This window comes from Nyctereutes procyonoides, unplaced genomic scaffold (assembly GCF_905146905.1).
Source record: "Nyctereutes procyonoides isolate TBG_1078 unplaced genomic scaffold, NYPRO_anot_genome, whole genome shotgun sequence".
In the NCBI taxonomy this organism is placed as follows: Eukaryota; Metazoa; Chordata; class Mammalia; order Carnivora; family Canidae; genus Nyctereutes; species Nyctereutes procyonoides.
This window is the reverse complement of record NW_026575146.1, coordinates 66344100-66405047: the sequence shown is the minus strand read 5'-3', so window position 1 is coordinate 66405047 and position 60948 is coordinate 66344100. Positions and strand designations below refer to the sequence as shown.

Genomic DNA, 60948 nt, shown 5'->3' with positions numbered 1-60948 from the left:
ATAAATCCTGGCCCCTGCAAGCATTGGAGTTTGTGAAAGTTGGGGAAAAAAAGGGATCAGGAGGCTAGAGGAAGGTAACAGAGGGACAAGTCCTAAGGGAGCTGGGCAGGGCAACCTGGAACAGGCAAGTCTGTGTGGCACCTTCAGCTGTTCATCACCAGGACTCTGCCCAGACCTTTTGGGAAAAAGATTTCATCATGAGAAGTGTGTACATGACTTTTGATCGAGTAAAAGGAAAGTAGAAAGAAAAAAGAACACATTTTGTGGAAGAAAAAACTAAGAAAAAAAATTAAGTATCTTTTTGCATTTTGGTTTGTGGGTGAGGGAACTGATAATTGACATTTTATGTATATTTTATTTTATTTTTAATATATATTTTAAAGTCTTCATACTGTAGTATAGAGAAGAGCAGGTGGACTTTCGGTATGACAATCACAGATGTGAGCCTTTATAGTCTTTGAATGTACAAGACACTTTAATTTTTTTTTTAAATTTATTTATGATAGTCACACAGGGAGAGAGAGAGAGAGGCAGAGACACAGGCAGAGGGAGAAGCAGGCTCCATGCACTGGGAGCCTGACGTGGGATTCGATCCCGGGTCTCCAGGATCGCGCCCTGGGCCAAAGGCAGGCGCCAAACCGCTGCGCCACCCAGGGATCCCTACAAGACACTTTAAAGCCGATAAACTTGTCTTTGCCTCATTTACATCAGTGCACTCTGATTTTGAGCCATCCATTGTATTCTTTCATACCACTGTTGTAGTGCTTATGATGTGTAAAGTCTTTTACTCATCTAAGAACCAGCCTAACCTTTTTAAATGTCTGTATGTGTAAAGAAAACGTACCCAGGTAGGTTTATCCCTAACATGAGAATTCCTACTGTCTTCTCTGCTGTGTTCAGCCAGAGCTGATTCCAATTGTTCCAAAGAAAAAAAGGCCCCTGTCTTGACACCTTTTCTCAGCTTCCAGTGTGCAAGCCCTGACTTGAATCAATCGATCTTTCTTAAAAGGGGAAGTGCACATGGCTCAACCTTGGTTAGATTCTTTATACTCACTTCTCCAGGGATGGTCCATGCACATCAGTGAAAGGAAGTCTGGCTTGAGTGGGTGATGGCTAACGTGCACACCTTGTTGGTTGGTGCCTGGTCCACTGCTGACTGCTGTACCCTGGGCCTAGAGCCTGGCAGGCCTTGATCAATGTTCAGCCAAAAATAAATTCAGTCAAGGAGGGCACTTCGGCTTTGAATATTATGCTGTTGTTCAAATGCACACATCTGACAGTGATGTAAAGCAGTTTAAAAACGTGTCTACCACGGGATGTTTCCTACGACCACGTCTTCAGTAATGCAAGACAGGGCCGGCGTGGCAAATCGTAAACGGCTCTAGTATTTGGCATCTTAGTCAATGTCACTGTTTTAATTTTTTTGCGGGTCATTTTTGTGTCTTGTATTTTCTTGCTGTTTTTTGGAAGCACCACGTGTTTTACAGTAAAGTTTACGGCACAGTTTCCAACATGAAAGAACTCCGACGTCGCTCCAGGAGGACTTACTTCACTCTGGCCCTACTCACATCGCCTCGGCGGGGGCGTCGTCCTCGGGATCTCCCACCGCCTCTGCTGTGGGTGCTCCTGACCCCCCACCACTGTAGCTACACTAGTCCCCAGCCAGTCCCCGCTGTAAGAGCGCGAGGACGACGTTCACGGGGCCCACCACACAGCTAGCGGGGACTGGACATTTTTGACGGCGTCTTGAAGACCCGCGTCGAAACTCGAACTCGGTTCCCGCGGGGACGCTCCGGGGTCAGATGGCAGTTGCGCACAGAGCCCGCGCGTGGGCCTCTGGGAGTTGTGGTTTGGCGCCACCTGCGCAAGCGCAGTCCCGGCCAACAGCGGGCGTGGCCTTCGTCCTGCCATCAGGCAAGGGCATGGAAGGGTTTTGGGGAGGACAGTCTAGGTTAAGGTCCGCGAGGCTGAGCTCCTTACTCCGAGTCCCGTAGCCACGGCCCCGGGCGAGGGTGAGGCGAGCAGGGAAACGACCAAAAGTGCGCGCGCCGCCCTCTGGGAGATGTAGTTGGGCGCCCCAGCGCAGGCGCAGATCTGCCTGGTGACGGCCGCGGCCTTTGTCTTGCCGTCCTGCTGGTAAGTGAGAATGGGGTGGCCGGATCGGGGGAGGCCGAGACGGGCGGGCATCTGGAATCTTCCCTCGTGCGTCTGTGGAGAGCCCCCTTTCCTGCTTTAGGCTAGGGCGGGTCGCTTCGGGGGCGGTTGGGGCGGGGCCAAGTGGGCGGGGCCCAGACCGGGTCCGAGAGGAGGAGTTGCGGCCGGGGTGGCGCCCGGGCTTTGGCAAAAGGGGTGGGAGCCCCCGGCTTCCGGATCATGGTCAGGATGGCAGCTGGTCCGACCCTTCAGAGTCAAGAGCCAGCCTGACCTGCATTCCTACCTGCTTTGGTGGGACGTCCAGGGTTTGGAGGGTGTGGAGGGCCGAGCCCCGCTGTGGAGTCTCTCAGGAACTCACCGAGCGGCTTCTCAGGACGATGGTGAGGGAGACCGAAAGCACAAGATTTTACTCCCAGCCATTTTACTCCCTGGGACCCAGAACACAGACTCATTATGTTAAGAGTCTTACTGAGTACCATCCAGGCCTCTGTATTAATTCAGCAAGCACCTATTTTGATGTCCTGGGTGCCAGGCCCTTTGCTATACCCAAGAGCCCCCAATATTGTTCCGGTCCCCAGATCCCCCAGGGGAGTCAGGAGGATGATAAGAAACCTGTCAACACATCACTGAACAAGATAACTCCCATCTTGGAAACCGCTGTGAAGACAATAGGGCACAGAATATGGGGCAGAATCAAGGGTGCCCGGGAAGGGTCATCAAGGGGAAGTAAGTACAGAGGGACAAGGGAAATGCATTCTACCAGAATGAGTTTCATTCTGGGCACTCAGCCAGAGATGAGCTTGTAAACCACCACCAGTGAAGCCTTGCATGTAGCAGATGCTAAATAGATGCTCACTGAAGCAAGAGGCTTTCCTTCCAGCACAGATTGCCTTCATGTGTATACTGCTGCATGCCAGGCTCCATTTTCAGCCCTTGCCACACCTTAATTCCTATAATTTCTGTGCTGGTTCACCACTCTCATTTTATGAGAGGGGGGAACTGAGGCAAACAGTGCCCAAAGACTTCATAACTGTCTAGCTTTCTGTCAGTAGCAGAAATAGTTATCACGCTGGAAGTCATCTGAGCAACTGGAGGTCTGCCCCTTGCCTGCTGTGGCCTTCAGTTTTTCTATTTGTGAAATGGGGTAGGAGAATTCAAGGTAATCCATCAACTGCCTGGAATAGCACTGGGTGGAGTAGAGGCCTGGAGAACGCCAAGCTGAGGTTTCATTGCTGGTGGGGTTGGCCTCGGTGCAGGGCTCCAGGCTCTAGCAGCCACAGCCCTTCCTACTTGCACACAGATAACAGGGTGGGGGGTTTCTGGTCACCACAGCCACTTGCCTAGTCTCTCATATCCCCGTTTGCCTCAGAACTGCCTGCAGAGGAGCTGGCTGTTCCTGCAAGAGGCCAGCAGAGGTGGGAATGACTGCTGGGCTCTTTGCTGCTGGGGCCCCGGTGAGTACACTGCCAACTTCACACACAGGCCTCCCAGGCCTGGCCTCTGGTCTGCACAGACTCATTCTCCTCTCAGGGCCTTTGCCCTTACTCTGTTCCCTGCCATGAATGTGCTTTAGTCAGCTCCATCTTCCTTCCAATTTCACACCTCACCACCTCTGAGAGGATTTCCCTTATTCCTTCAAGATTATGATTTTCTTCAAGACAGATGAGGGGCAGATAGCACTTATCCATTCCACTGATGTGTCTGGCACTTTCTCAATCCAGGGTTCCAGTTTGTACTGCCAGCTCACTCTCTCCATCCAGTCCCTTAGGCAACAGGCACTTAGCACTTGCTATTGACTAAGTGGTGCACCAAGCTCTGTTATAGGAATTACAGGTTTGGGAACAGAGAAGATGAACAAAAAAAAAAAAAAATCACCATTCCTGTGAGGCTTACAGTCCCTATGAGGAATGTAAATGCGCCAAGTGCTGTGCAGGGAAATGAAGCCCTGAAGAAGATGGGCTTAGGCACCAGGCATTAGCCAGTATAGCCCAGAAGGCCTCTATGAGGAAGTGGCCCCCAAACAGAGGCCTGCAGGGGGTTGGGGGATGAGATCAAGGCCAACAGTAATAATATTCCAGGCTCGGGGAGTACCACAAGCAAATGCCTGGTGGTGGAAACAGGCACTTTCCATAAAGGGCAGGTACATAACATAATAGGAAGACTGAGAACCAGGTCTTCTAGGCCAGTTGCTTGAGGCTAGGGCTTTGGGAAGCACTTCTGACCATTTTTGCCCCGTGCAAAGGCCCAGAACACAGTAGGCACTCAGTGAATGGGTGGAAATGTACCAAAGCCTGTGGTCAGTACTGGACACACTCCACCCTATCCTCCAAACACGTCAGCCCCGTGAGGTTGGAATGAAGAAACTAAAACACAGCTGGGAGTGGCTGAGCCAGGGCTAAACTCAGGATGCCTGGGCCCAGCTCAGACCATGTGCCCCCACCAAAGCCCCCAGTACTCAGCACACATCCCACTGCCTTCATGACTCTTCTTCCAGACCTCTGTATGGCTACGCCATCAGCATCCCATTTTCTCTAGACCACTTACCCTTCCTGGGATTCATTTTTTTAAAATATTTATTTATTTATTATTTATGATAGACATAGAGGCAGAGACACAGGAGAGGGGAGAAGCAGGCTCCATGCCAGGAGCCCGACCCGGGACTCGATCCCGGGACTCCAGGATCACACCCTGGGCCAAAGGCAGGTGCTAAACCACTGAGCCACCCAGGGATCCCTGGGATTCATTTTTTGTCAGCTCCCAGACCCTGTAACTAGCGCATGAACACCATGTGGCCAGGTGTGTGTCTCTTGTTTCCATGGCATCTGTGGAGCCCTGAAAGGTGACCTGCACTCAGTGGTCTCTGCAGATAACACTAAGACCTATTGAGTCTGGAAAATGTAGCAGAAATAGGGATAGGGAAGTTAGTAAAATAAAACCTCCCCAAGTCCCCCAGCACACTTGCCTGAATGGTGGCTCACACAGGTAAAGCACCCAATATGTGCCAGGCCTGGGGCACACACACCATGTGAATTCCCTTATTCCTCCCATCAGCCTTCTCAGGGAGTTCTCAGTAACCTACAGATGTGGGCAGGGAGGCTCAGAGCACTTTAAAACATGGACCTGAGGCTGGAGTTTAAAGCCCAGTCATCTGGGTTGAGGGCCAGGTCTTGACAGTGCCCCCCCCCCAAAGCCTAGTTTAATACCTTCTGCTGCCCCACATCTCCCCTCCTCTGGTGGGGGAAATGTTAGCAGAGGCATATGCTGCCAGTTGGGCCAGGATCCAGTATTTGGCTACCTTGTGTCCCTCACTCCCATCACTCAAGGCAGTGACAGCCAAAGTCAAGGTGAGGCCCTGGACTCACTTGCTTCTGCCCACCTCCCCACCTCACCCAGCCATCCACAACACTTGATTTGGTGAGATGAAACTGCCTTTGCAGAGGATGTCTGTTTCTGCCCCTCACATGCCTTGAAGAAAATCATAAATTCCCCACCCAGTCACAGAAGAAACTGGCCTTGTGTGGGAATTTCAGAAAACACACAAGTGTGGTAGTGATGATTCCGGAATCCCCCTGGGAGCCTCCCTGCACCCTGGAACCCATTTAGACTTTCTCCTTGGGATTGTGTTTTTACCCCAATTTATAAATGTCCAAAATAAAAGACTAGGAAATGGTCCCCAGGAGTCCTTTAACTGGGGACCCCCATATAGTTCATTTGCTCGTTCCCCCCACTCCATTGACTCTTCTCTCTCCTCACTTTGTATTCAGGTATCATTAATGCACAATATAGGTTTACGTGAATGTGCAGCTTGTTGACTGCAGGTATAGACACCAGTGGACATTCTAGCTGATGTATGGGAGGTTTTCAGCCTCCCTGGGCTCCTTCATGCCCCTCCCTCGGTCACTGCCATGATGGCATTTCAGGGGTCCTGTGTTTGCAGGACCCGGTGGGTCCTCTTATATCCTAAGACCCCCTTTCTTCTAGCAGAGCCCTTAGACCCCACAGGAAAGCTGACCTAAATCCTTAGACCTGAGAATCCCCCCCCCACCACCAGCTTGGCTCTCCCTGTCCACCAGCTGCTCCTACTAGCAGCCATCGCCAGGTGTGGCCTGGGTGAGGACATTTGTGTGTGATGTTTCAGGAGCAAGTGACCTTTGAGGACGTGGTTGTGGACTTCACCCAGGAGGAGTGGGGGCAGCTGGAGCCTGCCCAGAGGACCCTGTATCGCGATGTGATGCTGGAGACCTTCAGGCTCCTGGTGTCTGTGGGTAAGGCTACAACTGAACCCCTGATGGTCTGCCTCCAGCACAGATTCTAATTCTCCTGGGTTAAAAGTAGGGGTAGGTTTAGTCCTTAAAAGCAGATACCTAGCATGAGTTTTGGGCTTTAGAGACCTGATATTTGGTTGGAAGTTATAGATCCCACCCGAAAATGCCAGAGGCAGAAAATCCTGGGGTAAGAGGGCCATAGTGGCTCCCATGACTGCAGAATCCCAGGGTCTTTCTGTAGTGCTATCAGAAACCCCCTCCCCCCACACTTCCTCCCTCTGTATCTCTTTCTGCCTCCATTCACAGATGGGCCCCCGGAAGTGAGAAGACAGCTACCAGAGTACCTCTTTTGCATCTGAGACCAGCAGAAAAGACAGAGTCTGTGTCCTGGGCACCCATAGAAGCTAGGTCCTTCTATGGTCCTAGAAGGTCCTAGGTCCACTGGTCATTATTGCCAGCAGGCAGGGGAAGCAGCAGAACTCTAATTGGCGGGGGCTGGGTCACACATCCACCCAGAGCCAGTGTTGGTGTCTGTATGAGGCCTAGCATTAGGGCCTCTACCACAACCTGTCACCTCTAGGGCCTACAGCCAATTGGTCCCAGAAGACTGAACATGGAGTGGACAGGGGGATGGGGAGGGTTCTGGAATACAAAGGCATACTTGTGGGTCTCCCTTGAGCAGGATGTTGGCTCCCCAAGCTGGATGTCATCCTCCTGCTGGAGCAGGAGGAGGAGCTATGGGCAGTGGATGAGAGGGTGCCCTGAAGTGTGTGCTCAGGTGAGGGGAGAGCCCTGCAGGGCTGGGAGGAGCCCATTCAGCCCTGTGGCACTCTCTCTTCATATCTGCTTTCACATTCTTCAGGGCAAATTGACTACTCAGTCTTTCAGTAAATGTGCATCAAGCATCCGTTCTGCGGTGAGTGAGACCTAGTTCTCATCTTCAGTGAATTTACATTCTTGGTGAGGGAGGGGGCATGCAGTAAACAGGTAAAATAATAACTGCATAAGATACGACATATGAAGAATGCTGCAGAAATGAACACAGGTCATGAGGCAGAGGCCAGGTTGTGGGGATGACTTGAGCACGTATGAGGCTAGCCTCTCCAGGGAGGTGATGTATGAGCTGAAGCCTAAGTCATGGGAAACCAACCCCACGAAACAAGCTGGGAGAACAGAATTCCAGGCAGAAGGAATAGCAAGTGCAAAGGCACTGGTGGGGGGAGGGAGGCAGTTGGCTGCTCTTGCTGTGTAACAGACATTCCAGCTTCAGTGGTTTAAACCACAGAATCTTTTACAAACTCATGTATCTGTGGGTCAGTGATCCAGTCTGGACTTTTCCATGTACTCTTCAGGGTATGTTCTCCATATATCTTATCCGGTTCCTGAGACCAGTACCAACTCTGTAGGAAGTGGGGCTGTCCCGGCACTGGTGTCAGGCCCTGACCCAGGGGGAGAGGGTCACCACAGAGTCTCTCCAGTTCAGAACTAACCAGCCTTTACCTAAGTTATTAGCTTTCTATGGCTGCTGTAACAAATTACCACAAATTTAGTGGCTTGTTGTTTTACAGTTCTAGAGGTCAGAAGTCCAAAATGAGTGTCACTGTGCTATAGTCAAGGTGTCAGCAAGGCAGCATTCCTTTTGCAGTGCCTGGAGAGAGCACATTTCCTTTCACTTTCCAGCTTCCAGAGATGCTTGCATTCCTTGCTTCACAGTCTTGTCCATCTTCTAAGTGAGCATGGCCCTAAGGTCTTCTCACATCAGCCTGGCCCTGGCCCTAGTCCTCCTGCCCTGCCCCCCATTATCTCGCAGTTCCAGAACCCTGTGATTGCCTTGGGCCCACTAGGATAACCCAGGGTAATCTCAGATGATTAGAAAAACAGGGACATATTTGGGAGCTACTATTTTGCCAGCCACACTTGGCTTGATCTCTCTCTTTTTTTTCTTAACACTTAACTGGAGTGTAACATAAGTGGGCAGGGTGGCCCCATCACAACTTTAGGCCAATCCAGTGTGGTAGTGGGGATGGCATACACTGAAGCCATGACTGTAGGGACAAAAAGCAGTTCTGCCAGGAAGAGGGAGAAAGGGATGTGTTTGTTCAGCACGTCTGTTGGATACTGCTGCGGGTGGGGATGCCATGGTGACCGAGGTAGACAGAAGCCCTGCCCTTAGGGAGCTCCCAGTGGGTGAGACAGACCCAACAGACCAGATCCAAGTCCTCTTATTCACCTTAGGTCATTTATCCACCCTTGTGGTGATATACAGCTCTCTCCAGACTGGGGGAGCTGATGGTTTCTTGACATGTGGCAGAGGTGAAACAGCAGCAGGAAACCACTAAAAAGAAACTGGACCTGAGCAGTGGGAGGGCTGGTCTGGGTGGTCCTTCACCTGTGAGGCAGCTGTTCCTCCATCACCACCTGGCTGCTTTCGTCAGGGCCTGGCCATTGCTCTGCCTCTTCTGGCCTGGGGCATCTGCTGATGGCTTTGCTAGCTGCTCACTGTCAGCCCAGCGTCCTCTTCCTGCCCTCACTCTCTGTGTTCCCCTTGCTTCCCTTGCAAGATCCATCTGTGTCCCTCTGCCAGCTCCCCCCTTCCCCCTTTTCTTTCCTGCTCCCTCATTTGCGGAACTGTATTTTTAAATGGTCAAATGTACTTGTGCCTTCACCCTTTCAAAACTATCAGTTTTACTCTTTTTATTTATATTTTTATTTATTTTTTATTTATATTTATATTTTATTTTTTTATTTTTATTGTTTTTTAGTTTTACTCTTTATCTACCCATCTACTACCACAAACTCTTCCCCCCAAACTGAAATTAAGGAACATCTCCATTTTTGTTCCTTTCAGATTTGGAAACTAGGCCCAAAACCAGACTGTCAGCTCTAACGCAAGACATCGCTGAAGAAACGCCCAGCAGTATCCTGGTGGAAAGGTTCCTGTGGGATAGTCTGTGGTGCTCTGAGGGTGACGATGCTGAGGGCCACGGGGGGCAGCGTCATGAGAGCCGAGATAGACACATGGTGCAGGCAGCCTTCATGCCCGTGAAGACACTCATGCAGCAGCGGCAGCAGGGGAATGAGTTTGGGGAAAACTTGATTCTGAGCCCTAGTCTCCCATCTCAGCCAGAGATTCCTGAAAGACAAGGCATCCATATGCTGGGGACACACAGGAAGAGGGGGATGCCAGAGCCAGAGCTAAATGCTCAACAGGAGATATATGCAAAGGAGAAGCCCTACAAGTGTCAGGCATGTGGAAAGGCCTTTAGTCACAGCTCAGCACTTACTGAGCACAACCGCACGCACACAGGAGAGAGACCTTATGAGTGTCACGAATGCGGAAAAGGCTTCCGGAACAGCTCAGCACTTACCAAACACCAGAGGATCCACACTGGTGAGAAACCTTATAAGTGTACTCAGTGTGGGAAAACCTTCAACCAGATTGCCCCACTGATCCAGCACCAGAGAACTCACACAGGGGAGAAGCCCTACGAGTGCAGCGAGTGCGGGAAATCTTTCAGTTTTAGGTCCTCCTTCAGTCAACACGAGCGGACTCACACTGGGGAGAAGCCCTACGAGTGCAGCGAGTGTGGGAAGGCCTTCCGGCAGAGCATCCACCTCACCCAGCACCTTCGAATTCACACGGGAGAGAAGCCCTACCAGTGTAGGGAGTGTGGTAAGGCCTTCAGCCACAGCTCTTCCTTGACCAAACATTGGCGAATCCACACTGGGGAGAAGCCGTACGAGTGCCATGAGTGTGGGAAGGCCTTCACACAGATCACACCACTGATTCAGCATCAGAGGACCCACACGGGAGAGAAACCATATGAGTGCAATGAGTGTGGGAAGGCCTTCAGCCAGAGCACACTCCTGACAGAGCATCGGAGGATCCACACGGGAGAGAAACCCTACGGGTGCAATGAGTGTGGAAAAACCTTCAGCCACAGCTCATCACTCAGCCAGCACGAGCGGACGCACACAGGAGAGAAGCCGTATGAATGCGGTCAGTGTGGGAAGGCCTTCCGGCAGAGCACACACCTCACTCAACATCAAAGAATCCACACTGGGGAAAAGCCCTATGAGTGTAGTGACTGTGGTAAGGCCTTCAGTCACAGCTCATCCCTAACCAAACACCAGCGGATCCACACTGGGGAGAAGCCCTATGAATGTAATGAGTGTGGCAGAGCCTTCAGCCAGCTTGCCCCACTCATTCAGCATCAGAGGATTCACACGGGAGAAAAGCCCTATGAATGTAATGCATGTGGCAGAGCCTTCAGCCAGAGCTCCCTTCTCATAGAACACCAGAGGATTCACACCAAGGAAAAGCCCTATGGGTGCAACGAGTGTGGAAAATCCTTCAGTCACAGCTCATCGCTCAGCCAGCATGAGCGGACACACACTGGGGAAAAGCCCTATGAATGTCAGGATTGCAGGAAATCATTCAGGCAGAGCACCCACCTCACTCAGCACCGGAGGATCCATACAGGAGAGAAGCCATATGAGTGCAGGTACTGTGGGAAAGCCTTCACACACAGCTCGTCCCTTACCAAGCACCAGAGAACTCATACTGGGTAAACCCACTTCACACTCACTGGAACATGGGAAAGCCTTAAGTCATAGCTCATCCTGTACTAGACTTGACCCAGTCATTCTCAATGGAAACAATACAAGTATATGCATATGCAAGCCTTCACACAGCACATGTCTCAGACACCCTCAGAGAGGTGTGGTGGAAATGATTGTGGAAATATTAAGCTCTAGGTCATCCATCCCCAGATATCAGATCATCCAAACAGTAGTAGGGAAATGTGGAATTAATCAGTGTTGAGTACCCTCAGTCATAAGTGCCCACTAATGCTACATTGTACAACCTACAAAAAAGAGAAATGGGGGGGGGGGGGATGTAGTGGATCTGGAGATGGCTTCATCCAAGGATTCATAAAATTCCAAATGAGAGATTTTCAAAGTGGTGAGAAACCCAACAAATGCTTTTTGTATACAGGAACCAGATACACTCAGGATTATCATTATTGCACATTACATTCTTGGGAGGGGTGCTTATGAATGGTGCAAGATGACTTTATATAAATTTCTCTACAGGACTCACAGGCATTAGAAACACAGATGTTGCTGTTTCACAAAAAGGAAGATTTCTTTTCCCTTTGTTAAGCCATCATCTTATGAACAATAGCACCTCCGTATTGGAACCTTATGTTTTGCAAGATTTATCTTTTTTGAGAAATGTACAAGTTAATCTTCTCTGGATAGTTTTTCATTGATTCTTTTTCCTGGTGTTTAATAAGCTTTTGTTTTTGTATAATCTGTGTTGAAGGTCCATAGTATCACATTAAATCCTGAATCCACTAACAGCAGTCTCTCTCAGAGCCACAACCTTTGAACAGTGATTTATCCTTATTAGAATCCGTATTTAAATTGCATTGGCTGGATATGGCCACCAACTGTCAGGGTTATATCGGTTGGCTTACTTTACCAATCACAATCCTGGGATGTAAGTTTCTCAATAACTTGAAATTTCTCCCTTGGGGGAAGGATATTACAAATAGTCTTCCAGTAGTCCCCAGTATGCTTGTGCAATGCCTCTCTTTTTTTTTTGGAATTAATTTCATCGTCATTTATTTTTTTTAAATTTTTATTTATTTTATGATAGTCACACAGAGAGAGAGAAAGAGGCAGAGACATAGGCAGAGGGAGAAGCAGGCTCCATGCACCGGGAGCCCGACGTGGGATTCGATGCGGGGTCTCCAGAATCGCGCCCTGGGCCAAAGGCAGGCGCCAAACCGCTGTGCCACCCAGGGATCCCTTCATCGTCATTTAAAAGCCACTCAAGAAAACAACAGTCCCTGGTATAAACAATGCAAGCCACATCAGTAGATTTAGTTATTCTAATAATACCATTTAGGAAGCAAGAAGAAACAGGTGAAATTAATCTGTCCCTATATATCCCAAATGTAACAAACCACTGATGGAGGAGATGTTTTGCTTGCTTTCTGTGTGGTACATCTTTGAAATCCATTGTGTATTTTGTTTGTGGCCCACCTCAGTTTTCTGTAGCCTCCTTTTGGGTGCTTATTTGCCACAAGGAGCCAGCCAGTGGCTGGACTGGACTAGGCGGCTTAGCAGCCTCAGCCCTGGTCAGCTGTGTCCACCTTCCTTTATTACGTGTATCCTCCTGCGTCCCTGTGTTTCTGTTCTTGTGTTCCTTCTTGTCCTCAAGGAAACCAGATGTACTGAGAAGATCAGCTTCTTTAAGTAAATGGCATGAGAGGCTCTTACCCCTGAATCTAGTGTAGAAAATATGTCACGCTAGTTGTGCACAGTTCAGACTCTCTAGGGTTAGAATTCTTGTCAGAGAACACTACATTTGGAAAACATGTTAAGGCTCCTCTATTCCAGTTCAGTTCAGTAAAACTGGAACCAGACTACACACACTTGCAGTCTTTAGAAAATGCCAGATCACTGAGAACCCAAGCCACACAAGCTCCTGCTGTCCTGTTGCAGCCCTTGCTCACCTGCCCTGTAATAATACAAACAGGAACACAGCTCGGAATTGGGAACCATGGGGAGGTGCCCACAGTATCACTTCTACCCTACATTAGGGAGGGAAACAGAAGTGCCTTCCCCAGCAGTGCTACTCCAGTGCAGGCGCATTGAGGACATTATACCCAGAGTGTCAGAAAAATCGCAGGGGCACATGCACTTCTGACCAGGGGCCCTGACTTATTTGGATAGTTGCTGATATATCTTAATCATTGACATAAAAGTTCAAACCCAATAAGGAAAACTGAAGGGTGTGAATACAGATTCAGAAGAGGCCGTGCAGTTTCACCTTTGCTCACCGGACACTTGTGCTTAGAACCCAGAGATGCTAAGGCTTCCAGCTACCACGAGGCCACTGGGCAGCAAGGATGTTCAAGCCAGGTGGGCTCTGTTCATGGGCTCCAATCAGCCAGGCCTACTCTGCAAGTCCTCCAAGCCACATCAGGCATGCACATGAGCAAGGCTTCAGGTAACTCCAACCGCACAGCTTTCAAGATGCCTCAGATGTCAGGTTCCCAGCTGAAGTCTCACACACGGGCAAAAACAAGCCATACCTGCTGTGCTTTTTCCAAATACTGACCCCCTGGATCTGTAAGTAAAACAAAACGCTAATGTTTCATGCTGCTGAACTGTGGGGTGACTTATTGCACAAACAGTAGTAATCCATAAACCCCGGGACCTGGGACCTCCTGCTGCAGAAGCCAGCCCCCAGTTGAGTTTCCCCAACTGTCCCTTTCCTGAATGGCCATCCCTCAGGAGCCCTACTCTCAAGAGATACATCTCTTGTCAGCCAGAGGGTGGGGCTGGAGAGCCATCATGTCAATGAGACTTGGGTGGGGAGCCACGTGTTTTATAAAATCAGGCTGTCATGGGTTGAGGGTGGGCTGGGCTACATTATATTTTTGTTTTTGTTTTTTGCTACATTATATTTTGAAGCTCAGTTTCATGGATTTGCCACGAAGTTAATGAAGCTGAAGCTCTAAGGTCCTCCTTCACTGTTTTGCAACCCTTTGAAGGCCAAGTGCTTAATTTTAGTAACTTTGAATTTTTTTCCTGAAGAGAGACTCCTCAGTTGTGTGGAGCTGAGGCTTAGTGAATCTGGCTGGAGCCCAGGTTCCACTGATGCCACTCCTGGGGCTTCTGCACAGATGTAGTGAAACAGCCCAGCATGTCCAAGGACAGCAGGTCTTCAACTCTACTGTGAGTGAAAATTAGTTGGGGGTGGAGTGGGTTAGATCTGAGACTGGTCAGTTTGAGGTGGGTTCTCCAAACGCCAGGATGTAGCAAGTGTGAATTGATCTCAAGCCTCCTGAATGGCCTCACTGCCAGAGCCCACTGTTGCCAAGAGTGGCTATGCCCCAGTAGCCTCAAGGGTGAGGGAATAGTTTGAGCCCTGACTTTGCATTGGATTCAGAAGACTGAACAGAGGACCTGCCTTTCTCCACATCAGAAACCCACCAATCCATCTTGTTATGCCAGTCGCCTGAATGAAGAAAGTCCACAGAGTCTTCCTATAACCCTCCAGACAACTAAGTCACTGATTCATTCAAGACTCAAGGGACACACACACTTATAATGAGAATGCTCACAGATTTTATATATGCACCAAACACATACATACCAAAATCTTATACACAGAACAATTACTGAAGCATATAACCTACTGAGATGTTAAAAGTAATAATTCCCATAAGATGGGAACATGGGAGATTTTTTTCTCCTTTATATTTTTTAAAGTTTTCCATAATTGGAAGAATTCTTTTCAAAATGGTGAAAAGTGAATTTTATTATAAAAGCTCTATAAATAATTTTCAAGGGAATTAAAGAAGAAATAACTAACCATAGTTCCATGACTCTAACACAACTATTTTTGTGTTTACACTTTATTTGCTATTTGAGGACATCAACCATCCTTTACAGTTAGAATATCTGTGTTCTATTTCCTGAGCTAGCTACACTTAGAAATTATTCTTCCGTGTTGCTGCATCTTCGTATCATCAATGCTTTGTTATTCCTATGAATGAATGGCTCTACCAAAATTTAAGTGATGGTTCCTTTATAATTGGGCACTTAACTCCATGCAAACGGTCTTTCTAGTCACTTATGTGCATTTTACCCTTTTTTGTTTCCTCTATAATTTTAAAATCCCAGAAAGGCTTTCAGCATCTCATTGTATATAGCTTTTCTCTTGGTTTTAATTTTTTGAGAGAAATCACTATGCCTAAAACTTAAGACTCAAAATATACAAATGTCATAGTGGGGTTTTAGTGTGACTGGGCTGTTTGTTTTCCAAAGCAGTTGCACCTGTTGATGCTGATTTGCAAAACTCTCAACCCAGATAATGATGGAAGGCCTGTATTAGTTGGCTCAGGCTTACCACAACATAATACCACTGAGTGGGTGGCTTAAACCACAGAAACTAACTTTCTCACAGTTCTGGAGTTCTTGGCTGGAAGTCCCAAGATCAAGGTGCCGTCATGGTTGGTTTCTGGTGAAACCTCTCTTCCTGGTTTATATATAGCCACCTTCTCACTGTGTCTTTGCATGGCCTTTCTTCTGCGCAAACATGATGAAAGAATAATCTCTGCTCTTCTACTTCTTATTAGGAGATCAACCCTATTGGATTAGGGCCCCACCTTTATAACATCCCTATAAGCCCTATCTCCAAATATAGTCACATTGGGGGTTAGGGCTCAATGGATAAATTTGGGGGGATTCAGTCTGTAACAAAGGGTATTTTAAGCATCTTCTTCCCACTGAAGGAGGGCTGGTGTTAGATAACCAACAACTTTGCAACCATCATGGCAAGAATGGAGGATAAATAGGGTGGGGTGGGAAGGTGGATTTAGGTGAGAAGCAGGATATTTGCATTACTTTAAAGTGTCTCCCCACAGATTGCTTACTAGCTAAGGGGAAGAAATAACCATAAAGTGGAGAAATTGGACAGCACTTTTTAGGTGAGCAAAGGAATCCTCACCAACAGTACGAACATGGACCACAGGCACTCCCAGGTGTCTGTGAGGGGGGCCAAGGGACAGGAATCACAAGCAAGCAGGGGAGCATGTTCAAATAGGTGGGGGTAGAGGATTTTTATTATTTTTGTGCCTTTTCTGTACATTTGAAGTTATTTCTAAATATTTAAAAATATAAACAAGAAGAACACCATCTAGCTGTGCATTAAGGGAGACATCAGGTGGGAAACGGATGGATAGAGAGCCAGGTTTTTTTTTTTTTTTAAGATTTTATTCATTTATGGGGATCCCTGGGTGGCTCAGCGGTTTAGTGCCTGCCTTTGGCCCAGGGCATGATCCTGAAGTCCAGGGATCAAGTCCCACATCAGGCTCCTTGCATGGAGCCTGCTTCTCCCTCTGCCTGTGTCTCTGCCTCTGTGTGTGTGTGTGTGTTTCTCATGAATAAATGAATAAAATCTTGTCTTCATTTATTCACGAGAGACAGAAAGGACTCAATCCCAGGTGCCCAAGAGAGCTGGGCTTTCTGATAACGAAGGACCCACCAGTGGTCCTGAAGCTGAAAGTGGGATGCTCCTCAGACGTTACCTCTCTGTGGCAAGAGAGGCAAGCTCATGGGTTAGGCTGAGAACAAGAGTTCAGAGAGCAAATACAGGTTTTTAAAAACAGAATTACCGGGGTGCCTGGGTGGTTCAGTCACTTAAGTGTCTGTCTTTGGCTTAGGTCACGATCTCTGGTCCTGAGGTTCAGCCCCACTCCAGGCTTCCTGCTCAGTAGGGGTCTGCTTCTCTCCCCCTTTCTCTCCCTCTGCCCCTCCTCACTGCTTGTTCTCTCACTCTCAAATACATTTAAAAAAATCTTTAAAAAAAATTACCAGGGTAGCCCAGGTGGCTCAGTGGTTTGGCGCTGCCTTCAGCCCAGGGCCTGATCCTGGAGACCCAGGATCGAGTCCCACGTCAGGCTCTCTGCATGGAGCCTGCTTCTCCCTCTGCCTGTGTCTTTGCCCCTCTCTGCGTGTGTGTCACAAATAAATAAAATCTTAATTATTTTTTAATTTAAAAAATTACCAGTGGGACACCTGGGTGGCTCAGCAGTTGAGCACCTTCCTTTGGCCCAGGGCGTGATCCTGGGGTTCTGGGATCAAGTCCCACATTGGGCTCCCTGCATGGAGCCTGCTTCTCTCTCTGCCTATGTCTCTGCTTCTGTCTCTGTGTCTCTCATAAATTAATAAAATCTCTTAAAAAAATTACCAGAGCCACACCCAACTCAGGATGGGGGTGTTGAGGAGGTAGACAGTCCCAGACTCCCACATGTGATTGAGGCCATGAGATCACGTCCCTCCAAGGACACATGAGTGGAAGTGATGTGTGTCATCTCCCAGCTGAGCGAGTGTGGCTTTCCCCATTTGCTCCAGGGGTCCAGCAGAGGGCAGAGCCATAACAGGGACAGAGCCTGGATCCCCAAATCTCTACATGAAGTAGAGCTACCTCCCATCCACACACAAGCAATAGCAACAAACATAGACTGTCATGTGAATGCAAGAAATAAATCCTTTATTATGTTAAACTTCTGTGATTTGGGCATCATTGTAACAGACTGCCTGCTCAAACACCATGACAGAAAGAGGCACCAGTTTAATCTACAAGAAGCAGTTAAAAGTTTATGCTTAGGCAACAGAAACTATGCTGTAATCCGAGATTAGATGCAAAAATCAAGATCACCTTATGTAGCCCAAGGAGTAAAGTTCTGCTTGCCCAGGCAGACACATCTCATCAAACTTTACTGGTGTTTTCAGCCTGGTCTGATCATGACCCTCCAGCCTCTGAGTGAGAAATACATCTTACATTGTAACCAGGTAGATATATGGCTGAAAAGTTTCACAAAACAATATTTGCCTTTACTACGTGATGAATTTTTACCTATTTAATTCTACTTCAGTTTTGTAATGCCGGTGGCCATCAATTTGATTTCACAATTCACTAATGGGCTGAAACACATGGTTTGAAAACACTGTTAGTAGGCTCCAAGCATTTTTGTGATCTTTGTTTAGCCACTCCACATATGTAGACACGTGCATTAACCAGGGAACAGTTTGCTATTAAGGATTCAGAAGTGAACTTGACATTGGGTGTTTATGAAAGGACCAAACAGTTTGGACAGAAGCCCTGGGGACTCGAATAGGAGGGAGAGAAACAAGGCTAACTTCAAGAGCTGGCAGATCACACACTTTAAGGCAACTCTACACTTTGCACAACGACAAATGTTCTGAAGTGTGGGTGGTGCTAAAATGGCTATGGAAGAAAGGGGAATCTTCTTTCATACCTGACAACTCATGGTTGCATGTGGGCATCCGCATGGGTGTGTTTACAAGGAGAGAAGAGCTTCCCGAGGGCCCTTCCTGGGTTCTAAGTGCTTTAGCCACATTAGCTCATTTAGAAAACAGACAGACTTATATCCACACAGACACTGCAAGAAGCCACACAAGGGTTTCAAAGGAGCCTGATACACCCTTGTGAATCCTGGGCAGGCAAAGTTGCCCTCTAGGGACACTTAAAAGCAAAGCGGCTCATCTCTGCGCCGCAGACTGCACGGGACCATCACCTGCCACACACCCTGGGAACCCACTGAGCCTCCCACTGGCACGGGGTCCACATGCAGCAGGGGGGGGTCCCAGGGCCCTCCCCAACGCATAGATCTTCTCTTTCTCGTGGGTCTTCTGGTGCTCAGCCAGGGCTAGACTGAAGTGGAAGGTCTTCCAGCAGCCCTGGCACGCATACAGCTTCCTGCCACTGTGGCTTCTAAGATGATCAATGAAATGTGAGATCCACGCAAAGGTTTCCCCACACTCGCTACATGCGTAGGGCTTCCCTCGGGATGCCCCAGGCTCATCAGCAGCAGGGGAGCCTGCAGCAGAGATATCCTGGTCCTGCCTGGCTGGGGACCCTGCACTGCGGCCAGCTGCATTAGGCTCCTTCATGTGGTATTGCCGGTGGTTGATCACACTGGAGACACACTCAGGGCCCTGCCCACCCACATCCTTCGGGTGGGGCCTCTTCCTTCCAAGGCCTTGGTGGGAGGTGGCTGGCATTACAGGCACAGTGAGGCTCTCCCCAGCTGTGCCCCTGTCCTGGAATGGCTCTCGGATTACTGACCGCCTGTGGGCTATGGTGACAGGGCCTGGTTCCCCCTCCTGAGGATCCAGAGCCTTCTGCATCTGCTCTTCTTCCTCCGGGGCAGCACCCGTTAGGGGGCAAACAAGAATTTCCCTCGTGAGCCTCTCCATCAGCGTCTCACACATGTTCTCTCTGCCTTCCTGCCACCTCCTGCCACCTGAAACAAGGTCATAATGTGAGTAGTCCCAATTCCCAGGACTCATAAGGAACTCATAAGGAAATGTGAGCAGGAACACTAACAAAAGGCAAAGGCCAGAGACTCAGAAGGGGCAGGATGGAAAGCGGAGAAAGGGGGAAGTGGGTAAAGACACAAGGAGTGCTCTGGATGCACACCATCAGCCAATTCTCTCCACAAACCTAGGGGCAATGGATTTAAACAAGATCATTCAGAAGACTACCATGTGTCCCCATCTGCTTTGCCTTCTTTGGCAATCCTGAACTCACAACTGCCTGCCTGAAGACAGTCATTCCAACCATGTCTTGCAGCTGAAGTGACTGAGTTCTGGCCAAAGGGACGTGTACACAAGTGTTAAGTGGTGGGGAGGGGTCTCCTCCTTCCTGCAGCTGTGGATGTGAGCTGTAGTAGCCACCCTGAACCATGAGTGAGTGGACACTAGCAATGGAGCATGAGCTGGGGGAGCCTGTGTTCTCACCAGGAAGGGCCAAATAAGCCTTTGCAGAGTAAACAAACGTGTTACCCTGGGGGTCCCCAATGAAACATGCCTCCTGGGATTCAGGCCCTTGGGATTCATTACCACACACACACACCAGCACACTGGATTGCCCACCTGTCCTTCTGTGGTCTGTGGTCTGTGGGACATTAAGAATGCAGGACGCAAGCCAACGCTTGCAAAGCACCTGCACAATGGTACTTACCCTCCTGGAATGCTCCCTCTATGAACCCAGATGCCATGCTGTGAAGAAGCACAAGCTGGCCACTTGGAGAGGCAACATGGAGAGCCCAGGCTGAAGGCCTCAGCTGAGTTCCCAGTGAAAAGCCAGCACTAACGGCCACTGGTTGAGTGAGGCCACCCAAGACATTCTGGCCTAGTCAAGCCTCCAGATGACTATGGCTGTGTACATGGCCCAGCAGCCACCAAAGGGAAAACAGGTGTCCAGCCAATCCCAATCAATCCACAGGATTGTAACAATCAACACTGTTGTTGTTCAAGTGACTAAGTTTTGGGCTATTATGCAACAGATCATTAAAATAGCTGGATACCTGCCTCCTGCTCTGACACCTGGGGTGGGGGTGGCAAAAATATGGGACACAGGGTGGGAAAACAGTGAGGTCAAAGTGGATATCTTTGCTGAGACCAATGGAGCTGTAAGGAATTTCCAATAGCCTCTAAAAGAAAGAAAGGCACACCCTCTGCCCTAACCTGACCACAGCTCTCGGATCTCACCTGAGAAGCTGCCTTCTGGGGGTTCTGTTTCAACCAACCGAAGTTCCTCTGTCTCCACTCTGCAGGTATCGTCAGGCTGGGCAAGCTGATACCCTGAGTAGGATCAAACAAAACAAAACAAAAACAAAAACTGAAAGAGATGTTGAAACCAGAAGGGAAAATAGCCAACAATGCAAAGTCAAATCCCACAGGCTGGCCAGGTGAGTACTGCAGCCTCCATCATCTCCTCTGCCCTGGGACACCCACCAAAGCTGCCCTGTATGGAGCCCTGGAGAGCCAGGGACTCCCACAACACTGGGGAAGGAGTGAAGAAGAGGGTCTCCTGAGGCAGAGCCAGAAGGGCCAACAGGGAGTGGGGGAAATTCAAGAGAGAGCAGTTAGAAAAAACCAGAAAACTGCAACCTTAATTAAGGGCTCAGAAGTCTGTGATGGCACCTGTGCCGTGGGCACAGATGTCCACACAACAGGAGAAAGACCCAAGAAGGCCAAAGGCTCCATCTCTGCACCAAGAAGGATGGGAAAGTCGACACAATGGGGTCAGGAGGCCTTTCCTTTTTTTTTTTTTTTTTTTTAAAGATTTATTTAGGGATCCCTGGGTGGCACAGCGGTTTGGCGCCTGCCTTTGGCCCAGGGCACGATCCTGGAGACCCAGGATCGAATCCCACATCAGGCTCCCGGTGCGTGGAGCCTGCTTCTCCCTCTGCCTATGTCTCTGCCTCTCTCTCTCTCTCTGTATGACTATCATAAATAAATAATAATAATAATAAAAAAGATTTATTTATTCATTCAAGAGAGAGAGGGGGAGGGCGTAGAGAGTCTTTTTTTTTTTAATTTTTATTTATTTATGATAGTCACACAGAGAGAGAGAGAGGCAGAGACATACAGGGAGAAGCAGGCTCCACGCACCGGGAGCCCGACATGGGATTCGATCCCGGGTCTCTAGGATCGCGCCCTGGCCCAAAGGCAGGCACTAAACCACTGCACCACCCAGGGATCCCAGGAGGCCTTTCCATATCCAGAAGTTTCAGGTCCCAGAGCAGGGCCTGAACTCAAAAGGCTAGGGCTCTGGCAGGACTTGAATGTGTAGACTGGGAAGGGCAGGGCCAAGGTGGGGACCTCAGCAAACTCCTTCACTATCTAATACATATAAAACCCTATGGGGCCAAAAATAAATAAATAAAATAAATAAATAAATAATAAATAAATAAATAAATGGGCTGCCTGGGTGGCTCAGCCGTTTAGTGCCACCTTCGGCTCAGGGCCTGATCCTGGAGACTTGGGATTGAGTCCCATGTCAGGTTCCCTGCATGGAGCCTGCTTCTCCCTCTGCCTGTGTCTCTGCCCCTCTCTCTCTCTCTGTGTCTCTCATGAACAAATAAATAAAATCTTAAAAAAAAAAAACACCCTAGGGGGCCTTAACCAAAGCCCCATGTGGGAGTTGGAATCCCCTAGGCCAATGCTTTTGGAAGAGGATGAAGGGGCTGCGTGAGGCCGTGGGGACAGGTCTTACCCCACAGGAGCAATTTCCGGAAAGCCTTCAGGTTCTCCTCTGCCGGGTCCAGGTGGCCCCATTCTCCCAGGTACAGAGGCACCTCCGGGAACGTCAACTTCTGAAAAGGCAGCACCACCATGGCTGAACTTTCCCGTGCATAGAAGGGTGGACCCTTGGTCCCACGGTCATGGTGAGCACAACGGGGGTGGCATCATCCTAGGGGTTACCACCCACCACCCTGCAGGTCCTGGACCCAGTCCCAGGTTAAGAGGGCAGAGTTTTTCAACTTCAGCGCTAAGGACTCTTTCAGCAGGGCCTGTTCCAGGCACTGGAGGATGTTTCTTGATCTCTTCAATCGAGATGTCAGCAGCACCTCCTCCCCCACAGAAGTAGCAACAAGCAAAGCTGTCCTAGACATCACCAAATGTCCCCCAGAGGGGCAAAACCACCCTGGCTGAGAACCATTGCTATAGAAGACCCCAAAGTCTTCTATCTCCTCTATGCCTGAACATCACACGTGCCCTAGGCCAGCACCCAGGAGACAGGGGTGACCAGGACAGCCATGCTTGCTGCCCTCAGTAGAAGCAGAGGAAAGGGCACAGCCAGGCCCACAGAAGGGTAAGGGGCATGGGAGTGAGGAGGGGAGCCTGCAGGATGGGGGCAGCTGGCACAGCAGGAAGTAAGGAGGCGGCTGTGGCTAGCAGCAACAGTGCACCTCGGAAGAAATGAACGGTGCACTAGTCACAGCCAGAGAGACAAGGGCCAGGGAGTTGCCACAAACTGGGTTAGTGGGTGGGGAGCTAACAGAAAAGGACCACCTGGGGCAGCCCAGGTGGCTCAGTGGTTTAGCACCACCTTCAGTCTGGGGCCTAATCCTGGAGACCTGGGATCAGGTCCTGCGTTGGGCTCCCTGCATGGAGCCTGCTTCTCCCTCTGCCTGCGTCTCTGACTCTCTTTCTCTCTGTGTCTCTCATGAATAAATAAAATCTTAAAAAATAAAAAGGCCACCTGCCCAGTAGTCCCATGGGGGCAATGACAGCATATGGACCCCTCCCAGAGACCTCTCCTTACCTCATCCCCACCATTGGCTGGGTTCATCTCTTGGTTTCCTGGAGAGGCAGCAGCCTCAGTGCCCAGCCCTGGAATCTCAGTCCACCCCCCAAACTCCTCCCATGCAGCTGGTGGCCTATTCATGATGGGGGCAGGAGAGAGCCTAGCAAGTTAGGGTGACAGATCCTCCTCCTTGGGAACTAGTCTATGAGCCCCTGGACAAGACAGACCTCACCCACCTTCGGTTCAATCTTTGCGGGGTTGGCCTCTTTAGTCTTCTCGTCGCCGATGCACCCCTGTTCTAGAAGCACAGGGTCTGGGGTGGGACAAGCTGGGAGAAGGGGAGACAAAGCTGAGAAGACTGCTTTTATACAGCTGGGCAGTCCAAACCAGTGAGGGAGCCCCCACCTTGCACAAGAAAAAGAGTGAAGAGTTCTCAGACTAAGAAGGGAGGCCCGAGTGCTCATGCATAGCAGGTCCCAGGCTCAAGGGACCCCACAACTGTCCTCAACTGACAGAGCAGAACGAACCAAGAAGAAAGCAAAAAGAAGCTCAAGGTCAGTAGGGGCCCCAGAAATGTGAACTAAAGCCACAAAGCAGATAACACTTTCATATCCATCAGCTTGTTGGCAATCTTAGACAGCAATGACATACAGTGCTGGTACAGATGTGGCGAAATGGGCACCCATGTGCCCATGTGCCCGTATGTGTTACAAAACTTCTATAAAGCCATGCAGAAATGTCCTTTGTGCAGTGATCCCGAGGAACCCATCTACACAGACAAAACCTCCCACACTAGGTACAGGCCTGAGCCCGTTTTACAGCACATTTACAGGAAGAGGAAGAACCTTAATGGCAGTAAATTGCAACTCCAAGACAAAAGAGGGCAGATCCTGTGAAATGCTATCAAAGTAAGGACATGGCACTGGGTATCTGGCCACAGCCTGGAGGGGTCTGGGTGGGGAAGATGTTGCTCTATGCAAACAGCGTGAGCTCAGGCTCAGGCTGCAATAGTACAACACCTGCAGGGAAACTGGCCACAAACCCTCTGAGCAGACTTGTGGGTAAGATATGTGTGCATGTAAGAGATGTACAGAAACACATGAAGGAACATAAACCTGGAGGCTCCTTTAGTTTTAGGGGGCATGTGTGGAGGAGAGATTATTACTTTTTTCTTTGTATCTCAATGCTTTTCACTATTTATAGTAAACCATATATGATTTGTATAATCTTTGAAAACAAATTTAATTATAAATACTCGTTACACTGACCAGAGCCTACAGAAGAAGTCAGCACAGGCTTTGAGGCCTTGGTTATCTGGCCTCCTTCTGGCTCCCATGATAACTTGCATGGTGACTCCCTCCCACTCTCCACCAACCAAACCAAGGCCAATATCTGCCCAAGGGCTAACTGGTCACTCACAGGTGTCAGGAGGTGCCTGGGTCTCGTTGGGTTCCAGGTCTTCACTGGCCCTCATGGGGCCACCTGGTAGTAACAGACAACAAATGCTCAGCATGCTCCCCACACTCCCCCTTGCTCAAAGCTGTAGACAGCCCCATGGGAGACTCAACAGCATCCATGCTTATACTCGAGGGGTGGGGAAGCCCAAAATTGAGAGATGTGCTAAGAATGACACAATAAACCTGCAGGGGGTGGACATGGACACAAGCTTCTGACCTTGAGCCCAAGACTCCAGGCCCCCATCACCACCAGTCCCTTAGGTCCCACCCTCAGATGTGAAAGAGACTCTGCCCACCTACCCCCAGTACTCCTCTTCTTACCATACTGAAGGGGGGCAGAAACAAATGCCCAGAACATTTACTTGGTTTTTAAAGGGATGGTTCCTCCCTGCTTCCTTATATTTGAAAGGCAGATGTAAGGGCAGGTACCCTAGAAGCCTTCCTGGCTCATGAGGCAAGTCTGGGCAGGGTGGCGGGGCTGTATCCCCTGCTGAGAAGCTACCCCCCAGCTCAGGATTGCTCACTTCTGTGCTTCTTATATAGGGAGGGACTCAACTCTCAGGTAAGCCACTGACTAGAGTTTGGGCTCTATGCTGTCAATTTTACTGCTTCCAGACTGACCATGCTCCTTCACATTTCTTCCATGGTGTACTCTCCTCTGGGGTAGTTGCCTCACCTGGCTCTTCTAGGGCCTTGGTAAGGTCCTTCACCAAGGAGGCAGCCTTCTTGCAGTTCTCAGGATGCTGAGCCACCACCCAGGGCCGTACTTTGTCAGGCAGGACACTTAGGAACTGCTCCAGGACCAGGAGCTCTAGTATCTCCTCCTTGGAATGCACCTCAGGCTGCAGCCACTGGCGGCACAGCTCATACAGCTGGGTCAGGGCCTGGTGGGGCCCAACTGCTTCCTGGTAGATGAAGTTCCGGAAATTCAGCCGGGAGAACTCAAGGTTGGTAGGAACCTTCCCAAGGGCCGTCTTGGGTTCCTCCTGCTGGTCTCCAGCTATTGATCCTAGCATGGGCAGTTCTGGGGTAGTTAGGGAGCTCCTGGGGGTGGCAAAGGCTTTCTCCAAAGGCAACATCTTTCCAAACCTGCACTGGGAAATAGGGCTACCCAGGGACAGAGCACGTGTGATGGAGGGTGAATTCACGTAACTGCAGCTGCAAGGGAGACAGCAGGGACAGCGGGATGCTCTTAGATCTCAGCCAGAATCCAGACCTGCACAGGACAGACAAAGATGCCTACACAGTGAGAAGCCAGTCATGGGGCATCCATTCCAAAGGAGAACAAGCAGGGTCCTCTGAGCTCATCAGCCCCACCCACCAAACCCGAGTCCAAGCAGAATTATTTCCAAGCCATCTGCTTGCTAAGTATCAGTAGAGTTTTATACTTTTACAGACAAAAATTAACATAAAAAGTAGGAGATGGAAACTCATTTTGTAAGACTGCTATTATCAGGTTAAAAAAAAAAAATAAACTCATGGCAGCCTGGTGGCTCAGCGGTTTAGCGCCACCTTCAGCCTAGGGTGTGGTCCTGGAGACCCAGGATCGAGTTCCATATCTGGCTCCCTGCATGGAGCCTGCTTTCTCCCTCTGCCAGTGTCTGTGCATCTCTCTCTCTCTCTCATGAATAAATAAATAAAATATTAAAAAACAAACAAACAAACTCAGTCACAGCTAAAAGAAAAGTTACAGGATGATCTCACTTTTAAATATCTTAAAACATTACTAAACTCATTCCAACAATGCATACTTGAAACATGTGATTATTATGCCAGATTTGGGTGTATCCCAGACCTCCTTTCATGTTTGGAAGGGGGCGGTATCATGACTGCTCCTCTCAAGACAACTAAAAATACAGTTGACCCTTGAACAATACAGGTTCGAAGGGCATGGTTCCACCTACTGTCAATTTTTTTTAAATGCATACAGTATAGGGCAGCCCCGGTGGCGCAGTGGTTTAGTGCCACCTGCAGCCCCGGGTGTGATCCTGGAGACCCGGGATCGAGTCCCACATCGGGCTCCTTGCATGGAGCCTGCTTCTCCCTCTGCCTGTGTCTCTGCCTCTCTCTCTCTCTCTGTGTCTCATGAATAAATAAATAAAATCTTTTAAAAAATGCATACAGTATAATACTGTAAATGCATTCTCTTTAAAATTACAAATATTTTATTGTAAAAATACAGTATATAAAACGTGTTATATATAAAATATTTTTTTAAAGATTTATTTATTCATGAGACACACACAGAGAGAGAGGCAGAGACACAGGCAGAGGGAGAAGCAGGCTCCATGCAGGGAGCCCGATGTGGGACTTGATCCTGGATCCTGGGATCAGGCCCTGAGCCACCCAGGCATCCCCATACAAAATATGTTAACCAACTGTTTATGTTATCAATAAGGCTTGCAGTCAACAGCACACTACCGGTAGTTAAGTGTTCGGGAAGTCAAGAGTTATACACAGATTTTGGACTATGCCCTAACCTTCACCTTGTTCCGAGGACCAACTGTAGATCACTGGTCAACAATATCTATTTCTGGAAATGGCACAGGACTGCAGAGGTTGCCTGGCCCACCCACAGAACCAGGTGGGAGGTATACATTGGCCAGGAGTAGGGTACAATGGTTGGGGGAGAGGGGAGACTGGTATTTAGGTCCTGGGTGTTCATTACCTGCTCGGCCCTCTCCCCACCCCCAGCTGACCCTGACAGGTAGTGGAATCATTCATGAGAAGTGAGATTTGGGATATTTAGGTGAAATTTCTTGACTGTAACTTTTGGCAAACAGTGAGCAAGCTGGAGGACAGAACCTGGCAGGCCGCTACTGGCCAGGCCTCCAGCTGTTGGCTCTGGGCTCATGATGCTTTCATGGGCTGTGAGCACACAGGTACATGAACTCCAGCTCCTCCCAGACCCTGTTGGGTCTGCACTTCTCCCTGAATAACCAGAAGAACCACAAACCCCACTGGGAGGGAGACATCCCAGACAAGAGCTGTACCCAAACCCAGTGGGAATGCTCTCCTTGGCTGAATCAAAGAAACGGTTTTCTTCCAAACACATCTGAGGAATTCGAGAAATCTGTGTGATCAAAGCTGTGGTGAGGATGTTTTCTCAGCAATCCCACTTTTACAGAGAAAACTGCAATATGGGACTGGGCATCAATGACCTCCTCCAATGAAAGTGAAGAAGTGTTCTAACATTTCACCAGGGCAGGGCCCAAGGATGTTGCAGCTGTGGGGGTGTTTGATTCCAGTTATATGGAGTGTCCAGAATAGGCAAATCCACAGAGATGGGAAGTAGCTCAGTGGTTGCCAGGGACAGAGGAGGGGGTCTGGGTCAGAGGGACTGCTAACGGGCACAGCCATTTCTTCCTGGAGTGCTAAAATGTTCTAAAACAGAGTGTGGTGTTGGTTGTACAACTCTGAAAATGCGAAAAATTACTGAATTGCACTTTACACAGGCAATGGTATCTCAATAAAGCTGTTTAAAAATAGAGGGGGAAAAAAAGGTTGGCAGAGGGCCAAGGGCCTACTGCTCCCCCTCTCAGAAGCTAGACAGATGTCAGAAGACATGCCACACAGAGTTCCCGTTTCCCTTCAGGAAAAGAGAGCTATGCTGTGCCACTACCACCCCCTCACTCTCCCTCCTCCATTCCCCTCCCACACCCTTACCTCACCCCACCCTGTTCCCTACAGCACTCTTTTCCAGTCCCACACAGGTCTGGGCTCTAAAAGGGCCCCCAAGGAGACCTTCCTTCCACCTCCACCTTACTCCCTCTTTCTTAGCTGCCTATCTGCAGCCTCATCCTCTGGAATGTATCCCCAGGAGAGCAGAGGCTATTCACAGGCAAGCCTCTGGGCAGTGCCTGGCTCAGCATTTGTTAACTGCATAATTTTTTTTAAATTCATTTATAAAAAAAAAAAAACTCATTTATTTTAGAGAGAGCCCAAGAGGGTGGAGGGACAGAGGAAGAGAGAATCTCAAGTAGACTCCCTATTGAGCATGAAGCCCCACACAGGGCTCTATCCCACAACCTGAGCAGAAATCTAGAGTCAGACACTCAACCAACTGCGCCACTGAGGCGCAAATACATAAATTATTTCTAATTGGCGCCAGTTCTCTATTAAGAGGCATACTAACTATGCTTAATTTCTGTTGCCATTATCCTCATATCCGTCTATCTGGGATCAGGTTGGAGATATATTTGGAAGGTAATTGTAGAAGTGGGATACCTGGACCACTGGACATGTGCTGTGACCCACAGCAACTCATAGGAGGCAACCTAACCCTTGCCACCCCACTATAGTAGTGGGTGCCCCCTCCTCACCTCTGCATTGGGGACCCTCAGACCATATCACACACTTATCGCACTCTGTGGGTCACCTGCCTGGTTTCTGATGGCATTTTTTTTTACAGCTCCCTTTCTTATAGGTAAGTAAAGTGGTCTCTGTACAGCTTGGTCTTACCAGTGTCCAGCTCTGTGGCTTTTCAGTTTGTGCTGTTTTAGCTTTAACATTCTAAGATTTATTGCCAAATTTGCTTTTCTTTTTCCCTAAATTTCTGTGTCCCAAAACTTGTTTATAAAAAGCTTCCTTCCCTACCTCAGGATTAGAAATGCCCTCCTGCAGTGACCCTGCTAGAGCCATGAGTGGCAAATGCAGGACAGCCACTCTAGTTATGACTAACTTCGCCATGTGATAAAAGCAGCCAAAGGACCTGTATGCCCTGGGCTGCCGTGCCCCCATGACCAAACAGGCTGCTGCTTGGCCTTCCAGACTCTACTCTTTAACCATGTTTCTACCACTAGCAAATCAAGAGCCTCACCTAGCAAGAGAACTATTGCCAGCTCCACCCAGCTGGCACAGCCATACTTATCCCAACAGGCACAGGACACATGGAGCTCTACATGGCATACAGACATATGTGTGGTTACGCAAGCGATTTTGGTTTTCTTAGGATGCCACAGGCATGGTCATTCTCTGCAGATATTTGTCTCCATAAAGTTACTTTCAAGTCACTAATATGTGGCTGCACAGGTCTCACCTTCCTTCATCAGAGCTTCACAACCTGGTCATGCTGCTGCAAGGATGTTCTTGCTGGGCAGAGGGACCCCCAGAACTTCCTGTCCCCAGTGTCCTTGAGTAAGGCAATTCCCCATTGCCCAAATTCCTCCTGGCTCAATCACCAGGCAGTCAGTCGGTCATTCCCTTCTAAGCCCCATCACACACACATTTTGGGGCCATCCAAGATTTGCCTCAAATGGGGATGGAAATTTCCTGGAGCTTAGGCTCCCTCCACAGACAAATCCTGGGATACAGAGGAAGCCTTGAGGGGGCAGGGAGCGGGTGGGCAGGTGAACTGAGAGGTCCCCAAGTGCTGTGAGCCTCCTGTGCGCAAATCCCTTTCACACCAGGCTAAGGAGAGCTGAAGCTTGACTCCTAACTCCTCAGCTCTATCTCCAGGCCTGCCCTGCCCTACTTCCCCCTCTCCCCACATGCTTATCTAAGGTGTCTGAGGATATAGAGGGGCTCTGGGAGTCACCCAGTAATTACATATTCATTATAAAGGGAGGAAATAGTGCCTTTAGAAGGAAAAAACATGGACCAAGGATCATTTTTAACTAATCTGTTGTCTTCTATGATTCCTTCCAATACGCAAACTCTGGATCCACTCTCGAGGACAGACCCAAATCAATAAAGGTCCTACATAACTGGCCTGGGCTTCCCAAAAGCCTCAAACAGAACTCAAAAGACAGGAACTCACATACCCAAAGAACATGCAGAGAAACAACAATTTACATGTGGCCCTGGACTAGTCCTAGACCAGAAAAGGTACAGGACGTTGTTGAGTTGGCTGGGGCAATGGGGGACCAGACCCTGGTATGGAGAGGTGGACGGTGGGGCTGTCCAGCTGAGCCTCCTGGGGGTCAGCGGAGACACAGGACTGTGAGAGGGGACAGGCTGAGGAGGGAGGAGGGAGGAGGGAGGGGCAGGCTGAGGGAGAGGGGGAGGATACGTGGAATGAGAAGACAAGGTGATGAGAAGACACGGTGATGTACACAGAAAACAAAATACTAACAGGAGAATATGACCAAAAAGCATGCAGTTCTAAGACCTTTCCTTAGAACTCTTCTGAACTTTTTTTGTTTGTTTTTTGTTTTAAATAAAAGGTATCCTCAGTCGTCCCCAGTCCCCTTGCCGGCTCCTCCAGGAGCAGCATCAGGGAGTCATTCTTGCCCGTCTCTTGGGTTTCTTCGCCCACCAACGGGGTCCTAGAACAGGAACAGACACATCTAATTCAAAGTGAACCCAACCCCAGGCTGCAGGGCGTTCGAAGGCCTCAGGGAGCCGGGGCAGAGACAACTCCTCCCCCCACGCCCCACTTCGGGCGGCTCCGCACCTCCCCCTCGCTCAGCTGGACGAACACAGGGTACCTCAGCCCCCTCCCCGCTCCCACCCCTAAAAGGCACCCTCAACCTTTAGGTCCCTTCTCGTAATCCCCTCCCTCTCCCAGGCCACAGGAGGAAGCCCTCAACCCTTCTCTATTCCCACATCCAGGGGTAGCCATGCCCCTCCACCTGTAATCTCTCAGCTCCCCTCGCCCCTCCCTCGGGGGAATCGCACCCCCCACCTCACTCCCACTCCAGGGGCTCCCAGTCTCCTTCCTTGCCCTGACGCTGGCCCCCACCCCAGAATCCCTCCCTCCCCTCCCCCACCCGGGGTCTCTCCCTGCCCCCACAGCAGGTCACCTCCGAACAAAGCTGCGCGGCGCGCACTGGCAGGACCGCTACGATCCGCTCGGGAAAAGCACGTCGTAGCACCCTGCTGCCGCTGGCCAGACCCAACCCTCGCGTAGCGGTCTCAGGCCCGTTCCAGCCGCTAGGAGCTCGGCGCGATGGCGTCCGATCAGACTGCGCGTGTGCACTGGGCCAGGGCCGCGGACCACGACTCTCAGAATGCAGCGGGCCGTTCCGCAGGGCGAGGGCGGGGCGAAGATCCAACAGTGACCGGATAGCCAATCAGAGGCGGAACTAGCCTCGCTCAGCGCCTAGGCCTCCCGTGCGCCTGCGTCATTTTCGAGCCTTGGCAACGCAGGGAAGAATACTGCTCTGAGAACCAGAGACCAGGAGAGACAGGACGACGCGGAGACAGGCAGTGTCAGAGGAGGGGAAAGACACAAGGGGAGGCCGACAGAGGCACGGAGGAAGGGGAGGTCCAGAGACAGGGAGGCTCAGACATGGATAGAGACCTAGGGACAGCGACAGGGCCAGGGACATTCTGAAATGGGTAGACCCACAATTGGGAAACAAAGATAGAGGCCCAAAGACGGGAGACCTTGAGATAAGAGGACCCAGAGATGGAGATAGAGAAGATGAGCAGCAGAAACGTGGAGACAGCAGAGATGGGATTCAGAGCCTGAGATCAACAGTAGTGTCTCTGGAAATGGAGGCCCGAGACATAGACACAGAGACGCTGATTCGCTGAGAGAGAGAGAGAGAGAGAGAGAGAGAGAGAGAGAGAGAGAGAGAGAGAGACGGGGTCTGCATATCCAGGGACTGATAGAATTGGAAGACTAGCCAAGCTGGCGGCTTCAGGAGTCGCTAAAATGGAGGAAAACGTAACAGAGAAGCAACTGGGGTGACTGATGAGCTCAGAAGCCCAGAATACATGTCACCTCTTCATTAGATGGACCAGCAGGGCAAGGGCTAGGACGCTGCTTACCATTTCAGAATTTTCTAGATAACAGTTTAGAAGACTGACCATTTGTGCAAACTGACTTTTGTTTAATTAGAGAGAGGTGAGAGGGGCAGACCGAGAGGGAAAGAGAATCTTTAGCAGGCTCCCTGTCCAGGATGGAGCCCTTCCCCAGTCTCCATCTCAGGATCCTGAGATCATGCATGACCTGAGCTGAAATCAAGAGTGGAAGCTTACCTGTCTGAGCCACCCAGGTTCCCCTGTGCAAACTGATTTTTTAAAACTTTTATATGAACAGGTCATTTTATGTATTTTATTTAAATACAACACTACTCACATTTTGGGGTATTCAGTTCTATGAATTTTAACTTGTACAACCACCGACACAAAACAGAATAGATCCACTGTAGAACAAACTCCTTCCTGATACTCCTCTCTCCCACCCACAGCCCTGGCAACCACTGATGTTTTCCATGGCTATAGGTTTATACTTTCCAGAATGTCACATAAATACAATCTCAGAGTAGGCAGCCTTTTGAGATTTGCTTTTTTTCACTGAACATAATTCCTTTGAGATCCATTCACGTCGTTTCAATAAATAAATAATCTTTTTTTTTTATTTACGATAGTCATACAGAGAGAGAGAGAGAGGCAGAGACACAGGCAGAGGGAGAAGCAGGCTCCATGCACCAGGAGCCTGACATGGGATTCGATCCCGGGTCTCCAGGATCGCGCCCTGGGCCAAAGGCAGGCGCCAAACCACTGCGCCACCCAGGGATCCCTAAATAAATAAAATCTTAAAGATGCCCAACATTCATAGGAATTCATTCCTTTTTATTACCAAGTAGTATTCAATGGTTTTGATACACCACAGTTTGCTCAAATATTCACCCACTGAAGGACACTTTGTTTCCAGTATTTTGCTATTACAAATAAAGCTGCAATGAGCATTAGTATAAATGTTCGTGTGTGAACCTTCATAAGTCTTCATTTCTCTCAGATAAGTGACCAAGAGTGCAACTGCTTAGTTATATGATAAGCAGATATTTAGTGTAGTAAGATACTATCATACTCTCTTCCAAAGTAGTAGTAACCATTTTATATTCCCAGCAGCCATGTATCTGTGAACGTTTCTCCATTCCTACTACCATTTGGTGTTATCGTTTTATTTTTTTAAGTAATCTCTACATCAAACATGGGGGTAGAACTTAAAACCCTAAGATCAAGAGTTGCATACTGCACCTGCCAAGTCAGCAAGTTGCCCCCATATTTTTTAAATTTTAGCCATTCTGGTAGATATGTAATTACATCTCATTGTGATTTTAATTTGCATTTCTCTAATGATTAATAATGTTGAACATATTTCCATATTCTCCATCTATATATCCTCTGCAGTAAAACATCTGTTCAAGTCTTTTGTCCATATTTTTGTTTAAAAAAAACCTGTTGAGTTTTGAGAGATATTTATATATTCTAGATACATTCTTTGTCAGATACATGTTTTGCAAGTTTTTCTCCCAGTCTGTAGTTTGTCTTTTAATTCCCATAACAGAGCTGTTAGCAGAGCAAAGGATTTTAATTGAAATGATTTTCAATTTGTCACTTTTTCCTTTAATGGATCTTTTTGTAGCAAGTTTAAGAACATTACTTAACCATAAGGATTTCCTCTTATATTTTTTCTGAAAGTTTTTTAAAATTTTTATTTATTTGAGAGAGGGGAAATATTAGTGGGAGGACAGTGGCAGAGGGAGAGGAAGAGAGAGAAGCAGGCTCCTGGTTCAGTGGAGAGCCCAGCGTGAGGCTTGATTCCAGAATGACCGGATCATGATCTATGCCAAAGGCAGACACTTAACTGACTGAGCCACCCAGGCACCCCTTTTTCTAAAAATTTTAGAGTGTTTTTACATGTAACTTAATCATCAATTTTCATTTAATTTTTGTGAAGAGGTGAAATTAATGTTGAAGTTCATTTTTTTTCCTATGAATGTTGCGCATTTTTTTTAAGATTTTATTTATTTATTAGATAGAAAGAGCACAAGCAGGAGGAGTACCAGAGAAAGATAGAACTAGGTTCCCTGCCAAGCAGGGAGCCCCATGTGGGGTTCGATCCCAGTACCCTGGAATCATGACCCAAGCTGAAGGCAGACATGTAACTGACTGAGCCATCCTAGCGCCCCAGGCATCTTTCTTCTGACACTAATTCTAACACCAAATGTGTAGGATTCTTCCAACACCACCCAATTCTCCAACCCATCTGGATGTCCAATAATTCAATTCTGAGACTACCTAGAATTAGGGCAACCTCCACAGGTCAAGGGCTTAGGCACACAAGACTATTCCCACTCCAGATGCCAGCCATAACCTACACACACTTCTGCTCACTGACTACAAATTTAGTGGATCCCCAGACCCTACCTCAGGCTTGAGAATTCACTAGAATAACTCACAGAATTTAAGAAAACATTTATGCTTACCAATTTAGCAATAAAGGATGTAACTTAGGAATATCCAAAAGGAAGAAATACATAGGGCAAGGTTTGGGAGGGGGATGGTTTACACAAATCTCCTTTGCATTCTCCAGGAATGCCTCCCTCTTAGCACATCAATGTGTTCACCAGTCAGGAAGCTCTCTGAATCTCCTTGTTCATGATTTCTTATAAACAAATCTTCAGCCCACCTTCCCTCTCTGAGGTCAGGGTGTGGAGCTGAAAGTTCCCACCTTCCTTCTAGTGACCATTACCCATCCTGAAGCTATCCAGGGGACCTAACCTAAATCACCTTATTAGCATAAACTCAGGTATAGTCAAAAGGGGCTCTTTATGAATAACAAGACACTCCTGGGATGCCTGAGTGGCTCAGTGGTTGGGCGTCTGCCTTTGGTTCGGGGCATGATCCCTGTCCTGGGGTCAAGTCCCGCACTGGACTCCCTGCAAGGAGTCTGATTTTCCCTCTGCCTGTGTCTCTGCCTCTCTCTGTGTACCTCTCATGAATAAATAAATACAATCTTTTTTTAAAATTTTTTTTATTTATGATAGTCACACACACACACACACAGAGAGAGCGAGAGAGAGAGGCAGAGACGTAGGCAGAGGGATAAGCAGGCTCCATGCACCGGGAGCCCGATGTGGGATTCGATCCCGGGTCTCCAGGATCGCGTCCTGGGCCAAAGGCAGGCACTAAACCACTGCGCCACCCAGGGATCCCAAATAAATAAAATCTTAAAAAAAAAAAAAAAGACACTCCTATCACTAAGGAAATTCTAGGGATTTCCTCTAGGAATGTGGACAACCAAATATGTTTTGTTACATAATAGATACCCAACTGCTCCAACACCATTCATTAAGAAGGCTATCCTTGGGGCACCTGGGTAGCTCCATCAGTTAAGTATCTGCTTTGGCTTGGGTCATGATCCTGGGGTCCTGGGATTGGCCTGTGTCAGGCAGGGAGTCTGCTTCTCCTGCCTCTCCCTCTGCCACTCCCTTACTCGTTTTCTCTCTCAAAGAAATGAATAAAATCTTTTAAAAAATAAATAAAAAGGCTATCCTAAAAAAAGCTTTGCACATTTGTCAAAAATCAGTTGAGCATGTCTTTGTGGGTCTATTTTTGGGTTTCCTATTCTGTTCCATAGACCTATGTGTCAGCTAAAACCACAAACTTGGGACGCCTGGATGGCTCAGCAGTTGAGTGTCTGCCTTTGGCTCAGGGCATGATCCTGGAGTCCCAGGATCAAGTCCCGCATCGGGCTCCCTGCATGGAGCCTGCTTCTCCCTCTGCCTGTGTCTCTCGTTAATAAATAAATAAACTCTTTAAAAATAAATAAAATAAATAAAATAAAACCACAAACTTTTGGTTACTGTACTTGAATAATAAGGCTTAACATCAGTTATTCCTCTCACTTTTCTTCTTTTTCAAAAGTTATTTTTGGAACAATCTTTTTCTATTCTAAGTCTAGTGCTTTCCCATATAAATATTGGAGTAAGTTTGTCTATATCTACAAGTTTATTGTATGACTTATTTTATTTCTCTCGTCTATGTCTTGCTGAGAGTTTGATGAAAATTGCAGTTTGTAGGCTTTTTGTATTTTTTCTTGCCTAATTGGATTGGGTAGGACTTCCAGTATGATTCAAATAGCAGTAGCAGAGAGCTGTCATCCTTAACTGTGGTTCACCATTATGATGTTGGCTATATGTTATTTACATATGCCCTTTTCAGATTAAAGAAGTTCCTCATTATTCCTAGTTTGCTATTGTTATTAGGAAAGGATAATAATTTTGTCAAATGCTCTGTCTGCAGCTATTTGTAAGATCATGTATTTTTTGTTCTTTACTCTGTCAATATGACGGGTTACATTGACTGGTTTTCAAATATTGAAACAGCCTTGCATTTCCAGGATAAACCCCCTGATCATGTTGCATTGTTGCTCTTATATATTACAGAATTCAATTTGCTTATATTTTATTAAGCATATTTGTATTTGCATTGACAAAGGACTATTACTCTGTAGTTCTCTTCCCATTGTCTGGTTTTAGTATCCAGGTAATGCTGACCTTATAAAATCAATCAGAAAGAGTTTCATCCTTTATTTTCTGAAAAGTGTGGAATTGGCATCATTTCTTAAGTGTTGGATAGAATTCATCAAAAATAATTATCAGGAAAAAAAAATTATCAGGGCCTGGACTTTGTTTTGAAAAAAAGGGGGGGGGGAGGAAGAGGAGGGGGGAAAAAAGGGGGAAAAAAAAAGGACTACTTCAGGGTGCTTGAGTAGCTTAGTCAGTTAAGCATCTGTATTCGGCTTGGGTCATGATCCTGGGATCCTGGGGTCCCGGGATCAAGCCACGGGTCAGGCTCTCTGCTTAGCAGGTAGTCTATTTCTCCTTTTCTCTTTGCCCCTCCCCCTTGCTTGTGAGCTGTCTCTCATTCAAAATAAATAAATAAAATCTTTTAAGAAACACAACTACTTTGATAGATATAGGCCTATTCAGTTTGTTTGTAGAGTGAGTTTTGATAGTCTATCTTTTAAGAAATTGGGCCACTTTACCTAACTTGTTGAATTTATTAGCATAGAATTGTCCAAACAAGACTAGCTTCTTTCCCAAACTCTGTGGGATGGAGATGTACCACAATGGAAAGAACACTGGGCAACATCTTCCTTCTCATCTCAATATACACCATTACTCTGGGGCACACATACTTAATGTTCAACCCACCAAGACCTCATCTTTTCAGTGCCTAAAGCCCTGTCTCCACTCGGGTCAGGCATTCATACACACTCCAGCTGCCATTAGCCACATCTCAGAGAGTCTAGCCCTCTTGTCCTCTAGTGCTCTCCCAGATAGCTTCTTTAACTCTGCCCAGTTCTGGAGGCTTTTAGCCAATCATGCACACTAGAGTTTGGGAAGCAATGCCATCTATGAGCTACTGATGATGTTGGGAAGGCTGCTGGTGTCCCTTCTCTTTCAGTCTCCTGAGTCAGAGGAGAGTAACACCAATGTCATAATCATTAAGAGCAACAACAACAAAAGCAACAATAACAAAATATCATCAAGAGCAGCAACAATAATAGCAACTACAAGAGTAGGAGCAAGAGGGCAGAAGCAACCAGTACACATTGAACACTTACATCCTGGGCACTCTCCACACCTCACTTCTCTTAATCCTAAGGGAAGGGTTGTCCACATTTAAATGTGAGGAAGTAAGGCACAGTGAGGTTCAATAATTCACCTAAGATTACACAGCTATTGAGGTGTAAACCCATGAGGAACCCAAGTCTGACTGAAGTAAAAAAAATGCTCTCTTAACCAAGACATTAATGCTCACATACGCCTGGTCCAGTGTTTTCATGCAATTTCATAGAATTTTTCTTTAACTGGGGCTGGGTTTCTTGTACAGGGCTTCTGAGCAGCCAAGGATTTTCTACTTAAATGAATACCTATTTATTGTCAGGCACAGGGTTTTCTTTTATAAATAAAAGGCCCAAGTGCACACATGCACACACACAAAATAGTGCACATATTTCTTCTTTTTTTAAAGATTTTATTTATTCATGGGATGCCTGGGTGGCTCAGTGGTTGAGCGACTGCCTTCAGCTCAGGGCGTGATCCCGGAGTCCTGGGATCGAGTCCCACATCAGGCTCCCTGTAGGGAGCCTGCTTCTCCCTCTGCTTGTGTCTCTGTGCCTCTCTCACTCTCATGAATAAATAAGCTTTAAAAAAAAAGAGAGAAAAAAAGGCTGCTAATGAAACTATAGCATGCCATTGATTACCCTGATATTTGAGATGTCAAAATGTGAAAACATGTATGTTATTTTTAAAGATTTTATGTATTTATTTGAGAGAGAGACAGAGCATGAGCCAGGGGAGGAGCAGAGGGAGAGGGAGAAGCAGATCGCTGAGCGAGGAGACTGATGCAGGGCTCCATCCTGGGAATCCGGGAACATGACCTGACCTAAGGCAGGCACTTAACTGACTGAGCCACCCAGGCACCCCAAGAACATGTACACTAAAATAAATTAAATACAGTATACTCTTTCAGATTCTGTGTCATGAACATGAGAGACTCCTAACTCTGGGAAATGAATAAGGGGTAGTGGAAGGGGAGGTGAGTGGGAGAATGGGGTGACTGGGTAATGGGCACTGAGGGGGGAACTTGACGGGATGAGCACTGGGTGTTATACTATATATTGGCAAATAGAACTCCAATAAAAAATATACAAAAAAAAAAGATTCTGTGTAAGGACTAACTTCCAGGCACATGCTTTTTCTACAATTGTGTTAAAAACTTGATTGTGGATTTGTAATGGGACAAATGTACTATAAGGGTGGTTTCTCCAGAACTCATTCTCTGACCCATTAGTTGTGCTGCCCAATGAAGTAGTCACCAGATGGGCAGTTACAGAGAATCTGAAATGTAGCAATGTCATTATGTTTAAATGATAGTATTTGGGATATAGGTGGGTAGAATAAAATGTTATTGACACTAACTTCACCTGTTCGTGTTCCTAGTCACTTTTTAGAAATGTGGCCACTAAAAAAATTGAACTTATATATGTGGCTCACATTATATTACTTCCTCCCCCCCACACACATTATATTTCTATCAGACAGCAGGACTCTGGAAGATCAGATCAGATCTCCAACTGGAAGCTTTCCTACCGAGAGTATATGTTTGCTCTTTGTCTCAGGTACGAGTTATCATATAAAGACTAGCATTGACTTAAAGTACTTTTCAATATTATTAGTCATTCAAAAACTCATTCTTTTTACTCAAGAGTTTTGGCAAGAGATCTTACCAAAACCTCAAACTCACCATATTAGCCAAATCTTCTGATACAAAGAGAGGCAAGAATTCCAATTTAAAAATAAACATAGCGGGAATCCCTGGGTGGCTCAGTGGTTTGGTGCCTGCCTTTGGCCCAGGGCGTGATCCTGGAGTCCCGAGATTGAGTCCCACGTTGGGCTCCCTGTGTGGAGCCTGCTTCTCCCTCTGCCTGTGTCTCTGCCTCTCTCTCTCTCTCTCTCTCTCTTTCTCTCTCTGTGGGTCTTTCATGAATAGATAAATAAAATCTTTAAAATATATATAAATAAATAAAAATAAACATAGCAAAAGAATTATCTGAATTTCTTATATAGACACAATGTCTTGAAAGTTGGTTCCAATGAGTTAAGGATGACCTCTATTATTTTCAAAGAACTTCTCTTCAATATGAAGTCTCTGACACTGATTAAAGAGAATCTGACAGAGCCACTGTCACATTCACTGAGTCCCCACAAGTGTCTTTCTAGTGTGCTAACTCTGGTGTCTAACAAGAGCAGAGCTATTCTGGAAAATGTCCCCATGTTTGAAACACTGGTACAGGGTCTCCTGAGAATGTATCTTCTAGTGATTGGCCAGACAGCAGCTGCTCCAGAAAGCTTTGCCACACTGTTCTTCTAGGGCTTCTTACCAGTATGAGTCCTCTGGTATCAAATGAGACCAGTGATATTCCTAAAGTTTCTGACACTGGTTACAGCCATGGGGTTTCTTTCTCACTAGCAGGAATATTCTGGTACTGGATGAGGTTAAGAGCTCTCAAAGTTTTCCCATGCCTTTTACACTCACACGGTTTCTCTCCAGAATGATTTTTTCCCCAAGATTTTATTTTTAGGTAATCTCTACACCCAACATGGGGCCCAAACTTACAGCCCTGAGATCAAGAGCTGTGTGTTCTACCAACTGAGCCAGCCAGGTGCTCCAGTGATTTTTTTTTAATGCACAATGAGGTGACCATTGCAGTTGAAGGATTTTCCACATCCATACATTTATAGGATCTCTCGCTGGTGAGACTTCTCACATGTTTAATAAAGCATGAGATATTAATACAGGTCTTTCCACACTCTTGTACATACATAGAACTTCTCTCCTGTGTGAATTCTTAGATGGACAATAAAGTTGGAAACACTAGGATTTTTTCTCACTCTACACCTATATGGTTTTTCTCCAGTATGAATTCTGTGATGCAAAACAAGGGAAGAGTAGTAGTTGAAAGACTTCCCACACTGGTTGCATTCACGGGGCTTCTCTCCTGTGTGGGTCCTCTTGTGCTTGATAAAGGCAAGAGGTGGCAATGAATGTCTTCCACAATTATAAAATTTTTCTCTGTATGGATTCTTTGATACACAGCCAGGATATAATTCTTAGAGAAGGATTTTCCACAATCATACAGGTATAAAGTCTCTCTCCAGTATGAGTCCTCTGGTGCCCAAGGAAGTGAGATTTTTGTTTGAGGGACTGTCCACATTAATTGCAGTCATAGCATTCATCTTGAGTTATTTCTCCTCTTCTCATGAGAGCATGCACCCTGATCAAATTCCTTCTCATAGCCTATCCCTTTGCATGACTGTCTTTCTCTGAAAATTACATCCTATTCACTAAAAGGTGCAGAGGGTTGTAAAATCACCAGTTTGGGGACATCTGGAGGACTCATCTCCTGTTAGATTTCCACCAAGGTGGCTAAGTTAACCAGCTTGGCTGATGGCTGTTCTATAGTCAGTTTCATCAAGTGTGTGACCTTCACAGCTTTACAACAATTACATATGTAACAGGAATGCTTAACATCTGAGTCATGTTCAGAAAAGCCTTTGCTACAGGACCTTTTCCAGATGGAGCAAGACTGAGCAGAGACTCACGCTCCATATTCACAACCTGTACCACAGCCTTTCACCTGAGCTTCATGTTCTTTTGGGTGGATGCTATTTGCCTGAAATGCTTCTTAGGGTTTTTATTTTTTTAAAGATTTTATTTATTTATTTATTCACAAGACACACACACACACACACACACACACACACACAGAGCGGCAGAGACACAGGCAGAGGAAGAAGCAAGCTCCATGCAGGGAGCCTGATGTGGCACTCGATCCCATGTCTCCAGGATCACTCCCTGGGCTGAAGGCAGTGCTAAACCACTGAGCCTCCCAGGCTGCCCTTCTTAGGGTTTTTATGAAGCATGTCTACCTGTTCCTCACATTCTCAGATTTTTCCTAATATAAACAGGTATCATCCCTCATGAATCTTCCCGTTTTCATGACATTAGAAGGTTCGGCCCCAAAAACATCCTGACTTGATGTTTCAATTTTGGCCTTTGTTTCCCATGCTGGAGGGGAAAAGGTAGAAAATATTTGAATCCTTAGAGGGAAAAAGAGTTAAAAGTGGTAGCACGTAAATATTAAAATTGGCCAGGCACAAGTCTACTAAAACTGACCCTCTATTCACCCTATGGCACAATTTCACTCATAGGTGTATAACCAAAATAATGTGTTCATACATTCTCAGTAACATGCTTCATAACAACCCAAGACTTGACACTAACCAAATGTCTAAAAAACTGGGGAACAGATGAATAAATTGTGGCTTATTCACATGATGAAATACTAAACATCAATAAAAGTAAATGAACTACAAGTACACAAAACAATATGGGTAAATACCTCAAGCATAATGTTAAATGAAAGTCAGACTCAAAGTGAAAATTTTAAGCTGTACACTTATTTTTTCAGCATGTATATTTCCATGGAAAATTTTCAAAAATCATACACACACCGTAAAAGAAGCCAGGCATACAAGGATTGTGTTCAGGTACAGACCTGCGGGGTGGTGAGAGCTCATGATAAAGGATGATAAAGGATGGAGCCATTTATATAAAATAAAAGTGGCTTTACAGATTTTCGATCTTAGCAAGGATGAAAAATATCTCCCAAAGCAGCTGACTTACCAGGAGTCAAGATGGGGTGGATTCTTAAGGAAACCTCCCCTCCTCCCTCTCCCAAAGCATGAGTAAGCAGTATCCTGGCCCTCTCTATGATATGTCAAGAATTCTAAGGCCATTTATTATGATCCCACCAGTTGCTATATGTTCCCTTGCCCAATTGTTCCACCCATTGGCATGTAACAACCCAATTTACAGCTCAGTTCTCTCTCTCTTTTTTTTTTTACAGCTCAGTTCTTAATTGATTGATCATGTAGCTCCCAACCCTCTGGATCCACACACAGACCTCAGTCACTATAGGCTCCATTGAAAGTGTAAGGTATGTGACAGTACAGGTCATGATCCTAGTTAGACCCTGGAACCACCACCTTGCAACAGGACTAGAGGGAGCGCTGCAATGTACCTGCAGGTTTTCCAGGACCACAGCTGCTATAGAGCTCTCACATAGGTGAAAGGATTCACAGCTTCTGGGGAACATATCACTCTAGATAACTATTCCCTTTACCTCAACTCTCAGGACTCCAGTAGAGTTCAGACCAGTTCTACATGCAGGACAATGGAGACCTGCCTCTGCTCCAGACCCTCATGACCTCCTCACATTCATGGCCCTTGTCAGAATCAAACACTCTCCATGTCTGCCCATAAACTCATGTCCTCTTTTCACATCACATCCTAGACACACATCTATGAGCTCAAGCTTATTCTGGCCTCTGGGCTTCTTCCTTATGCAGCAGTCTTCCCCTCAGGCCAAAGATATCCAATAGTAGATTATGACATATTTCAGGCTGTGGGGAAGGACTTCCACAAGGGGGTCCTTGTGTGGGTTTTTTTTTTTTTAACTGAAATTCTTATTGAAAATGACTGTAGGGCAGCCGGGGGGCTCAGCATTTTAGCGCCACCTTCAGCCTTTAGGCAGGGAGTGATCCTGGAGACCTGGGATGGAGTGCCACATCAGGCTCCCTGCATGGAGCCTGCTTCTCCCTCTGCCTGTGTCTCTGCCTCTCTCTCCTCTCTGTGTTTCTCATGAATAAATAAATCTTTTTTGTTTTAAGAAAATGACTATAGATTCTCATGCATTTGTAAGAAAGAATAGGGAATGGTGGCTTGAACACTTTATCTAATTTCCCCCAATGGTAACATTTCTCAAAACTATAGTAAATGTTACAACTAGAAACTGACTGTCATAGGATCCACTAATCCTACTCACATTTCCCCAGTTTTAGTTGTACTCATTTGCTTCTGTATTAAGTTTTATACAATTTTATCATCGTGGTAGGTTCTGGAGCAGTTCCAACACCAAAAGTATCTTTACCACATGTTGCCCTTCCATAACCACACTCACCTTCCTCTCATGCCTGGAGTAATGCTTTTAATACCTTCTTCGTTTCCTGAGGACACTGATACCTCCCCAGTGAAAATAATTTTTAGTAAAAGGCATTATGGAAGGACAGATGTCTGAAATCTTGCATCTCTCTGATAATTACTCATATTCCATCCAGGGTTCCTCCTGATGCTTTCAACTTTCATTCACTCTCCACATTTCTTTCTTTTTTTTTAACTTTTAGATTTTTATTCGTAGTTTTCTGAAGAATCAAAATAGTTAGCAAATTACTTTAGATTCATCAAGACTGTATATCCTTTGTATTTAGATCTTTAAGGACATACAACAGAATATAAAACAAACGAAAGAGACTGATTTCTATGACTAGGTGTTACTCGTGTCATCCTAGAGCAGGGGGCTGGAGGGAGAGGCCATTCTCCAAAGAGAACCGAGGTGGAGTTAGTGCTGGGCTACTATACTGCAGCCTGTTTCTCCTCCACTCAGTGTGTTGGGAAGGGGCCAATGATTTCTTAAACTGATGACTGTTTCTTAGGGGGCTCTAAAATCCTGGGTAGCAGAAGACTATGGTCTAAACCAAGCCAAAAGAAACAGGCTGGGGCAGGGAAGCAAGGTACCTGCCTAGCAGAAGAGGCAAACTCAGTGCCCCACGTGAAAGGGCATTTTTGGCACCTCAGAGACATTGCAGAACCAGTGTTAACACTAAGAGACTTTGTTAAGAGAAGAAGAAAAAAACACCCTGGAAGAACCTTTCAATTGCACTCAACTTGGATTAAGAGTTCAGTCCACTGGTGCAGGGGAGGGAAGCATCTAGCCCTAAAGCAGCACTGAGTCTGGCCCTCCGACCACTTCTCCCTGCCTCCTTTTGGCAGCTGGGCCAGATTTCAGCTAAGGACGTATAGACTCCAGAAGGACCAGGGAGGTTTCTCTGGAGGGCCGAGGTGGGAAGGACACTTCTCAAAATACAAAAAAGTTTAACATGGAAGAAGCCAGGGCAGTGCTAGAGGCATTCACATGCCCCAATCTTTCCTACTTTCTCCCCAGCTCAGAGACTGGCAAGCACAGTCTCCACACCTGACCTTCCACCCCCAAAAGAAAATCGGGACGTGTGCCCCCCTCTCGTTCCCCACATGGGCTCCTCAGCGCCTCCTGCAGGGGTGGGTGGTTCCAGGGCAGGGCCTACGCAGAGCCTGGTCTCAGCTGGTTCCTGCCCAAGCCATAAGGTCTTCGAGAGCATTGTCCTGGTCATTGTTGTGTAGTAGCAGAACTTCCTTAATGTCTTTCAGTTCAAAGCCCATTTCCTTAAATTTGCTCATTAACTGAAGAAACTCCTTCATCTTTTCCTCTGAACACTGGTGCATTTCTAGAGCTTCTTCCACTAAAAGAGGGTCGAAGCCCTTCTCACAAAGCTGTCCATGTGCAAAGAGACAGTCAAGAATCTGCTCAATATTCTCTCCTTTCTTCTTCATGGCTCTCAGGACACACTCATATGAGTAGCCCATGTTGACCACTGTTTCCACACACTGCTGCTCACTGGGGGACAGTGCCTGCAGTTCTGAATAGGCCTGGGGACAGCTGGGAGCATTGGGCACTTGTGACATTGAGAAATTAGGAGGTGGGACCTGTATTTGGAGGTGATGATTCTTCTGTGCACACAGACAAGACAGAGAGGGAAGGCATCTTGGAGATCAGATCTGAGGGATTCAGGGTTGGCACCTCTGTGCCACTGTCCAAGTTCAAAGCTGAAAGCCCAAGAGTATGATGCCCATTGAGCTCACTGGCACTGCTTTGGGTGGAAGGCTTCAGAGAATTCTGGAAGGTGCCACTGCGGAGGCAGGATGTGCTATGGAAAGTGCTTGCCAGCTTGGCTATCTTCTGATTGCTGTCATCAGAGTCAAGTTTGGGGAAGGACAGGGATTTGATATTGGTTACTGCTGGAATGGGGGGGAGGGACACTTTAGAAGACAGAGACATCTTTTTACAGTTGCCCAACTGTGGTAAGGTTATAAAGCCATTAGGTTTGTGAAGAGGCTTGATATCCAAGGTCGCCTGCTCCAAGGATGCCAAGACCTTCTCATCCTGTAACACAGACCTAAAGCCATCTCTGGGCAAATTATTGTCTAATAACTGAGCCATAATGGGTCCAGTGGTTCCTACCAGAATGTCTCTCAGCTCTTCCTTCTCATCAGTAGTTTTTAACTCCAGATTATCAAATGTATCTTCTTCACACTCAAAGTCAGCAGGATTGAAATCTGCCTTTGTGTGGGGTGGGCTGAAAACTTTGTTTCGTGGCACTGCTGCTGATCCGAGTCGGGGTGAGGATGTTGTTGTGCTATAAGCTGGCAAGGATGGGGTTAATAGGAGGTGGCATTGTGGCTGTACTGTGAGTCTTGAAGAAGCTCATTTTGCTGTCACCCTCTGGGCCACTCTTAGAATTCACTTTAGCTTCTACTTCCTCAGCCTTGTGTTCTGGGCTTCTTGGATTTTCTTAATATCTTCAGCCCACTCAATAGTTTTCTTTTCCAAGGAGAAGTCATACTGTACTTCTCTGATCACCTGCAAACAATCAGGCAAGAAGAAGCCAATAGGTAGACCAACTTTAGCTGGTGTTTTGAATTTGTCTCCTATCTTAAATGGGACATCATCAAGGTAACTGAAAGTCCCATGAAAATCTCCACCCCACTTCTTAGAAGCCATTTAGAACCTGAACGCCACTGCCGCTGCTGTCCCAGAACCCAAAAGGTGCTGGCGCTGGATGACTCCATCCCCGCTGAGCTCCTGACGGCCCCTAGGGAGAGCAATCGCCACCACCTCCAACTCTGCCCGCCCGGGCCAGGCGGTCACGTCACTGTAGCCACCAACAGTGCTACAGCCGCCATGCTGAAGTCCTACCACATTTCTTTTTTAAAAACCATTTTATTTATTTATTCATGAGAGACAGGGAGAGAGAGGCAGAGACACAGAGGGAGAAGCAGGCTCCATGCAGGGAGCCCAACACAGGACCCGACCTCGAGACTCCAGAACCACGCCCCCAGTGGAAGGCAGGCGGTAAATCGCTGAGCCACACAGGGATCCCCCACATTTCTCTTTCCTTCCTGTGTAATCAGCCCAGGACAGAGGTTCTGTACCAAATATCTCTTTATGCTTCAGATTGACTTAGTTATTCTAATTATGAAAATCAAAAGGTCCTCTCTTCTGAGGGAACCAGGATTCCTAACAACTGCTGTTTTCTGCCATGCTTTATTTTGTTGCCATGTTGATTCTCAGCAATAATCGTGCCTCGGATAAACCTCATTGGCTGGGATACTGCCACTGCGCAAAGCACTATGTTGATTCTTAAACATTGGATCAAAGTGCTATGTTGATTCTTAAACACTAGATCATTACTTTAAGTAAGAGGCAGCCCAGTGGAGATCCCTGGGTGGCTTGGTGGTTTGGCATCTGCCTTTGGCCCAGGGCGTGACCCCGGAGTCCCGGGATCGAGTCCCACGTCGGGCATGAGGCATGGAGCCTGCTTCTCCCTCTGCCTGTGTCTCTGCCTTTCTCTCTATCATGAATGAATGAATGAATGAATGAATGAATAAATAAATAAATAAATAAATAAATAAATAAATAAATAAATAAATCTTAAAAAAAAAAAAGAGGCAGCCCAGCTATAATAGTATAACTATCCTTGGGCAGCCATTCTTCTCCCACTAAGAGATCCATCACTTCTGATGATCTTTGATTTTGCATTTCCAAGGTAATACATTAAGAGAAACAAAAATTTGAAGATGTTGTTGGCTCCAATCTATCTAATTCTGTATTAATGAAATGTCAATATAAATATGTTTCAGAGATTGCTTATAGGAAAGATGGAAAAATTGTGGAAATTTGCCAAGGGCCTCACTGTGCAGAAGTGTCCTTACCCTCTGGGGAGAGGGACTCCTACCTTCCCCAAACAACTCAGCACAACACCCCAACAGAGTGTTTCTCCTCCTCCAGGTTATATTGCTGGTTCCTGGAATAAACCATCAGCACTCCAATTTCTTTTTTTTTTTAATTTTTATTTATTTATTTATGATAGTCACAGAGAGAGAGAGAGAGGCAGAGACACAGGCAGAGGGAGAAGCAGGCTCCATGCACCGGGAGCCCGATGTGGGATTCGATCCCGGGTCTCCAGGATCGCGCCCTGGGCCAAAGGCAGGCGCCAAACCGCTGCGCCACCCAGGGATCCCAGCACTCCAATTTCTTATCACCACTCATGGTTTCAGCTTTCCTGCCTAGACACTCTGCTAAAAGCCACAGAATAGAAGCTGGGTCTTCTACAAAAGACAGTCTCAAAGACTTCATGAAAATGAGTGAACCAGGGATCCCTGGGTGGCTCAGTGGTTCAGCCCCTGCCTTTGACCCAGGGCGTGATCCTGGAGTCCCGGGATCGAGTCCCGCGTCTGGCTCCCAGCATGGAGCCCACTTCTCCCTCTGCCTGTGTCTCTGCCTCTCTCTCTCTCTCTCTCTCTATATATATATATATATATATATATATATATATATATATATATAATGAATAAATAAATAAATAAATCTTAATATATATATATATATATATATATGAAAATGAGTGAACCAGGTACTTCTAATTATAAATATTTTTGTGGATATAGCATTTTGAGCTAATAATCACTAGGTAAGTATTAGATTCAACTGAGATGAAGTCAGGATCTCCAGGGATTATTTTTAGGCCCAAAGGAAGTGAAGACTTCATCAAAATGGACTGCTGCACTAATAGACAGTGAAATAAGAATTAACTAAGGCTGAACAAATTGGTGGAAGAATTCTTCCGGTGATTATTTGGAATATTTAGTATTATTTTTACTATTTTATATTCTGATGGTTCTGTGATCTATTTCCAATCCTTAGCACAGTAAAATATTGTTTAGATGGTTTCTCATTCTCATTGACCCCTCAGAATCCAGGATTAAACACTTTCCCCAAGCCTCTTTATCTGTAACAGCAATGTGGTTATTTGCAGAAGTTCTAAAATAGTTGTTCTTCATTTTTAATAGACAAGTTGTGCAGACAAGCACATACCTGAAGTGTCAAACTTGAGAATAAATCCTATCATACATCAATGCCATTATGTGACGCGCTCACCATGAAAGACAAGGATTAGACTTCCTTTGGCACCAACTACCACAAAGCTCATCAGGGAACAGCCTGGAACCCATTCCATAGCTTATGGATTTATAGAAGGAAAGGAAGGTCCCTCTTGGAAAGCTAGGAAAACTAGCATATTTGGGATGTTCAAGGAAAGAGGATTTTTAAAAGATTTTTTTGAGAAAGCGAGAGTGCGCACAAGCAGGGGGGGAGGGACAGAGGTAGGAGACTGTGCAAGCAGGGAGTCCAATGTGGAGCTTGATCCCAGAACTCTGGGATCATGACCTGAGGTGAAGGCAGATGCTTAACTAACCAAGCCATCCAGGTGCCCCAAGGAAAGAGGAATTAACTTAAATGTCTAGGTAGTACAGATGTAGTCTAGGTGAGTTTCCTGGGTTTCGTTTTTCACGCTCCATATAAAAAAGCAAACCAGAGTGAACAGCAGAAACCACTGGAGTTACTGAGGCTAGTGAAACATGATCCTAGATGCTTACTAAACCTGCAGACAGTTACTGAAAAGACACACAATAACCAAGGTGGTACTAATTACCATTGAAAAAGGCCAGTAAAAAAAAAGAAAAGGCCAGTAACATACTTCTAAGAAACAAGAAATTAAGGAGAACTAGCAACTGTGCAAACAGCAAAGCTGTTGGTTTCTACACATAACTATGCATCATCACATGTGACTCCATTTCCAGAGGCTTAATGAAAGGATCTAGACTTGTATCTGAATTCTGCCCATGAAGGAGATCCTTGATCTCCAACTATCTCCAAGATGATGCTTTGATGTCTGGTGATACCTTGCTTCTCTTTCTGTCCAAAATCTCCTTTCTTCCCTCCTCTGCACCTTGTATTCCCAAACTAGCACATTACACTAGGCTCTCATTTTTATACTGACTTTCTCTCTCCCATCCACATGACTCCTCTGAATCTGCATATTAGACAGCTGATCTCTCACTCTCTCAGAGTTCTACCAAACATCATACAATGAAGAGCCAAAAAGCTGAATGCTGGAATCCTATTCTGACAGTACCCACCCACCCATGCTGCTCCCTTCCAGTAAATGGCCACTTCGTTTTCCCAGTGGAGAGCACCAGAAACCTGGGCCTTACCTCCCCTTCCCCCATTCTTTGTCTTTTCTCAAAAGTCACATCTAATCTTTCAGCTCTGACTTTCAAATTAATCCAGAATCCCACCATTTTGCATCTCCTCTACCACTATGGTCATTAATTTAAAAGAAGAGGAAGGGGATCCCTGGGTGGCGCAGTGGTTTGGCGCCTGCCTTTGGCCCAGGGCGCGATCTTGGAGACCCAGGATCGAGTCCCACGTCGGGCTCCCGGTGCATGGAGCCTGCTTCTCCCTCTGCCTGTGTCTCTGCCTCCCTCTCTCTCTCTCTCTGTGTGTGACTATCATAAATAAATAAATAAAATCTTAAAAAAATAAAATAAAAGAAGAGGAAGAGGAGTGCCTGGGTGGCTCAGTGGTTGAGCGTCTGCCTTCGGTTCGGGGTGTGATCCTGGGGTCCAGGATGGAGTCCCGCATAGGGCTCCCTGAGAGGACCCTGCTTCTGCCTCTGTGTCTGCCTCTCTGTCTCTCATGAGTAAATAAATAAAATATTTAAAAAATAAATAAATAAAAGAAGATGAAGAAAAAAATATGTATATTTACGGAAAGGGAGAGGGAAGGGGAGAGGCAGAGGGAGAGGGAGAGAGAGAATCTTAAGGAGGCTCCATACCCAGCATGGAGCCCAATGTGGGGCTTGATCTCACAATGCTGGGATCATGACCAGAGCCAAAATCAAGATTCAGACACCCAATCAACTGAGCCACCTAGGTACCCCTAAAAATATTTTAAATTGAGGTATAATATAACTTAAACATGAAAAATTCAAAGTAAGCAATTCACTGGGTTTTTAGATATATCTCTATGAGTTTTCATATAGGTAGACAGTTGGGCAACCAGAGATTATGATATAAAGTATCCTTATCCCTCAGCAGGTAATCACCACTCTGACTTCCTCACACACTGTTTAGTCCTAAACACTACATGGGTGGATCAAATCATCTGCATGTTCTGGTACTGGACTTGGTTAGCAATACCTCTCAGAGTCATCCCTATGGCTGATGAATTGTGTTAAGCATTAAAAGAACAACATCAATGCTTCTGAAATTCTCCCCTCAAAACTGAGGGAACACCTCCTACCTCATTCTGTGGTCATGGGCACTACAAGAAAATGACAAAACTATATTCCTCATAAATACTGATGCCAACATCCTCAACAAAATACTAGCAAACTAAACTCCACAGCATATTAAAGGGATTATATACCAAAACTAAGTGTGATTTGTTGCAGGAATGCAAGGATGTTTCAACATATGAAAATCAGTCAATATAATAACCACATTTTTTAAAAATTTTTTTTAAATTTATGATAGTCACACAGAGAGAGAGAGAGGCAGAGACACAGGCAGAGGGAGAAGCAGGCTCCATGCACCGGGAGCCCGACGTGGGATTCAATCCCGCGTCTCCAGGATCGGGCCCTGGGCCAGAGGCAGGCGCTAAACCAGTGCACCACCCAGGGATCCCTATAATAACCACATTAACATAATGAGGGGGGAAAGGTGCATGATCATCTAAACTGATACAGGAAAAACACTGGATAAAATTTAACACCCATTATAAAAACAATCAACAAATTAGGAACAGAAGGAACTATTTCAACATAATAAAGGCCACATATGAAAAACCCATAGCTAACATCCTCTATGGTGAAAGACTGGAAGCTTTTCCTCTAAGATCACAAGACAGGCTGGCCACTTTCACCAATGACATTCAACAAAGTATTAGAAGTTCTAGCCAGAGGGCAGCCCAGTGGCTCAGCGGTTTAGCACTGCCTTTGGCCCAGGGCGTGATCCTGAAGACGGGATCGAGTCCCGCATCGGGCTCCCAGCATGGAGCCTGCTTCTCCCTCCTCCTGTGTCTCTGCCTCTCTCTCTTTCTCTGTATCTATCATAAATAATAAATAAATAAATAAATCTTAAAAAAAAAGAGGTATGGGTATCACCCACTTTAAAAAAAAATCTTTAAAAAAATATATTAATAAAAAAGAAGTTCTAGCCAGAGCTATTAGGCAAGAAAGAGAAATAAAAGGCATCCAAATTGGAAAGGGAGAGGCAAAAGTATCTCTATGTGCAGATGATATGACCTTGTACATTAGAAAACAGGGATCCCTGGGTGGCGCAGTGGTTTGGTGCCTGCCTCTGGCCCAGGGCGCGATCCTGGAGACCCGGGATCGAATCCCACGTCGGGCTCCCCGGTGCATGGAGCCTGCTTCTCCCTCTGTCTGTGTCTCTGCCTCTTTCTCTCTCTCTCTCTGTGACTATCATAAATAAATAAAAATTAAAAGAAAAACAAAAAAAACCAATTTAGTCTCTTTATCATCTATATATGTTTCTGAAAAGTTGCAATAAAAGTAGGACAAATCAAATTCTATTTTATCTTTTCAGTGTAGTTGACAGTATCATTGACTATATTTCTTATATTGTGCCTTATATTCCCAGAACTTTAGAATTCTATTTTAGATTCAACAGGAAAGCATCCTACTTATATAAAATTTCATCAAATCCACTTAAATATGTTACTATTAAAAATATCATTAGGGTGCTGGCTTTGGCAACATATACTAAAAATATCACTATAAAATAGAATACAGGGGATCCCTGGGTAGCTCAGTGGTTTAGCACCTGGCTTCACACCTAGGGTGTGATCCTGAAGTCCTGGGATCGAGTCCCACATCAGACTCCCTAGGTGGAGCCTGCTTCTCCCTCTGCCTGTGTCTCTGCCTCTCTCTTTGTGTCTCTCATGAATAAATAAATAAAATCTTAAAAAAATAAAATATAATACAATACATACTCATTATAGAAAACTTGGAAAACAAAGTACAAAGAAAATTAAGTCTTGGATGCCTTTACTTCCTGTTCTCTTCCTAGAGAACACTGATTTGGTGTAGTTGAAGTCAAACTGTATATACAATTTTAGGCCCCTTTTTATTGTTTTTCCCAGTTAATATTATATTATAGGTAGTTTCCACATCATTAACATGTCTTTATTAGTAGAAAAACTGGTGCAGCCCCTTTGAAGAACAATTTGGGGTTGAAATCAAAATTTAAAATGCGGGAACGCCTGGGTAGTTCAGTGGTTGAGCGTCTGCCTTTGGCTCAGGGCCTGGTCCCAGGGTCTGAGGATCAAGTCCCATATCGGGCTCCCTCAGAGGAGCCTGCTTCTCTGCCTCTCTCTGTGTGACTCTCATGAATAAATAAAATACACACAAAAAATTTAATGCAAACCAATGTGGTGGATCAACATTAAAAATTCAAAACCAACATAAGACCTTGCCCTTAGTGTTGCTTCATCAAACTTTTGCTCCAGTTACATATGAATATGGGTAAAGAATGTAAAAGTGTTTCTTACAATGCCTGGATCAAAAAAAAAAAAAAAAACAGAAAACCCCAGGCTGGAGAAACCCACACTCTTTTATAAGGACACATGTCCAAAATGCCCACTAAAGCATGTTAGGAATGTTGAAAAACTGCAAACTTCCCAGCTGTGCATCAATGGGGGGGGGGGCATAAATTATGGCATCTTCACAAGGTAGAATACTGCACAACAATGAAATCAGTATATGTAGAAACCAAAGACTGCTGAGAGAAGCAGACTGCAGAGGTTCACATATCAAGCATGTCAATCGCAAACACACACACACATAAACCATACCCCACATTGCTCGAGGCTATAGATATTATAAAGGCGAAAGCTCTAACAACAGCCTGAAGACAAAGGTTAAGTGTCTGCTTAGATGTGTCACAATCCCCTTCTGTGATCTTAGGTCTCTGGGATAAGGGCCCTCCTGTGGTCACAAGCTCATGTTTACTGAATTCCTACTGTGTGCCAGGCCCTGTTCTGATGAATCAGCAATGGATTCAGACAGATAAAGACTCCTGTCTGGTGGAGCTGGCTCTCTAGTGGGTAAGACACAAGGAAGAAACTGCAGGGACGCCAGGAAGGCTCAACGGTTTAGCTTCTGCCTTTGGTTCAGGGCGTGATCCCAGGTTGGCAGGATAGAGTTCCGCATCCGGCTCCCTGGAGGGAGCTTGCGTCTCTGACTCTCTGACTCGGTGTCTCTCATGAATAAATAAATAAAATCTAAAAACAAACAAACAAACAAAACAAAACTGCAGTCTGTCTCCAGCAAACACTCACTCTGCAGCACACAGACGTGGCTCAGAATTAGCACGGATGTCCCTGACTGCCCCAACTTCTACCCACCGTTCCAAACTCAGAAACCAAGCCGACTTGGACACATTGCTCAAGGGAGGTGGCAGAACTCTGATACAAACTCCTAACCACCTGCAACCCGGCAGCAGTTCCTGGGCCAGCAACCCCTGTTCCAGAACCCCTGGGGATTCTGGCTGCTGCTGAGGGCAGCAGTAGGAGACTTGGAGCCCAGAAGAGACGTGCCCAGACACGCGACCTCTCTGTTCCAATGAGGAACAGACCTTGGGGAGGGCAGAGGGAAAGGAGACGGAGGAGGTGCCCTGTCAGAGAAGGAAGTCACGAAGCGGCTGAATTTTGAAATACCTTAGAGTTGTAGACATGGGAATTTCGGGCAGAGAAGATGTGGGGGTTGAGGGCTGCGGGCAGAAATGGGAGTCGTCATTTACGGATTCGGGAAAGACTAGGTTTGGGGGAGACCAGAGAGGCTCAGCTGAGGGCCCCAAGGTCTGAGGGGTAGTCGCCGGGTGGGGACAACTTCAGGGCATTAGCGGCGCGCGACTGGGTGGAGCGGGTGGGAGTGAAAAGTGGGAGGACAGATTCAGGGGCTGGGGGTAGGTGGGAAACATTCAAGGCACTACAAAGGCGCAGTGAGGGAAGTCGATCTTTGCCAGGGGAAGGGAGTAGGAGGACGCAAAGGGGAGAAGGCAATCTTGGGAACAGGGCCCAGGAAACGGAGAAGGCTGTGCCAGCCAAACCTTGTCAGGAGAGGAGACGGTGCGCGGGGCACCCGGCCAGCAAGGTGAGCGAGGAGGAGGCGCGCACCTGCGCGGCGCCAGAATGGCGGGAGGCAATTGGGGGGGCCCCACGGGAGGAGAGAGGAAGCCAGAAGGGTCCGCGCCCGACAGGGCGGGAGAGAACAGGTGTCCGCACCTCCCGGGGCCAGCGCCTCAGCTCCGGCCCCGCGCAGGACGCCCGCCCCCGCGCCGCCCAGCCCGGAATCGAGCTTCCGCAGGCGGACCTGCGGTGAAAACCAACCCAAAAAGGAGTACTTACCGCTCTAGCGGCGCCACTTCGGGGCGTGGGTCTGTCGTACGCGTGCGCCTGCGCACGCGTGTGAGTGAACCGAGTTCCCGAGCGAGATTTCACCAGCCTGGCCAGGCAGGACTGCTCGTTCATTCGCCAGTTTCTCAACTGCATTCTTTCTTATTGAGATGCAGAGTTCTTTATATATTCTGTATATCAGTACTTTGTTGCGTCTATGAGCGACAGTTACCTTCTCCCAGTCTGCTGCTTGCCTTTCCACTTGCATAATATTGCTTCCTAATGAACAACAGTCCATTTTAACGCAGCCAGGCTTATCAGTTTCCCTTGGTTTGGTTAAGAAACGTTTGCCCATGCCAGGATCACAAAAAGGTTCTGTATTTTCATCTGAACCAGGATCACAAAGATGTTCTGTATTTTCATCTGAACTCTGTCGCTTTGCTTTTCACAGTTAGAGCTACAATCCTGAGGAACTGATTTTTGTGGACAGTGGGGGTCATCAAACCACAATAAATCCACCTGTTTTGTATGATGCAAAAGTTAAGGATGGTTTTTACACTTTCGAATGTTGAAAAAAATAAGAATAGTACTCATGGCACACGAAAATTATGTGGAATTCAAATTTCAGACCATAAATAAAGTTGTATTGGAACACAGCCATGCCCCACTGGCTTACAGATTGTAACTGCTTTCACATTACAACAGTTCAGTACTTTTAGCAGAGACCATAGGATGTGCAAAGCCTAAAATACTTATTATCTTACCCTTTACAGGAAAGTTTGCTGACTCCTGATATATACTGAGATATGATCACTGGATTTTAACTATTTAAAATGTTTGCAAAACCAGAAGATACTGCTTCATACTCACCAGGATATGTATACTCCAAAAGACACAGTAATAAGTACTGGAAATGAGGTGGAAAAATCAGAATACTTATAACACTGTTGGTGGGAATATAAAATGATATAACCTTTGTGAACAAGTTTGGCAATCTCTCAAAAGCTTAAACAGAGTTACCATGTAGCACAGCAGTTCCACTCCACAGTTATCTACTCAAGAGTGTTGAAAGCATATACCCACACAAAAACTTGTACATGAAGGATCATGGCAGCATTATTCATAATGGCCAAAAAGTAGAAGCCAACCATGTCCACTGACAAATGGATAAACAAAAGGTGATATATTCACATGTTTTATTATTCAGCCATATAAGGAATGAAGTACTGACAAATGCTAAAACATGAACATTGACAACATAATGCTAAATGAAAGCTAGCCAGACATCAAAAATTGTATGATTCCATTTATATGAAACGTCCAGAGTAGCCAAATGTGTGGAGACAGTAGATTAGTGCCTGCAAGGGCTGGGAGAAGGAGGAAATGAAAAGTGACTGCTAATTGGCATTTGCTTCCTTCTGAAGGGAAATGAAATGTACTGAAATTAAAGTATGGTAATGGCTGCACAACCTCATGAAAATATTAAAAGCCACTGAATCACACTTTTCTAACTTGAAAATTGTTTAACCTATTTTACCAGAAATGACCACTGATTCAGTTGAACTCCTTTGGTCACTATAAGCTTAGATGTCTACTTATGTCTTTGCTACTTTTTTTCCCGGAAACTTGGTTATACACACTCTCAACCTATTTGTCTTGGAATCTCAAATCTTGCCCTTGTTTTCTTTTTGTTTGTTTGGGGTTTATTTAGCTTTTATTTGATAGAAATAGCAATCATGAGAGAGAGTACAAGCAGAGGCGAAGGGCAGAAGGAGAGGCAGACTCCCTGTGGGACTTGATCCCAGGACCGTGGGATCAAGACCCAAGCCAAAGGCGGGGCTTAACCAACTGAGCCACTGAGGCATCCCCTCAAATGTTGCCCTCCTGAATGTGGATTTTTTATTTGGCAAAGGCTTCCTTGCACCCCACACTCAGTTCTCCAATGAAGCCATTTCCCCAACTGTGTCCCATGGAAGGGATTTCACCTATGGCTTTGTTGCCCCTCCCTCATATTTGCCAGGTGGAAGGAGTCTGTCTTCCCTAAATCCCGTTCTCTCTTGATTCATAACATCAAACACCCTGGCTTCCCTCCTCCCTCCTAAGCCATTTCTTTTTCACCTGGCTGACTCCTGTTTTTCCCCATGATCAACCAATTCTTCGGTCACCATTTTGAGTGTTCACCTAACATAATCAGAGGTCTACAAGGCTTACCTCATCTCGCCTGCTCATCTCTCTTCCCTCTGATGCCCTAACCCTCCTGCATCAGTACATAATCTTCTGTGTGAGGCAGTCTTCCCTCCCTACCACTTGGTTAACCTCTGTTAATCCTATAGCTCACATTGATGTTTTCATAATTGTTTGATAAATAAATGCCCATCTTCCTATCTGGAGCTGGACACACTGTTGTATTCCCAACTGAGAATCCACCCACAGGGGATTGATGTGTCAACATCTGAGACACTCACCAAATGTTTGCAGATTTGAATGAACTGGAAGACATATTCCAAAATATTAATGATTGCTCACCAAATGTATTTGGTGAATAAAGATACTTACCAAATATTTGCTGATTTGAATGAATTGGAAGACATATTCCAAGATATTGATAATGAATGCTGGTCATAGGGGAGATTCTGGATGCAACTTCTTTTAATTTCCTATTTCTCTGTACATTGCAAGTATTTTTTTTCCACTGAGGAAGAATTACTTTAGAAATAAAAAACAAAAAATTAAAAATTAAAAACATTTAAAAAAAGAAACAAAACAATAAAGATAGGCACTCAAGATATGGCTGTCCACTGTTAGTGCTGGTTCACCTCCAAATGTTCAACAAACATTTATTGGGCATTGTTGCAGTATTCGAAGGGCCAGGGATACAGCAGAATCCAAGCAAGATGTTTACAATACAGCAAGAGAGATAAACAAGTACAATGCATCATGTATCAATCAGATGGCGGTCAATGCCTTGGAGATACATAAAACAGGGAAAGAGGATGGGGGAGTGAGTGTGTATTGGGTAGGAGCAGTCTCTTAGAGAAGTCAGTAAAGTGCTCACTGAAAAGGTGATGTTTGAATAATGAATTGCAGGTGAGGAAGTGAGCCCAAAAGTATTGGGGGAAGATGATCTCCACAAAGGGAACACTGACTGCTGAGGCTCCACATAACATGCCTAGCATTTGAGGACTACCAGGGAGGCTACTGAGACTGGAAGAGTGACCAAGGGTGATATCAGAGAAGGGGCCAGGGAGGCGGCAGAGACTATCAACTAAAACATTGCCCGGCCATGAAGCACCTGGGTGGCCCAATTAGTTAAGTGTCCAAATCTTGATCTCAGCTCAGGTCCCCCCCCCCTTTTTTTAAAGATTTATTTGAGAGAGAGAGAAAGGAAAGAAAGAGAGAGAGGGAGGGAGAGCAGGGGGAAGAGCAGAGGGAGGACAAGTAGGCTCCATCCTGAGCTCAGAGCCTGACAGAGGGCTTGATCTCTGGATCCCGAGATCATGACCCCAGCCAAAATCAAGAGTTGGATGCCCAACTGACTGAGCCACCCAGGTGCCCCTCAGCTCAGGTCAGGTCTTGATTCTCAGGGTCATAAGTTCAAGCACCAACCTAGAGCCCACTTAAAACAATGAAAACCCCACACATTGCCAGGCCAGACATGATGAAGTAAGAAAACTGAGATAACTTGTATTATGGTTAAAGATACTTGCTGCCTCTCCTCAGGGAGGGTTATTCATCCCTACTTCAGTGACTTCAGGCTTGACTGTGTACTTGCTTTGACAAAGAAAGGTTAGTGGAAGTGCAGGTGCCATTTCTGAGCAGAAGCTTTCAGAGCCTCTACCTGAATCCAGCTATCCCTCTTTCCCTCTGCCATAAGGCCAGCAATGGCCCCAGGAAGAGAGAAGATGCTCCCTAGCCAAGGGAAGGTAACATGGAGTAGACCATTGGCATTATGAGCACCAAAGATTTTTCCTGCCATTAGTTACTGTAGAATAACCTTAAGCTGACTGTTCTAATAAACCATAAGTACTGCTTTTTTTTTTCTTTTAAGATTTATTTTAGGGATGCCTGGGTGGCTCAGTGGTTGGGCATCTGCTTTTAGCTCAGGGTGTGATCCTGGAATGCCTGCATTGAGTCCCATATCAGGCTCCCTGCATGGAGCCTACTTCTCCCTCTGCCTATGTCTCTGCCTCTCTCTCTTGAATAAAATCTTTAAAAAAAAAAAAAAGATTATTTAGAGAGGGACAGCATGCACTTGAGGACACGGAGGGCAGAGGGAGAGAGAAACTCCAGTGGACTCCCTGCTGAGCTTGGAGCCCAACATGGGGCTCAGTCCCACGACCAAAAGATCATACCCTGAGCAGAAACCTAGGGTAAGACACCAAAGAGACTGCACCATCCAGGGACCCCAGAACTGCTGCTTTAAATTTGAAATTCAGAATGACAAAAAATATTAAATAAATAAAATTGACATTTCAAGTGCTGGTAAGGATAGTCTCATCTATTACTATGGGAAAGAAAAATGGTACCACCACTTTGGAAAGGAACTTTGTAGTTTCATACAAAGCTCAACATAGATTTACCACATGACCCAGCATTTGCATTCCTAGGTATTTACCCAAAGGAAATGAAAACCTGTCTTTAACAGGTTTAGACTAAATGTTTGTGCATTGCCCAAACTCATGTTGAACTCCTAACCTGTATTGGGCTGGTATTTAGAGGTGGGGCCTTTGGAAGGTGATTAGACCTGAGGGTACAGCCCACACGAATAGGATTAATGCCCTTATAAGAGACCCCTGAGAACTCTCTCACCCTTTCCACCATGTGAGGACACAGTGAGAAGATAATCAATCTGTGAACAAGGAGGTAGGCTCTTGCCAGACACCAAATCTGCCAGTGCCTTGATTTTACACTTCCCAGTCTCCAGAACTGTGAGAAGTAAGTTTTTTTTTTTTTAAAGCCACTCAGTCTATTGTAGATTGTTATGGCAGCCCGAACAGACTAACATATGTACAAACAATATTGAACTTTGTTTCAGACCTGGGTTCCTAGAGAAATTCCCTCACCCCTCTGCGTTCCAAGAAATGGCTAACCATCCTATTCTCACACATTCCCAAATCAGACCCAGGTAAACAGGGCTCCACGCTTCCTCAGTTATTCCATCCTTCCTCATGTCTCCCGTAAGACTCATGGGAGTCTCACTCCCTTCTTATCTGACTCTATAAACTCCAGGCCCCCTTTCTTTTCTTTAGAAGTTACACATTGAGGGGATCCCTGGGTGGCACAGCGGTTTGGCGCCTGCCTTTGGCCCAGGGTGCGATCCTGGAGACCCGGGATCGAATCCCACATCGGGCTTCCGGTGCATGGAGCCTGCTTCTCCCTCTGCCTGTGTCTCTCTGCCTCTCTCTCTCTGTGACTATCATAACTAAATAAAAAAATTAAAAAAAAAAGAAGTTACACATTGAATGAATACAAAGAGGGGTGTGGATTAATAGAAATTTTCTGAAGCATGGAGGCAACCATTATCAACATCCCTTGTATCCATATTGGATTAGAGAGCACATCTGGACTTCCCACACATATTTGTAGGCTATGGACTTCTTTTTAGGATGCTAAAAGGTGCCTTTCCCCTCAGCTAACCTAGGGCACAGAAGGTGTAAGTAGAAGTGAAGGGGATCTTTTCCTGAACTTTTCTGAAATTTCCTT

General features: G+C 46.5%; 2 protein-coding genes and 1 pseudogene across 7 annotated transcripts; 1 reads left to right on the top strand and 2 right to left on the bottom strand.

Annotated features, from left to right (window-relative positions):
• The first annotated feature begins 1828 nt into the window (after positions 1 to 1828).
• Positions 1829 to 13499, top strand: ZNF135 (zinc finger protein 135). Of its 3 annotated transcripts, XM_055309680.1 has the most exons (5): positions 1829 to 2136; positions 2733 to 2880; positions 3524 to 3608; positions 6293 to 6419; positions 9268 to 13499. In XM_055309680.1, the coding sequence occupies exons 2-5, from the start codon at positions 2837 to 2839 to the stop codon at positions 10989 to 10991; spliced, it is 1980 nt and encodes a 659-aa protein (XP_055165655.1). In that variant the 5' UTR covers positions 1829 to 2136; positions 2733 to 2836; the 3' UTR covers positions 10992 to 13499. The 3 variants fall into 3 exon arrangements, with proteins under 3 accessions (XP_055165655.1, XP_055165656.1, XP_055165657.1); XM_055309681.1 differs by lacking the exon at positions 2733 to 2880 and having other exon boundaries at positions 1831 to 2136; XM_055309682.1 differs by lacking the exons at positions 2733 to 2880; positions 3524 to 3608 and having other exon boundaries at positions 1831 to 2136.
• A 3974-nt stretch (positions 13500 to 17473) lies between these two features.
• ZSCAN18 (zinc finger and SCAN domain containing 18) lies at positions 17474 to 31493 on the bottom strand. 4 transcript variants are annotated; one of them, XM_055309695.1, is made up of 8 exons: positions 31268 to 31493; positions 30598 to 30790; positions 25201 to 25740; positions 24487 to 24549; positions 23304 to 23395; positions 22033 to 22132; positions 20523 to 20615; positions 17474 to 19273 (listed from the first exon to the last, which is right to left on the bottom strand). In XM_055309695.1, exons 3-8 carry the CDS (start codon positions 25601 to 25603, stop codon positions 18510 to 18512), a joined length of 1515 nt encoding a protein of 504 aa, XP_055165670.1. In that variant the 5' UTR covers positions 25604 to 25740; positions 30598 to 30790; positions 31268 to 31493; the 3' UTR covers positions 17474 to 18509. The 4 variants fall into 4 exon arrangements, with proteins under 4 accessions (XP_055165670.1, XP_055165669.1, XP_055165672.1 ...); XM_055309694.1 differs by lacking the exon at positions 30598 to 30790; XM_055309697.1 differs by lacking the exon at positions 30598 to 30790 and having other exon boundaries at positions 25201 to 25682.
• Positions 31494 to 43360: 11867 nt separating this feature from the next.
• LOC129499809 (ubiquitin-associated protein 1-like) lies at positions 43361 to 46491 on the bottom strand (annotated as a pseudogene).
• Between the last annotated feature and the right edge of the window lie 14457 nt (positions 46492 to 60948).

Excerpts from the sequence above, each read along its gene's own strand:
- ZSCAN18 (XM_055309695.1), bottom strand. The coding sequence starts at position 25,603 with ATGTTGCCTTTGGAGAAAGCCTTTGCCACCCCCAGGAGCTCCCTAACT. Across the intron at positions 24,550-25,200 it reads CAAGGCCCTAGAAGAGCCAG|GTGGCCCCATGAGGGCCAGT; the intron begins GTGAGGCAACTA and ends TGTTACTACCAG. Across the intron at positions 22,133-23,303 it reads CCGCAAAGATTGAACCGAAG|AAGTTGACGTTCCCGGAGGT; the intron begins GTGGGTGAGGTC and ends CTGCCTTTTCAG.
- ZNF135 (XM_055309680.1), top strand. The coding sequence starts at position 2,837 with ATGGGGCAGAATCAAGGGTGCCCGGGAAGGGTCATCAAGGGGAA. Across the intron at positions 2,881-3,523 it reads GGAAGGGTCATCAAGGGGAA|AACTGCCTGCAGAGGAGCTG; the intron begins GTAAGTACAGAG and ends CGTTTGCCTCAG. Across the intron at positions 6,420-9,267 it reads CAGGCTCCTGGTGTCTGTGG|ATTTGGAAACTAGGCCCAAA; the intron begins GTAAGGCTACAA and ends TGTTCCTTTCAG.